We start from the raw sequence: 72,089 nt of genomic DNA, 5'->3' as shown, positions 1-72,089 counted from the left end.
ATTTCTGGCAGTAACTGAGCCTTGGCACATTGTAGCAGGTCTGTGTGTACCATGTACCTGGCTGAACACTTCAGTAAGTAGACCCTCCCTGCCCCTTGGGTGCAGTCAGTCCTAGGGAACAAATCCTTCTTCCCAAGGATTTTGCATGTGAATATGTGAAAAGCCTTGAGCCAAACTAAATCCAAGGCTACAACTAACCTTCTCCCAGAATTTAGGTGCCAAAGGGTAACCCTCTATTGCTCATGTGGGGAGAGCCCCAGGATACATGATTAAGTAAAATAAATACAGTGTAAATTATGTCACTCTTGTGAGAAAAGCAGAGGAGAATGAAAATAATATTCATATTTGCTTGTATATTTGTAAAGAAACTCTGAAAGAAAGTATGAGCAACTCAAGGCAATGGATATTTCTGGCAGAGGGCTGGGTAGGAATGGAGTGAATGAAAGTAGGGATTAGATGCAGACTTCATTACATACGTTTGCATTTTTTAAATATACAAATTATTATACAGTAAAATTGACTCTTTTTGAGAACTTTTTGTAGAGTTTTATCAATTTTTTCAAATACAAGGTTTTTTATTTTATTTTATGTGTTTGTTTTTGGCTGTGCTGGGTCTTCGTCGCTGTGAGCAGGCTTTCTCCAGTTGCAGCAGGAGGGGGCGACTCTTCATTGCAGTACACAGGCTTCTCACCTCAGTGGCTTCTCTTGTTGGGAACAGAGGCTCTAGACACACAGGCTTCAGTAGTCTTAACGCATGGGCTTTGCTGCTCCGTGCCATGTGGGATCTTTCTGGTCCAAGTGTCTGAACCCGTGTGCCCTGCATTGCAAGGTGGATTCTTAATCATTGCACCATCAGGAAAGACCAAGTTCTATTAATGCTACCTGCTAAGTTGTTTCAGTTGTGTCTGAGTCTTTGAGATCCTATGGACTGTAGCCCTCCAGGCTCCTCTGTCCATGGGATTCTCCAGGCAAGAACATTGGAGTGAGTTGCCATTTCCTTCTCTGGGGGATCTTCCCAACTCAGGGATTGAACCCAGGTCTCCTATGTCTTCCGCATTGACAAGTGGATTCTTCACCACTAGCGCCACCTGTGAAGTCCCTTTGAACACATATAGCCTCATTTAAGATACCAATATGATCAGGATACCAAACAATTCCATTACCCTGAAAACTTCCTGTGCTATTCCATCAATAGCACTGCTTCCCACTGTCCTTAACTCCTGGCAACCAGTCATCTATTCTGTATCTTTATAGTTTTATCTTTTCAAGAATCTCATGTCAATAGAGTCATACAGTATGTAACCTTTTGAGTGTGAGCATGAGTGGGAAAGCCACTCAGTCGTGTCCGACTCTTTGCGACCCCATGGACTATACAGTCCATGGAGTTCTCCAGGCCAGAATACTGGAGTGGGTAGCCTGTCCCTTCTCCAGGGGATCTTCCCAACCCAGGGATCGAACCCAGGTCTCCCGCATTGCAGGTAGATTCTTTACCAGCTGAGCCACCAGACTGCCTTTTTTTTTTTTTTCACTCACCACATTTCTTTGGGATTCTTCCAGGTTGTTGTATGGAGCAAAAGTCCATTCCTGTTTATTACTTTGTGTCGTCCCTGTATGAGTGCCATGCAGAGTTCCTCCCCACCCCTCATTCACCCAGTGAAAGACATTTGACTTACTTCTAGCTTGGGACAATTACAAATAGACCTGTTATCGATGTTTATGTATGGGTTTTTGTGTGGACATACATTTTCATTTCTCTAGAGTAGATAGATATGCAGGTGTGTGATTATTGGATCGTAAGTACATGTTTCCTTAAATGAAAAACCATGAAACATTTTCCACTGAGGCTGTGACTTTTTACACTCCCGCCAGCAATGTATGAGAGCAACTCAATGTTTGGGTTTTTTCAAATCTTCCTTGGCAATTGGTGCTGTCAGTATACATTAAAAATAAAACCAACCTACTCTAACAGGTACACAGTGGCACCTTGTAGTGATTTTAATTTGCATTTCTATAATGACTAATGATGTTCCACATCTTTCCTTATGCTTCTTTGCCATCTTTCCATCCACTTAGGTGAAATGTCCGTGCATGTCTTTTATCTGTTTAAAACCTCAGTTGTTTGTTTCCTTGCTGTGAGTTTTGACAATTCTTGGTATATCCTGTACATAAAACCTTTGTCTTATAGATGATTTGCAAATATTCTTTCCCAGTCTGAGTTTGCCTTTTATACTCTTACTGATATCTTTCTCAGACACTGTTTTTAATTTTGACGAAGTCCATCATTTTCCAAAAAGAATTGTTTTAATGCCATGTCTAAGAGCTTATTGCCAAACCCAAGGTCATATAGAGTTCTCCTATCTTTTCTTCTAAAAGTTTTATAGATTTGTTTATTACATTTAGATTTATGAACCATTTTGAGCTAATTTTTAAGTTCTGAGGCTTAGGAAGTTTTTTTTTCTTCTTTTTTGCCTATAGACCCATTTGTTCCAACATCTTTTTTTGAAAAGACTATACTTTCTCCATTGAATTATTTTTTGTACCTTCATTGAAAATAATTTGGCCTTATCTGTGTGGGCTTATTTCTAGATGTTCTATTCTGTTCCATTGATTTATCCATCTATCTCTTTGCCAATACCACATTGTCTTGATTACTGTATAAGTCTTAAAATCATGTAATATAATTTCTCCTATTTTATGCACCTTTTCCAAAATTGTTTAACCATTCCAGATTTTTTGTCTTTCCATGTAAATTTTATGATCAGCTTGTATGTATCTATAAAAATTCTTATGAGGTTACTGTTGAATTTCATTTAACCTATAGATCAAGTTGGGGAAAAGCAATATCTTTGCTGTATTGAATTCTCCAATGCAGGAACATGAAATGTCTGTCTACTTATTTAGTCTGTATTATCAATATTTTGCTATTTTCAGCATTCAGGTCCTGTATGTATTTTGTTAGGTTTACATCTAAGTATTACATTTATTGGAACTATTTTAAAATGTTATTGTTTTCCAATTGCACATTGCTAGTGTGTTAATGTATGTTTATTTTTTGTGTTGACTTTGAATCTTACAACTTGCTAAATCTACACATGCATTCTAGTTTTAAGTTTTCTCATTCATGAACATGAGGTGTGTTTCCATTTATTTAGGTCTTCTTTAATTTCTTTCAGTAATATTTTTATTTTTTATGGTACAAGTCTTTCACCTCCTTGGTTAATTCCTAGTGTCTTGTACTCCTTGATGCTGTTATAAATAAAATTGATTTCTTGTTTTTTCTTCTTTGCATTTTTTATTGAAGTATCATTAATTTACAGTTGGAACTGATTTCTTATTTTCCTTTTTATCTTGTTGATTGTTACTGTATGCAACTGATTTTTATATATTGCCCTCTCCTGCTATTTTGCTGAATTCAGTGATTAGTTCTAATAATTTTTTTGGTATGGAATCTTTGGGGTTTGTTACACATATGATCCCATCATCTGAAAACAGGAATCATTTTACTTCTTTTCTTTTGGATGTCTTTCATTTATTTTTTTCTGCCTAATTGCTCTGCTAGAATATTGCTAGGACTTGGAATTTTGTCAAATGCTTTTTCTGCATCAACTGTGATGATAGTGTGGTTTTTTTCCTTCATTCTATTAATGTGGTATATTACATTGGTTGATTTTTCATATGTTAAACCATCCTTGCACTTCAGGACAAATCCTACTTGGTCTTGGTGTAGTAAAATCTTTTAAATATGCTGATGAATTCCATTTGCTAGTCACTCTGTTTTTTTGTTGTTGTTGTTTCTCTTTTCTGCCTCCTTTTGTGTTATTTGGACATTTCTTATTGTTCCATTTTAATTTATCTGTTTGATTTGATTATATCTCTTTATATTTTAGTGGTTATCATAGGGACTGCAAAGGACACATGCAACTTTTTACAGTCTGCATGGAATTGACATTTTACCATTTCATTTGGAATGTAGAAATCTTACCACCTCATAAGTTCTTTTATCCACCCTCTTTTATGCTAGTTACCTTCTGTATGATTCCATCAGACTATATTACAATTTTCCCTTTCAACTGTCAAATATATTTTAAAGAACACAAGAGAAGACTAGTATTTTATATTTACCTAGGTATTTACCATTTCTGTTCTTCCTTTATTCTTAATATTTTAAAATTCTTTTAGGTATCATTCCTCTTTTGTCCAAAGTGTGTTAGTCACTCAGTCATGTCTGACTGTTTGCAACCCGCCCCTCACACACACACCCCACACCCTCTCCCTCTGCCACCATAGCCTGCCAGGCTCCTTCATCCATGGGATTCTTCAGGTAACAATACTGGAGTGGGTTGTCACTTCCTTCTCCAGGGGATCTTCCCAAACCAAGGATGGAACCCAGGTCTCCCGCATTATAGGCAGACTCTTTAGGGTCTGAGCCACCAGGGAAGAGTAAAAGGATGGTATGGTTGTGTGGGGAAGGTTGGTAGGTGGCAGGAGCAGAGGAAGAAGCAAAGCTTTCCTGATAGGGAATCAAACCAGGGGGGTGGCAGTGAAGGTGTGAATCCTAACCATTAGACCACCAGGGAGCATCATAGTGAAAGTCAGTCGTGTCTGACTTTTTGTGACCCCATGGACTGTAGCCTGCCAGGCTCCTGTCCACGGAATTCTCCAGTCCAGAATAATGGAATGGGTAGTTGTTCCTTCTCCAAGGGATCTTCCCAACCTAGGGATCGAACCCAGGTCTCCCACATTGCAGGCTGATTCTTTGCCATTGAGCCACCAGGGAAGCTGAAACAACTTCTTTGAACAATTATTTTAGAGCATATTTGCTAACAATGAATTCTTAGTTTCCTTTCATTTGTGAATGCCTTAATATTATTTTGCTCTATTTCTGAAGAATACTTTTGCTGAATACAGAATTTGAGTTGAGTCTTCTTTTTTTTCAGCCTTTAAAAAAGTGTTGTGAGAATTCCTTTTAGCCTCTGTGGTTTTCTATGAGAAATCTGCAGTCCATTTGAATTGTTTCTGTATGAGTAATACATCAGTTTTCTCTGATTATTTTCAAGGTTTTTTGTTTGCTTGTTTTTATTTTTTAGCAGTTTGATTACAAAGAATTTGGGTATGGGTTTATTTAGATTTAGACTCTTTAGGATTTCCTTGACTTCTTGAATCTGTAGGTTTGTATCTTTTACCTAATTTTAAAGTTTTCAACTTTTTTTTAATGTTTTTCAGCACTATTCTGTTTTTATCCTTTTTCTTTTTTTCTTTTTTCATCTCATGACATGAAGTTGGATCTTTTGTTAATGTTCCACAGATCTTGGAGGCTTTGTTCATTTTTTCCCCACTGTCGTTTTTCTTCTCCATTGTTTGGTTTCTATAATTTTTATTGATCTATCTTCAAGTTCATTGACTGTTTTATCTGTTATCTTTGTTCTCTTATTCAGATACCAGAGACTTTTACATGGTATTATCTTTTTTTATTTCCATTCATTCTTCTTTATATCTTTTATTTCTTTTCTGAGACTCTCTTTACTTCACATTTGCTGCAAAAGTATTGGAAATTGCTTATTGAAGCATTTTCATCAAAACTACTTCAAAGTCTTTGTCAGATACCTCTGATGTCTGTATAACCTCAATATTAATGTCTATTGATTGTCTTTTCCCATCCAATATTCCTAGTTATTCATATGCAATTTTAAATAGCATTCTGAATATTTTTTTTTTCATTCTGAACATTTTGAATATTGTGTTATGAGGCTTTGGGTTTTGTTCAAATTCCATGTAGAATGTTTATGTTTTTGTTTTAGCAAAAAAATTATTCTGGCTAATCTCAGGTTGCAATTTACAATCCATCTTCTATAGGCTATGGTTCCATTGTAAGTTCAGTCCTCCAAAGCCATTGTCTTGCGCTATGGGTCTGTCTCACATATGTACCACCCAGTGGCCACTCTGAGACCTAGTCACATTTTGTTCTCAAAATCTTTGATATGCTAACAAGGATCAGATTCACAGTGTTAAGCTCAAGGGTGAGCTTTTGAATTTATAAATGCCTTTATTGGGTCACTTCCCCAAGCTCCTCCTATCCACAGTCTCACAGACAGTTTCCAGTTCCCTCTGGGCTGCCCATTTTGGTTCTCTGGCCAGAACTTGGAGCCCTGGTTACTCTGTTGCACTTTGTCACATGCTCCCTCTCTTGGGCCTTATGCTGGCCTCTGTTGAAGAGGGATAGAGAAAGAGATAACAATCAACCATCAATGAGGTTTGTCCCATCCTCTTGGAACTGCAGCTCTCCCAGAGAGGAAGGCTCCCCTCCCTTAGAATTTTGGATCTTCTGGATTCTCGTGGGTTGCTACTGATACTGCAATCACCAGATTGCCTAGAGGCTGGAGCACAAGAGAAAGGAGAGGAAGAAAAATCAGATGGGATATTTTCTTACTCTTTGGAGCATTCGAAGTGTCTTTGTCTGGTCCTTGAGCCAAAGCTAGATGGCCTCTCATGGAGCTCTCTCTGCTCAACCATGCTTACTTCTGGGTTTCTGGATGCCTTGCGTTCAGGTCATGGGATACTGAAGGGAAAAAATACTGTGAGCTCACCATTGATGAGATTTGATGGTATTTTGAATTCTGAAGTTTGTTCTCAATCTGCCTGCTGCTATTTACTTTTCACAGTTTTCAAATTGTGTTTCATGTTTCTGTTCAGGGTCTAGAGTTGCCATCAGAGGGAGAGAAAGGGTGAAGTATACCTACCCCATCTCACATGGAGCTGGAGCCAAGCATATTTATACTTATGCACCATATGAGTGTATTACCTATTCAAAATTTAGTCAAATCATTTTAAAAATAAAGAATACTTTATGCACAACTTATGGAGACTGTTATACCAACAGGCTCTGTGAACACTGCGAGAAGTGGCGCTTACCTCTCGTGGGCCAAAGGTTTCCAGGCCCACACCCAACCCTGCTGTCCTGAGATAGCTTCTTATCTCCTTCATGAGATGAAACTCATGAAGGAAACTAGCCTCTTGACCTTGGGTCATCAGTAGGGACACTCACTGGGTTTGGGCCTCAGGCTATTCCCAGCCTCAGCTGCTTTCCCCACAGGTGAAGCTTTGCAGAATGTGGACCCGGAAGGCCTCAGGGAGGGGAAGTGTGTTTCTTTAGTAGCCAATAAGGGTGAAATTCCACTGACTGTCTCCTGTCTCCTATGGAAAAGCTGTTAACTCAGGACAGAAGGTTCAAGCCAGTGACCACACCCACCAGGTGCCCAGCTTATTTCCCGAGAGAAATCTTCCACAGCAGGGCTGCGTTGTCACACACCTCCTTCAGACCCAAACGTGAGGCAAAGAGAAGAAGCAGAACAGGGGACTTCCCTGCTAGTCCAGTAGTTAAGACTCCACACTCCCAATGCAGGGAGACTGGGTTCGACCCTTGGTCAGGGGACTAGATCCCACATGCTGCAACTGAGACCTGGGCGCAGTCAAATAAACTTTTTAAAAAAGAAGAAGCAGAACTGCTCCATGGCAGCCACAGATACGAGAAAGAGATGGGCTAAACTGAGCAGGGCTACTCCAGGAAAGGGATCAGAACGTATTTAGAAGGCCGGCACTGCAGCCCTATAGTAACATCCAGCCAAGACATCTACCCTGAGCAGTTCATTGGCTTGCAGAAAGGGTCCACTTTTCTCTGCAGTCAAAAGCTGGGCAAAGATCCATAGCATGTGGCTTCCTGATGAGTTACTCTCTCCTTTTAAGACACTGACCAGAGCACTCTGCTTGTCCTTTTCTCCTTACTGGCCTTCTCCGGTATGTTTCAAGATCAGTATCATTAGGTGGTTCAGAGCTGGGGCCCCGGAGTCAGAGAGACTTCTGTTCATATTGTAACTCTGTGACTTCCCAGCCGTGACTCAGGCGTGTTATTTACATTTTCTAAGTCTTGGCTTCCTTGTCTGTAAGATGGATATAAGAATAGTGCTCAGACTGTGAGACTAACACAAGGTAACACACGTGAAGCACTTAAGCCGCTGCCTGACACAGTGCATGTGTTCAGTGGATGGTATCGACCTCCTCCTCGCCACCCTCAACGTTATGATTGTGAAGACTCCACTTCCTTCTCTGACCTGTTTAGTATTGGGAGGGCTGTGACTGGAAAAACCACTCATTGGGAATCACCTGTGAATATCTACTAAAAAAGACAGCTCCCTACAATTGCCCCTCTCTTCAGGATGGGGCATCTCCACCAGGTGGGCTTTGCCAACCTTCAGAAATTCAGAGATTGTCATGAAAACCCCCCTGAGAGCCCTATGGTATTTGGGACTGGGGTAGATAGGAGAGGAAGCTGGGCATAACTCGGGTCTCAGGAGGCTCCCAGCCCTTGCTGCTGGAGACATCACCGGGCCCAGGTCTGTGGGCTCACTGGCTGTTGGTCTCAGGTCTTCTGCCCCTCACTTTGCTCAGGGCTGGGCATGGGGGCAGCATGGTTTGGGTAAGCCAAGTAGCTCAGGAGTTAGCATCTGAGGGGCTTCCAGAATCATTGGAGAATCTGGATTCTCAGCTGCTGTAAAGCACTTACAAGGAAAAATAGGCTTCATGAAAACAGGTTATACTCAAAAGTTGCTTTGACATTCCTGCAACAATGGACTAGATCTGCTTGCATAACTTCCCTGAGTGTGCCTCCTAAGATACATAAGCACTATTTCACCTTTAGGGAATAATTAGCTTAAAACAACTATAAGTAGGTTTCTCCTCAGCCCCTGGAGAATGAAATAATGCAATCATTTTGCTCAGAAATGTTGTTCTTTAATAATATTACTTCCAGTGGACCAAATGCTGCAGTACCCTATCCCAGGCTTTGTGAATCCCTCCCACATGGCTCTGGCCACCTGGGTTACAATGACCTGTTGGTGTGCTGGGAATCTGCGCCCACCCTCCCCTCATTCCTCCTACAAGTGTCCTGAGACTAGAGAACTGGACATAACCGTTCCAAAGGTCACAGGTGCAAGGTCATCCACACCACACTCTCCTACTCCCCAGGATAATCAGACCCTCAATTTATTTCATTCTTAAAACAAAAATATTACAAAAAGCAACACATGTTCATTGTAGGAAATTTGAAATACACAGAAAAGCAAAAAGCAGAAAATACAACTCAAAATCTGATCACCCAGTACTTTATTGTCATCTACCCATCTTTCTATGTACATTTTAAAATCCCCTATTATTGGACACTTAGGTTATTTTTAACACCCTGGTGAACAATTCCTTGCTCTGCTGCTGCTGCTGCTAAGTCGCCTCAGTCGCTCTATGTCCTGCTAAAGAATTCCTGGTAAAATTTTTCGCTCACATCTCCTATTACCTTAGGATAGATGTCACTTCAAGGAATGTCATTATCAAGTCAAAGAGTTTGTATATTTTTAAAGCTTTTTATTCAAGTTGACTTCCAGAAAAATCATATCTGTTAACTCTCCTTGGAGTTATGAATGAGACTGCCTGTTTCTTCAGACTCTTACTAGTACCAGGAATTATACTGTTTTTTTTTTTAAAGTCATAGTTTGAGACATAGAAATTGCACTTCTTTGATTGTTGGTAAAGTTGGGTACACTTTCATGCAAGACTTGGTCCTTTGCATTTCTTTTTTGTGAATTACCTGCCTGTTGTACATTTTTCCATTAGGTGCTCTCCATCTTTTTTCTTGTAGATTTATAAAAACACAACATACAACAGGGAAATCAGTCTTTTGCCTATAGTGCCATGTTGTGCTAAGTTGCTTCAGTCATGTCTGACTCTTTTTTGACCCCATGGACTGTAGCCTGCCAGACTCCTCTGTCCACGGGGTTCTCCGGGCATGAATACTGGAGTGGGTTGCCATTTCCTTCTCCAGGGAATCTTCCTGACCCAGGGATTGAACCTGCGTCTCCAGCATCTCTGTGCATTGGCAGGCAGATTTTTAACCATTGAGCTACCTGGGAAGCCTGAAAAAATCTATAAGCCTTCGGATTTTAATGGGAATTATCCTATAGCCTTCATGGGTCTGGATTTCTCAGCTTCCATAACCACATAAGCCAATTCTTTACAGCAAATCTCTTTATTTATTTATTTGTGTATATATGTACATTTATATATGTGAAATTTGTATACACACAAAAAACTTATATATGTATGAAAAGTAAAAGTGAAAGAGTTGCTCAGTCGTGTCTGACTCTTTGTGACCCTATGGACCGTAGCCCGCCAGGTTCCCCTGTCCGTGGGATTTTCTAGGCAAGAATACTAGAGTGGGTTGCCATGCCCTCCTCCAGGGGATCTTCCCGACTTGGGAATCGAATGTGCAGCTCCTGCATTGCAGACAGATTATTTACAGCCTGGGCCATGTGTGTGGCCTATATATGTACATACATAGCCCACTGATGCCATTTCCCTGAAGAACCTGGACTAAATGTCCTCATTTTACAAACGAAAATATGGAGGCTCAAAGAGTTTCAGTCACTTAACCTAAAGTCACCCAGCCGGGAAGTGGCAAAGTGGATTCCTTATCTGTTTGGCGTCCAAATCCGTGTTTCCTGCGCTCCACGTGGGTTCTGAGGATGGGGCACTTCAGCAGGGCTGCGAATGAGATGGGCCATACAGGTGCAGGATCAGGTCTTGCCTTCATTTAAATGTTTTCATGGATTTATTTTTGCATGACTTTTTATTTTTAAAATGTAACGTATTAAAATATTATCTTCAGTATTGAATTTTTGCCGCTACCTTAAATTTTGTGCCTAAGCAAGTGCCTCACTTCCCTCACCGGAAAGGAGAAGGACCTCCATCCTTTTCAAAGAAATAAAGCTAAGGACACAGGGAGTGGAGAGGTTGGTGAACTGAGTACAAACCAGGGTCTGGAGACCTGGGTTTGGATGCACCTCCCAACAGTGACTCTGTGTGGCTCTGAGAAGTCCACTTGGCCTTCTGTGCCTCTGGACCTGTCAGGAGCAGGCCTGACTCCCCCCAGCGCCCTGCCCTCAGCAACAGAGCTGGAAGAGGAACATGGGGCTTGACAGGCCCGTTCCACACAAGAAAGACGTTCCGCTTAACACACAAGATTGTGATGCTTTGGTTAACGAGCCGCGTTTGAAATGATCACGGTCTCCATGTCATTTTGTTCAGAAGGCCCACTTCCTTCCCAGCCCTGGCTCCCGCAGGCAGGAGAGGTCAGACGAGGTGTTCCCAGGCCCAGATGGTGGGAGAAAAAAAGCCCTCTGAGTCCAGGCCGCCTCCTCCAGCCCAGAACCCAGCCTTCCCAGGAGCGTGTGTGCTTCTACGACGGGGAGGAGAGGGTTGGGGACCGAGGGGAGGCTCTTTTCAGCTCTCTGACCCGAGAGACCAGCCCAGGCTGCTTGCAAGGTGGGGTCTCCTCCCAGGGCTCCCACACTCTGCGTTCTAACCATTCTCCCCTCTGATGAACATCCCCACTCCCCTGCCTGGAGGACTGCCTGACAGCTAATCGCCTTCCCACCCACTTAGTGCTCGCCAGCGGCCACATGACTGAGGGGAAATGGCAAGAGACTCAGCCCCTGAACCTGGGCCCAACTGATAGGGCCCAGTTCCTGGAATCCCAGTCGAGAGGCAGGCGGCCGGCCGGGCAGGGGCCAACCTTCCCGGGGTTTGGGCTCCATCCTGCGTGGCAGGGGTTCAAAGTCCATGCAGGCCCCAGCTGGGCTGCGGCCTCCCACAGAAGACAAAGAAATCCAGGCCTCCAGGCCCCTCTTCACCCTGGAAGCCTCCCTCGTCCCACAGCCTGAGGGGCTCATCTGCTCCTGACTTCCCTTTGCGGGGCGTCCACCTCCCTGAGGGTACAGCCTGCCTTAGACCACAGGGCTGGAGCCCTCACTTGCCTGGAGGGGCAGCACCTGGTCAGAAGGAACCTGTCTCACTCATCTCTGATGACTTCCACTTGTTAAATAGTTTCTACACAAGTGTTATCCTATTTGCTCCCTACCCCGAGAGGTAGGCACTGGTACCAATATTATCACCATTCTGCACATGAGGAACGGAGGCCTCAGGGAGGTAAAATAACCTCCCTAAGGACGTGACTCTGAGTGAACTCTGGGAGTTGGCGATGGACAGGGAGGCCCGGCGTGCTGCGATTCACGGGGTTGCAAAGAGTCGGACACAACTGAGCAACTGAACTGAACTGAACTGAACTGAAGGTCACCAGTGGGGCTTCCCTTGTGGTTCAGCTGGTAAAGAATTTGCCCACAATGCGGGAAACCTGGGTTTGATCCCTGGGTTGGGAAAATCCCCTGGAGAAGGGAACGGCTACCCACTCCAGTACTCTGGCCTGGAGAATCTCATGGACTGTATAGTTCATGGGGTCACAAAGAGTCGGAAACGGACACAACTGAATGACTTTCACTTTCATTTTCAAGGTCACCAGTAGGTGGCCAAGTTGAGAAATGAAGCTGTGTTTCTATTTATTAACAAAGCTGGTGCATTGAATCAAGGAGCCAGAGGTTTTAGACACCAGGCACCATAGATGACAGACCAGAAGGATACATGTGGGGTAAGGAGCAGGCAGGATCTATCATAAGATAGGAGGTGCTTGTCCATCTAAGGGAGCAGACACTTTACCCCTCCCGTTACTCTGCCGTGTACGAATTCAGCCCTACTGGAGCTAAATGGAATTTTATGGAAGAACTTGAAATACACACTTTCAGGTAAAAAGATCTGATTTTCAAGTTTTGAAAACCAGTTAAAAATAAAAGGAAAACAGGACTTCCCTGGTGGCACAGTGGAATAAGAACTTGCCTTACAATGCAGGGACATGGGTTTCATTCCTGGTTCAGGAAGGTTCCACGTGCCATGGAGCAACTAAGCCTGTGGGCCACAACTACTGAGCCTGTGTGCTGCAAGTACTGAGATCCGAGCACCTTGAGCCTGTGCTTTGTAGCAAGAGAAGCCACCGCAATGAGAAGCCCAAGCACCACAGTGAAGAGTAGCCTGTACTCACCACAACCAGGGGAAAACAGCCCACGCAAAAGCAATGAAGACCTTGTGCAGCCAAAATAAATAAAGAAAAAAGAAAAGAAAAACAAGCAACGCATTATGTTGGCTAAACAGCAGAAGTCTTTGGGTCAGACATAGCCCACGAGTAGCAATTTGCAACTTCTGTTCCATGCATTTGCACACACCAGGCTCCGTGTATTGGAGATGAGAGCGGAATGCTTGTTTCATTAAATGGAATCCAAACTAACCCTAATTATGGGACAGTTGTATCTGCAGGGGGTAAAAATGGTATAATTGCAAATATTCCTAAGGGTTCAGTTCAGTTCAGTCACTCAGTTGTGTCCGACTCTTTGTGACCCCATGGACTACAGCATGCCAGGCCTCCCTGTCCGTCACCATCTCCCAGAGTTTACTGAGACTCATGTCCATAGAGTTGGTGATATCATCCAACCATCTCATCCTCTGTCATCCCCTCTGTCATCTTTCTCAGCATCAGGGTCTTTTCAAATGAGCCCTAAGGGTATATATTCCTAAGGGTATATAACTTTAAATGACATGGCTCTTGTGTTAATCTACCTGCAATGCGGGAAACTTGGGTTTGATCCCTGGGTCAGGAAGATCCCCTGGAGAAGGAAATGGCAACCCACCCCAGTATTCTTGCCTGGAGAATTCCATGGAGAGAGGAGCTTGGTGGGCTACAGTCCATGGGGTCACAAAGAGTTGGACATGACTGACTAATACTTCCCTGGTGTTGCCTGCTAGGGCAACAGATAGACAGATTCACATACAGACCAGACTGGTGTACTCATCGGACACTCTGAAATGAATCCTTTCCCAAGTGTCCAGAGTGAGGCTGTGTCCTGGGAAGGCGGTCATGTGTACATGGTGGGCAGCCCTGCAGAGACGTGGCCTCTTTGAACTGTCCTCTTTGTCTCCCCATCTCTTACCTGGGGAAGCACCGCAAGACTCAGCCCTGGGACCTCAGCACCTCTTTCTCTATCTGTCTTGTCTTCCAGGAAGCAGGGATCTCAGCCCCCCTCAGAGACTTGACTGTAACCGCTACACCTCACCCAAGCCTAAAAGCCAGTTCCACTCTCTTTCTCCCAGAATCAGCATGCCCACCTCCAGCTGGCCTCATTTCAGTCACTTGCACCATCAGTCTTCTGCTTCGGCAGCTCCAAATCCCAGTCTCATTCTTGACGTTTTCCTCCCTCCCCTTTCATCAGTCAGGCCCTAACCCTCAGCCAACATTTCATTCCACCTCTCATCACGTCATGCCTGGCCATCACTAAATGCTCCTAACTAATGAATGTAACAGGGATAATATTTGTAGGTAGTAACTAAGCCCCACCCCACCCCCACCGTTCCTCTCTTTAACTTCTATGGCCCTCCCTCATTCAATCTAGACTGTGGGCCATCCATACATTGCTTCAAGAGACGGTTGTTAGAACTTAATAAAACAGTTAAGTTACTGCCTTTTGAGTTTCATAAGCCAATGGTCAGACTTCAAGACCAGGAGCCCAGTCAGAGAAAATTCCCTCTTCTCTGGGTATAAATATTCCCTGTGTTGGGCATCAGGGAGGTGTGAAAGGGGAGGAACTGGTGGGTTTCTGAGAAGAAACCCTGTGCCTTCATCCCACACCCAATCTGAGCCCTAGATAGATTGGGGAGGCATTTCAAGAGGAGACAAAACATATGACTCACTTTCCAGGAGGGAAGCCGGCACAGCCCAGATGCAGAGGAATAGAAATGGCTACACAGGGTATCCAGAAGATAAGATCTTAGTTGTCCTCCCAGAGGCTCCTGTGGCCCCCAGGAGGTGCGGGAGAACAGTCAGACACCCCTAGGTTCCTAAAAGAGGAAAGAAGAGAGCTAAGAGCCAACCAGAGAAAGGTGCTCTAGACGAACGTTAAGGAAGCCATACCCATCTGCAGCTTCCTTGGCTGGTGACTGAGGACCTACCAGGAGGCGGGGGTGTCTCAGCAGGTGCCCAGGTGGGCAAGAAGCTGACTCGCCTTCCCAGAGCCCCAGCCCACCATTGTAACACTGACCTAAGACCCTGGAATTCAGACATCATCTTATGTGTGAGGGGATAGGCCAAATCTGAGCTGACAGATCTTATTAAATCTATGCTTTTGTGTGGAAGAGGAAATGTAGAAAAATAAAGTTGTCTTTACAACTTGGTCTTATGTCCTGAAATTCCTAAGTGCTCCTTGCCTCTCTTCTCTCCATATTCCAAACTAGTCTGTATTCTGCAGCTAGATCGATCTTCCTAAAATACCACTTCATACTTTTATGGATTCGAAGAGTAATTATTGAACAGCTACAGTGAGCCAGGAGCTGTGTTAGGAGATTAAAAACCTTAAATGGAGTGTAATAAGAAATATGCAAATAACATTACACTGCGATACCATTTTTCAAGCAAAAATCCAAAGTTTGACAACATACTCTAGGGAGGCTGTGAAGAAGTAAGCACTCAATATATTGCAATTGGAAATGCAAAATGGTACAACCCCCATGGAGGGGAATTTGGCAATACCTCGCAAAATTACAAATGCATTTGTCCTTTGAACAACTATACCACTTATAAAAGTCTGTACAGAAGAAACATTGGCAAAATTATGAAGGGATGTGCGCACAAGACTGTTAATTACAACACTATTTATATTAGCAAAGAAGTGAAAGCAATCCAAATGCCTATCAATAGGAACCTTGTTAATTAAGTTATTGTAGTTTGCTTTTATTAAAATACACAATAGGTTACCATGCAGTGAAAAATATTTCTATATTCTACTATGGAGTGATCTCCAGAACATGTTATTAAACGGGGAGAAAAAAGGTACAGAATGCTACATATATATAGTATATTGCCTTTTATCTGAAAAAGGGATTGATTACATATACATACCACTTTTATATTTTTAAATGCAGAATAATAAAAACTAATAATGGTTACTCATAGATGAGGAAGAAATAAAATGGAGACAGGGATGAAGCAAGACTTCTCTGAATGTACCTTGTTTTATAAATTTTTTACCTTGGAACAATGAAAAATACTTTACATAATTATGAAACAAAATTAAGTAGAAAATGCAGTCCTTAAACATGGAAAGTAAATAAAACAATTACACCTGTGTATCAATTTGGTGGCTTAATTACCTAGGGAAAAATTATTTCAAGTGACTTTAAAATACAGTAATTTGTAATTCAAATGATATATAGCCTAAGGATTAAAAAAAATCCTGAATAGAAAGATTAAACTGTTTTTAGTGGTTGTATTATTCAAAATATTTATACCGTTATTCTGAGACATACCTATAATAAGATAAAGCAAATAAACAGCTCATTTTAGAATTTGATTTTCAGAAAAAGAGAAGAGAGGTATAAATATAAAATTAAGGAAGTAAAAACCATATGGTTTTAAATTCAAATTGGAAGTATCAGCATAGTTCAGGATATATGTTCTCCTTAAAAGAAAAAAAAAAATATATTTCCTTTTATGGTTTGCTGAAAAGATCTAGAGACAATGACCTGCCTAGGAATAACAAGCCCACTGGGATGAAGTCTGCAATATCCACAATGTCATAAATAAATTACAAGGAAAAAAAGAGGGAAAGGAACCTATAAATATTAAGAGACCTGGAAGACCTATCTGATTAAATGCAACTTGTGAGTTCTGTTTAAATCTTGACTTAAACACATCTAATTTTTTTTTTACTTTAGGGGGCTTCCTTGGTAGCTCAGATGGTAAAGAATCTGCCTGCTATGCAGGAGACCTGGATTTGATCCCTCAGTCAGGAAGATCCCCTGAGTAGTAAATGGCAGCCCACTCTGGCATTCTTGCTGGGAGAATTTCATGGACAGAGGAACCTGGCAGGCTATAGTCCCTCAGGTCCCAAAGAGTTGGACATGACTGAGTAACACTTTCACAAATTTTTAAAAAAGACAATTAAAAAAAAATCAGACTATATGATATTAAGAAATTGTTGTTGAATATTAGCTGATGCCTTTTGCAAATATGATAAAAATTCACTCTCTGACCTGGCATTTAGTGTCTTCCACTTGAACCAGTGAAAAGATATGACAAACCTAGACAGCATACTAAAAAGCAGAGACATTACTTTGCCAACAAAGGTGCATCTAGTCAAAGCTATGGTTTTTCCAGTAGTCATGTATGGATGTGAGAGTCAGACCATAAAGAAGGCTGAGTGCCAAAGAATTGATGCTTTTGAACTGTGGTGTTGGAGAAGAATCTTGAGAGTCCCTTGGACTGCAAGGAGATCAAACCAGTCCATCTTAAAGGATATCAATCCTGAATATTCATTGGAAGGACTGATGTTGAAGCTGAAACTGAAGCGCCAATACTTTGGCCACCTGATACGAAGAGCTGACTGATTAGAAAAGACCCTTATGCTAGGAAAGATTGAAGGCAGGAGGAGAAGGGGATGACAGACGATGAGGTGGTTGGATGGCATCACTGACTCAATGAACATGAGTTTGAGCAAGCACCAAGAGATGGTGAAGGACAGGGAAGTCTGGAGTGCTGCAGCCCTGGGGTCGCAAAGAGTCGGACACAACTGAGCAACTGAATGACAACTTGAACCAAAAGATTTTAGTCCTTGATATGCCACTTTCTAGGCTCTACATGCTTGAGGAAGTCATTCAACGACTCAGAACCATTTGTGATAATATGACATCAAAATATACCGCCTTACTGGATTCTTGCAAAAACATGAGATGACGAACGTAAGAACACATTATAAACCACCTAAGCCAGCTTCACAATTCCTTCAAGCATGCCTGAATCTCTGCCTTTATTCATGTAATTTCCCCTTACCCCGAGAATTCCCCTCTCTTTTGTTTGCTTATGGATGTTTCACCCTTCTTTCTACCCTCAGCTCAAATTTCACGTTTTCCTTGAAATCTTTTCTAACCAGTTCAGCCCCTGGTGATCTGGGCTTTGCTTACCCCACCTCCTGTGCACCTCCCACAACTGCACGCAACTTCAAGTCCAAGCTGTGGGAGGAGTGGGGTGGGAAAGTGGTTCCTCTCTGCCAGTCTGATTCTGATGGTGCATCAAATTCTCACCTTCTTCCCGAGTTTGCCTGCTACTATTTGCTTTTCAGCGTTCTCAAATAGTGGCCCAGGAATTCTCCCCTGATTTTGTATCTGCACTTCTCTGTGAGAGATGGTGCAGTGTGTTTATTTTATCTTACCTGGAATGTGAACATAGCACACTTATTTAGATTCATCTCAGAACTCAAGCTCAGCAAAAGGAAGTGATGAACTTATGAAGATTTTATAAATTAGACTCATTTCCTCTGTTCTAACCTGGCTTCTATAAAGCTCAGAAAAGACGATTTGACCCATACACTTGAGCTGCAGTGTCTGGCACACAGGAGATACTTAGTAAACATCAGCCATCTCTACCTGTCTGTCCATCCTCTTACCTCTCAAGAGCTGGATTTATGCTCAGTAGAAGAAACTTTCGTTAGTCGAGTTTGGGGCTATAATGTCCCTCACTCCCATGCCTTTCATCACGTGGCTTTTCTTGCAGTTCTGTGACAGTAGTTTGGGGGCTTATTTTTATCATACTAATATCGTGAGCTGCCTCGAAATCTGTTTGGAAGTAGTCGAGCCATCCATGAACAAATAAATGAAAAAAAAATCGTATTCGTGGAATGTTTCATCTGCTTTCACACATTTCCATATTTCATACTAAAAAAAACTCGGTGTGAGCTAAGACGAAAAGGTAGCACACGCCTCCTCTATAGGAGAGAAACTGGCATCCAGCCAAGACAAGCTGGCTTGAGGAGTGTCCGGGTACACATCCTGCTCAACCAGAGATGAACTGTTTTATGCTTCCGTCTTCTGTTGAATGTAGTACCAAGGCTACAAGCAGTTTAGAAGCCACACTACTGATCCCCAGGGTATCCTCTGGGAGCCCTTGCCTCAAGAACTCCAAGACAAGGGCTTCCTGCCAAGCCTTCTTTTCTCAGATTGACCAGATCCGTAACTGGTTTATCCATACTTTGGGATCTAGGGACCCGCTAGAGATGCTGGACGTTTGATGTCACTTAAGGAAGTGTGATAATGGTTTCTCCACCTTGCCACCTGACCTAGAAAGTTGACCCACAGCTGGCCATATACTTGAGAAGAAGCCCAGCCAAGACCAGAGGAGTTGCCCATTTATTCCCAGCTTAAATTGCCAATGTATAGACAGAATCATGAGCAAGAAGAAATGGTTTCTGTTTTAGGCCATTGAATTTTGGGGTAGTTTACAACGTAGCACTGCTAACCAATGCAGAAGCCAAGCAGTGAAAGAGCTTTTTCTCTACCATTTCTTGGGATATCCGGAGCACAAGGTTTTAGTGGTACCAGTCATTCAACAGAGACAGGAAAGGTTGTTAGCAGCACAAGGTTGTTAGTAGCAGCCCAAGGTTGGGTCTTTGGGGACATTCCTGCTGCTTCAGCACTCAGACAGGAGTAGCCCAAGCAGGAATAGAATGGGATAAACAGGAGAATCAACTGGAGAAACAGTCTTAAAGTTATCTCCAAGGACTCCCAGAAATATTTAGGAGACATGTGAAAGGGCTGGCAGTCTTACAGGCTTCCCAAGTGGCACTTAGAAGTAAAGGATTCGCCTGCCAGTGAAGGAGACATAAGAAACGTGGGTTTGACCCCTGGGTCAGGAGGGCATGGCAACCCACTCCAGTATTCTTACATGGAGAATCCCATGGATAGAGGAATCTAGCGGAATACAGTCCATAGGGTTGCAAAGAGTCAGACACGACTGAAGTGAAAACACACATGCACGGCGGTCCTGCAGAGTAAATAAGCTTGGAGCCAGATTGATCACACAATTTGAATATTATATACATATGAAGGAGGAGTCATTCTTTGAATTTTTTTACCTCAAATAAGAATTTAAGTTTCATAAACTTATTACACATAAATTCTTCCAAAGATTTTTTAAAAACTCAAAGAATTCTGTATTTTGTCTATACTGCCAATTTCTTGGGGATAGTTAAGAATGAAAAATGGGAAATGGGTGCAAGGCTGACAGCATCTATCACATATGCTTTGCAAACATCGAAAAACAAAGTGCACAACAAAGTGTTATTGTGGCAGAGAATTCTGATGCTTGCTCATATTTGGATCTCTTTTCCTTCTCAGCAAGCAAGAGGATTACACCTCTCTGCTCCCTTTTCATCAGGAAAGGCCATGTGACTGGCCAATGCAGGGTGCAACAGCAGTGATCCTATCATTTCTGAACTGAAGCATTTGCTTGTTGGTCTAAGTCAGTCCACCATTCTCACCTGCACATTGATGGTAAAGTTGCGGGAGAGTGATGTCTCTGTCCGCCTGGATCACCGAGTCACAACATGGAAGGCAGCTGACTTAGAAGCCAACTAGACCTGCAGCGGGTGTTACATCAGTGTGCGAAATCAACTTCGGTTGTGCAGACCACTGAAGTTCTGGCCTTGCTTGTTCCCAAAGCATTCCCGGACCCAGTCTGCTTATTGATATTTAAGGACCTGAAATTTTTAAAATCTGATTTAAGGGGAAAAAAAACTATTGATACTTCAAATAAATTACAAAAATGGGGGAAAAAATCTGTTGTGCTGTTGTTGAATGCAGATTATACATGGTTTAGTTTTTGGCAAGCAAGATCTAGTGTTCAGAGGAGCATCCAAGAAACTTTATGAGCATGAACATGATAATGGGAATTTTATCCATTTGGCAGAAGTCAGAGGAAAATTTGATAATATTATGGTAGAACTTTTATGCATAGTATAAATATCAACACCAAATAATACTGTACCTATTTAGGGATGAGATACAAAACTAATTAAAAGCATGGCAGGTGCAATGAATGAAATCAGTCTGAATAAGGTAAGAAGAGCTACTCATTAATTTGGCTACAAATCTGATGTTGTTGTATTTGAGACACACCCCTGATGAATATAGAACAAATAACAATCTTGTTAGATTTGTAGATTCCTAAAATGCAAATATTTCCACATATAAACATGCTTGGAGACTCTGTTTCCCAGGAGATGACACAACTAAAGAGGGATTATAAACAGTGGCAGTAGACCACGTACAAAAACAATCAAGAATAAAGGAATTTGAGGGGCCATGGATATCACAATATGGCAAATATGCGTGGAAAACACGACAGATTGAAACAGATGATTCCAAGAAATGATTCTAGGGCATTTTCTGTTCCTTGACTGGATATTTTAATCTTAGTGGTAAATGGTACAATAAAAATCTCTTCTGACACCACTGATTTTTTTTAAAAATACCATCCAGGATCTATACAAGTGCTTTTCAGCTTCACTGAAACCTTGTGTATTAAAAACACATTTACCAAACATAAATTTGAAACATTGTCAAGCACATGATGGAAAAGTTGAGCTTATGCCATTATGGCACTAAAAACTCAATTAGAGACTCTGAGCAATTCTTTTTTAGAAAATGTTGCTGTATTAATAAAGACATAGATTGTAGAATTCAAGCCAGAGTTACAGTTTCAAAAACATCCACTATTAAATTTATTTGCTCAGGGTTAATTTGGCAAGATGTTTGAAGCAAAATTAGTACTATATGCAAAATAATGCAGGAGCTGAAATTCAACATAGGGCCCAAAGAAGCATCAACAGAGGCTGTGTATCTATGAAGGCTGATTGGTGTGACTGGATGAAAGCGTGGGGGGTTTCTCCTGTTGGAACCTAGAGAAGGTTGTGGGGACCAGACTCGGGGTGAGGGGTGTGGTCAAAGCCCCCCTCTGGAAGGAGGTGAGCCTGCCGTGCAACACAGCAAACAGGAGACTAATCCCAGTGGAAGTGCCTTTGCCATTGAGATTCTGGAATTTTCATGTCTGCCCACCAGTGGTCAGCGATCTTTTCTGCATAGACCTACTATTGTTTGAGCCTTCAGAAACACTTTGTCCAACTCCAGAGCTTCAACTTAGGTCTCCATCATGTGTGCACACCAGTCTTGGAGGCAGTGACCCCAGAAGAGGATGAAGGATGTAGTGAGATACTGTGAGAACAGCTGGCAGAAGTGAGAAGGCAACATAGTTCCCAGAGCAGAGCTTACTACTGGCATGCATTCCTGGTGACCAACAAGATGCACTGTGGGCCACCATATACAGCCATTGAATGTGTTTGATTCTGCATCTCAGTCCAGTTCCATAGAAAACATTTTTGAGTAATCACCATGTGGCAGACCCTATTCTAAGCTCTTCATGTGTAGTAATTAATTTAGTTCTCAGCCACCCTATCAATGTGCCCATTTTACAGATTAGGAAACCGAGGCCCAGAGAGGCTTTATTACTTACCCTAGGTCAAACTAAACAGCACACTACTGGGAACTTAACCCCAGCTCTCTGGCTCCAGAGTGTACATGCTTAGTCAGGATGCAACAGAATCTGTGTATCATCCTTATAACAAAAGGGGTTAACGTTATGTTCTGAGTTTTTACCCCTAAAATACACACACACACACACATAATTTCCCCCACAAGAGACAAATCCAAAAGCTGCCACCAGCTTGAAACTGCTTCAGACCATCAGGGTTTCAGGAATGCTGACACCCAGCCGCAGAAGCTGCCCCCCTCACAGGGTCACACGTCTTCCCAGTGACAGCTGTTGCTCATCTGTCTCCCCACACAGACGTGAACTTCTCCACCTCTGAGGGCGGGCTGAGACCTCGTCAATGCCCCACAGCCGGCAGGAAAACCAGCTGCCAGCCCTTCACAGACAGAGCAGGTGACGGGTGCTAGGGACGCCAGAGGGACTCGTGGGCACAGGTCCCCTCTCACAACAGTGGGGGCGGATGGGGAACCTGCCCTCCAGCGCCCGGGGCCCTGCAGGAGCTGCTTAGGAAGGACCTTCCCTCCCATCCCATGACCAAAGCTCTGGCTGCCTCTTAAGGTCAAACTTGCCAGAATCAAGGGACACAATATTTAAGGTGACCAAGTTGTCTCGGTTTGCCCAGATCTTTCCTGGCTTCAGCACTGAAAGTTTCACATCCTGGGACACCCTCCGCCCCCCAGCAACAGCGAGGCCCCAGGAAACCCAGAGAGTTGGCACCCTAATGAAAGCAGACATCAAGGGAAACTCTTTTCACCATAGCCTCAAGCCTGTACATTTCTCCCCAAACTGTCACCGTCAGGCTACAGACCAGTCCCCCCCTGCTCTCTTTACAAAGGTACATGACGTCTCCCTCGGAGCCCTGAGAAAGAGACGCTGAGGACACAGGCCCCAGATTCCATCTGCCTGTTCCCATCTCCCCAGAGGGTGCAAAAAATTGGACCCTGGGAGATGGATCTGCTTGGCGGCTGGAGTCACTCCCAGCCTTGGGCAACATTTCCAGGTTTTTCCATCTTTGGATGAGATGGCAATATTCCCCCTTCATTTCGGAGCCACATGGCTCAGGGTCAGAGATATGAGGACTCGTCCAGAATGCTCTCTGTGATAAAGAGATGACAGATTTAAATCAGTGAGTTAACGTACAGGTGAGAAGACAGTTGGCACGATTTGGCTGGGATGGACAAGAAACCCCGACTGGCTCCAAGGTGCCCTCTGTCCCCAGGGATTCTCCTGAGAGGTCTTGGTCCTCATCAGAGCTACAGATACTCACTGTATATAATCCAGACCCCATCTAATGATATGAGTAAATAAACTCTGGACATTCAGCGAGAACAAATCACTAGTCCATCAAAATCCTTGGGGTAAATTAGTTCAGCAGACTGGCCTAGAGACATACGTCGTGACTCACTCTCACCCAGTGTAAATAAGGGAAGATTAAGCACAACTTGATTGAATCATACTGAAGCTTGGCATAGCTCAACAAACAGATCAGCCTGAAATCTCACATTAGGAACACATAATCTCATAAAATTTATGACTGTTATTGCTCACCACATATGTTTCTGGGTTACTGTGTGCTGGGCTCCGTGCAAGCTGCATCGCTGGGGTCTTGAGGGGCCTGCCTGCTGATCCACAACGTATTTCAAGAAAGAAGACACGTTCCTGGTTGACACTCTGGCCTGATCGTCGGCATGGCCTGGCTGCTGAGAGGACTGGGACAGGAGGGAGGATGTTGGCAGTGGGGTAGGAGGCTTACACCATGTCCCAAGCCGGGCCCCTCTGTTAGGGCTGGAATGCTGGTGTGGAGACTGGCAGGCAAATCCTCTTTCCCTTCTCTAGACCTCAGTTTCCTCCCTTGATAAGAGGGAGTGGTAGAATTAGATGATGTCTAAGGACTTTTCAAGACTTAGAGGATCAGTCTATGAAAGAAGATCAAGGGGCCAACTTATTTAAAGAAAAATCAAGGGACTTCCCTGGTGGTCCACTGGCTAAAACTCCATGCTCCCGATGCAGGGGGCCCCAGGTTCGATCCCTGGTCAGGGAGCTAGATCCTGCCTGCCACAGCTAAAAGATCCCACGTGCTGCAACCAAGATGGAAGAACCTGAATGCGGCAACTAAGACCCAGCACAGGCAAATAAATAAGGAATAAATATTCTAAAAGAAAAGAGGAAAGAAAAATCAGAACTGAAATGTCATCAACGAGATCAGTAGAGCATAAAGATGCAGGAGATCTGGGCGTGGCTTTCTGAAGGCACGAGTGGGTACAGGAGGCTGTGGAACATTAGCTTGAAAATCTGGGAGGGAAAGGTAGATGGCCAACTGCTTTGACAGGCGTCTGTCCAAAGCTAAAACATTTCAAGAAATGGTGTCTGAACTTGCATCCCCCCTCCACCTTCTCCTGCCAATTGATCGGGCCTTCTTTCTGCTGAACCTAACTGCAACCTCAGGATCCTTCTTAACACAAAAGCCGATGCCCACCCAACAGATATATGAGTGACAGAGAGCTGCTTTCCAACCCAAATGACCCCGAGTCCCGTTCCAGGTCCAGAATGAGAGATTCCAGGGACTCAGAATGCAACTGGTGAGGAGCAGAGGACGAGAGAGGAAGGGATTTCCCTTCAATGAAGCATCCTGGCTTGCAGGAGATGACCACTGAAGTCGAGGTTCGGGGACTGCAGTGATGACAAGGGGCTGGGACCCTTAGCCCTTGACTCACTTGCTGGAGCGAGCTCTGCCCACTATCCCTGCCCACCACCTCCTGGCCCCTAGGCCACGTGCTCCAGGTGTCCCCTGCTGTGCTGAGGCTGGTGTCCCTCACCCCTCCACTCCCCCCATCCCCATCCCCATCCCTACCCCCACCCCGGTTCATCCTCACAGCTTCATCTCATCAGTCTCAGGCCTCCACGCTTGCCCTGCCAGCAGGCAAGGTCTAACCCTCCTGACCCTCCGGCCTGCTTCCAGGCATTTCTCGCACCATTTCCAGCACTGTCAACTCCATCCAGAAAGAGTTTTGAACAAGAGAATAACCTTTTTCTTTCTGGCTCATTTATTTTCATTATGATTTTCACAGCCAATTCCAGTAAATCTGCTACACGAAAAGTCCCTACTCATCATTAGATTTGACTTGAACTTTACTTCTGTTAATATTTTGCCTTTCAAAAATGAAAAAAAAAACAGTCCTGTTTTGTCTTGACTGTAACTCAGCTATCAGTTGGGGACTGCCCTTGCCCCTCGACATCTGTGAAGTGTCTTGTGGCAGATTATATTTCCCCTCAAACTGGCCACAATATTTTCAATCCCACATGCTTGCTCCAGATCCTCCATCAAGAGATGAAGCCTGTGTCATCTCTTTTGATCTTGGGTGGGCCTTTTGACTGTTTTGACTTATAGAACGCAGTGGAAGGGACTTGATGTGACTTCCAAAGCTGGCTTAGAAAGGCGATACAGCTTCCACCTGGCTCTCTTGACACGGTTTTGGCGCCAAGACTGTCAGAAGCCCAGCACCCCAGAAGAAGACTGGAAGCAGGTACCACGTGGAAAGACCCTACAGAGATAGATATTCTCGGGGAGCCTCAGCTGCTCAAGCCTCCTGAGCCTTCAACACACATGCATGAACAGGGAAATCTTCGCCATGACCCCAGCCGCGTCCATCTGAATGCAACCGCAGGGAGGATCCCAAGCAAGGACCATGCAGCTGAGCCCAGGCAATCCCCCAAACTGCAAGAGAGAGAATAATAAATGATTGTTGTTGCTTTAGGTCTTCCCCAGTGGCTCAGATGATAAAGACTATGCCTGCAGTGCTGGAGACCAGGGTTCAATCCCTGGATCGGGAAGATCCCCTAGAGAAGGGAATGGCAACACACTTCAGTATTCTTGCCTGGAGAATCCCATGCACAGAGGAGCCTTGGCGGGGGCGCGGGGTGGGGGGAGGGGTGGGCTACAGTCCACTAGATCACAAAGGGCTGGACACAACTGAGTGACTAAGCACATAAGCACAGTGTTGCTTTATGCCACTAACTTTAGGATGGCTTGTTATGCAGCTGTTGATAACCAGGGCAGTTGAACTCAAGCTTGAGCAATCCCTGCCCCATGGAACTCAGGAAGCTTCTCAAGATATCTGCTGATTGCTACTGGAGTGGAATTGCTTGCTCATCATGGGCTATGTGTCCCCAGATGCTGCCTCTGTCCTGTCCCACATTAACTCTTCCATGAAGTCCAGCCCCAGTTTCCATTCCTGAAACAAAAGTCACTCACACCAAGCATTTGAGTGAGCAGTAAACTTCATGGAAAATTTAAGGAGACAATGCTGACCACAGAGGCCTCTGCCATCCAGCTGCCTCTGGGAGGCACACACAAACACCTCTTCCCATTCTCACCCTGCCTCTCAGGTGGCTCTGGAAACCTGAATTCTTCTTCTGCCCTGAAGAGTCATTCAGCTCCCCGCAAGCTTCTCATTCATGATGTCCATACTGAAGCATATCAAGAATATAGCCTTTGTTGGAACCCACTGGGTGATTTTTCTTATGTACACATGCATTGTAAAAAAAAAAAAAAAAGAAGAAGAAGTTTTAAAGAGCACACAGACAAAAAATTATAAATTGTCCACAACTCCCATTACCCAGAGGTAAGTACTATTAACGTTTGTGATAAATGTCCTACTCATACACCACAATTTTACACAAAGGGGATCACACTATCCTTGCTGCTCTTTATTTTCTCTAGGCATCATTAGTAACAATAATAGCTTTACCATTTATTTAGTGCCTGGTATGTAATAGGCTGGGCAAAAAGTTTGTTTGAGTTTCCCATAAGATGCTACAGAAAAATAATGTGTACAATCTTTTTGGCCAACCCATTCTTAGTAGTTGCATAAAGGAGACATCATCTAATCCTTACAATATCCCTAAAATGTATGCTCATCATCATGGGGCTTCCCTGGTGACTCAGAGGTAAAGAATCTGCCTGCTGACACAGGAGACGTGGGTGTGATCCCTGGGTTGGGAAGAGCCCCTGGAGAAGGAAATGGCAACCCACTCCAGTATTCTTGTCTGGAAAACTCCATGAACAGAGGAGCCTGGCAGGCTACAGTCCCTGGGATGACAAAGAGTTGGACACGACTTAGAGACAAAGACCATCACCATTACCTTCTTTTTCCTGAGGGACCTCAGTGACAGGCAGGGCTGGGATCTGAATTCAGGCCCACCTAACTCTAGGTCCTGGGGCATCCCTCATAGCTCAGTCGGTAAAGAATCTCCTGCAATGCAGGAGACCCGGGTTCGATTCCTGGGTTGGGAAGATCCGCTGGAGAAGGCAATGGCAATCCACTCCAGTGTTCTTGCCTGGAAAATCCCATGGATGGAGGAGCCTGGAAGGCTACAGTCCATGGGGTTGCAACAGTCAGACAGGATTTAGCGACTAAAGAGAGAGAGAGAACTCTAGGTCCTCGGAGGCAGAGGCTCCTCTTTGTATCCTTTTCCCAAACCCTCACACCACCCTGGCCTCACATACCCTGAACAAGACCTGGTGCCCTAACAAGGTCTGGTCTCTCTGCAAAGGGTTCAGAGCTCCTGGGGTGGGGGAGGTCCTGTGACTGGTTCATTTGCCTGGTGGGACTACGTCTCTGAGAGACAGGAAGGTCTGGGCCCATAGGAGGAGCAGGGCAGAGACAAATAAGCACTCCGTGTCCCCACGTCTGCTGGATCGAGAGGGCCCTGCTCTCCTGAGATCTGGGGGTGGCCTCCACATGTCATCTGCCTTTGCAACCCCCCCCCCACCCAGGCACACTTGTCCTGAGTCGTGAGGGCTGCATCTGTCCAGGCCAGCTGTACGAGGAGAACATGCCTATGGGGAAGTGTCTATGCTGTTTCCCCCACCCTCGAAGGGAATTTGCCAGGTGGGACTTGCTCTTCTCTGGGAAGGAACACGCCACCTTTCCCTGATGAGGATATTTTCTGAGCGGAGCCCCAGGGGACCAGCATCCACTCTGTCCCCTTCCACAGGGACGCTGAGGGGAGGCCAGGGTAGGAGAACACACGCTGAGTGTACTGTGGCCCCAGAAGAGGAGGAACAGCCTCCAGGGAGAGCTGACCTTTCCTTTGACAGCTTTCCTGAGCCTCCAGCTAATTGTGAAGGAAATTTCAAAACTGAGTTATCAGTCTGTCTCCCAGCTGTTTCTGCAGCTGCTGATGCTGGAAGGAAGCCAAGGGCAGCCGCATCCTCCCCCTGCCCCCAGCCTGAAGGTGGGCCCTGCCTTCCATGCCCGGGGCTGTCAGACACTCTCAGCTCAGTGTGGGAGTGAGAAAAATCAGGCTTGGAAGCCATAAGCTCCAGATTTGAATCCCGGCTGTCTACTTATTAACTGGCAACCCGGGACAATTTGCTTAACTTCTCTGATCCTGGGGTTTCTCATCCTCTTGGTTTGGTTCCTGCTAGAAGCTAACCTTGAAAGAGCACTTCCAGTGCAAGTAGTTTGACTGGGAGGTGATCCCAACAAGCACCAGCAAGCGAGTGGGCAAGGAAGGGAAGCAAGCCAGTGGGAGATGCATTATCAAGCAAGTGAGCAAAATTGAAGCTTAATCCCACTGGGGATTCTTAGAGACCGCTTAAATGTCCTGAAGTTATCTGCCATCACCCCCAGAGGCGAGGGAGCTGGGGTGTTGATCCACCAGCTGCTATCAGTTATTGATCACTTGGGGACTGCCCCTGGGGAAGGAGCCAGGGGCGACCCCGTGTCCCTCTGGCCTGCTCCATGTGCGCTCCATGGACAGCCAGGGACACCCTTCAGCAGAGTCACAGTACAGGCCAATGGGATGCAAGGAGAGTTTGTAGCAATGTCCTTTCTTTTCCTTCTTCTTTCTAGCTAATGTGCAGATGCACATCTGGAGGCACAGCGTCCTCTTGAGACCCTGAGATAACAGCATGAGGGAAAGACTGAGAGAATCACACAGAAGCCAGCCCTGGGGTCCTTGGGCCATAAAGGGAGCCTCCAGCCAGCTGCCCCAGGCTATTCGTTCAAAAGGCTGCAGCTGAGTCTTCTGTGACTTGCACTCAAGGGTTGGGGAACCCTGATTCTTTCCTGAGGAGCTGCTGATGGGAAAACTAGACATGGGTTTATATAGTTGTCCTGCCACAAATGAAAAAGAATACCTCTCTCAGCTAATTTATGTCTGGAATTAAGCTTGGACCTCCTGTTCTGCAGAAGAAGGGGTTTGGGCCAGTTGATGGCAAACACTGGTACCAGCCCTGGAGTCCAGCATGGAGGAGGAGGCCACAGCGGGGGCATTCTGTGAGCTCCAGCCTGCCCAGCCACTCCAGCGGAGCTTGCTAAGAGGTGAGAGTATCCCAAAGAGACTATCCCAGCTATTGTGATATCTTTCACCAAATTTCGGGGCAAAAGGACCACTAGACAGGCAGTGAGGACTCTTCTAGCAGAGGCTTCAGGCCCGGAGGAGGTCAAAAGCTGTGCACAAGTCAGCAGGCAAATGGAAGACCTGATGGGCAATGAAAGCCAAGGACTTGGAGGGGGTGTACAGTTTCGATCTGGAGAGTGTCTTGCCGTGATGTATGTATGGTGGGCGAGCGTTTACGGAGCTGGTTTTAGAGACTAGACAGTAGCAGATGGGGAAGATCTGTGTTCCTAACCTGCTGCGGATTTGAAATTCAGAGGTGCTCTTCCGCTGGCGCACGCATGTGTGTACATATGTGCATGCTGGCAGGTAGATGTGTACACACACGTGTGTGAATATGTGCATACACATGTGCGGGTGCTGCGGTTGCTGGCTCCTTAGCCTCCAGGCTGGTTGGGAGGAAAACCTTAGTTCTTGCAGCTCAGCCCAGGGGCTTTAGGACCTCAAAATGGTACCTGCAGTTGCGTGGAGATGAGAGGAAAAAGGAGCGATTACTAAAGCACCCCTCTAACATCAGGGGCTGTTGCCAGCCCCTCTGAACACATCGCACTCACAGTGAGACTGCGAGGCAATGCTGAGCTTACAGACTTTGAAGACAGGGCTGATGAGACAGAACTCAGGACTGGCAGAGCCACTCACTCTGCGTTCTGTTTCTGCTTCCATAACTTACATCTGCATCACCATAAGCACGTCAACTGAGCACTGAGAACCTTGATTTACCAACTAGGAGAGGGGGCAGTTTGGAGTTGGAGGTCCACTGAATCATTCCTACTCTGCTCAGTCCCCCATGGTATAGTGAGGCTCGAATTAAATAACATTTGGAAATTTTTTAAAATCAAGTGCCATGATAATTAAAGGATTATAATTATTTTCCATCACAATAATAATAAGCTAAATTTGATTCTGGCATAAAAATGCAAATAGCTGAAATTCAATGATGTAAAACAGATCAATTTGGGGAAAATTATACCCCATATGCATTTCACAAAGCCTGTGGACATACACATTGCCACGGCCGTGAGAAGGACCAGAGAGAGGGAAAGGTTCATTAATTCAGCAAGTCTGTCCAATTCCTGTTGACTCAAAGGCACAACGATTTATTCATGGATAACTCTGCTGGGCTTAGGGGAAGATTCAATGATTAAAATATATTCTTAAAGCCTTTAAGAGACTTTAAGCGATCATTTGTATTCCAAATAGGTCTCACTGACACAAGCTCTTTAAAATGTCAAATCGCAAAAAAAAAAAAAAAAAATCCAAAGCCAAAGCTGGCTGGCAATCCTTCTGCTAGTTTTATGAAGTTGCACGAGAGTTCTCATTCTGCTGAGACAATAGGCTGCATAAATAAGCACTCATAATCAGAGTGCAGGGATCTAATCCAATGAAACTTTCAATCAATTTAATCTGATACCGCTTTGGCAATTTTTCTGGAGCGGTCGCGAATTCAGATCATCTGTTTTATTATTCAACGGTGAATACCACCAGATGACCCAGTTTTGAGTTTGAAAGAAAATGTCCCCTGTTGCTCTGTGGTCTTCTATTTTTTTTCCTATAATGCAGCTTGCCTTCTTTAAGCCTCATAAACATCAATGGCCTGAAATTCCTACCCCTGTTTTCCCACTCAGGACCTCACATCCGTGAATTGTCCACTAAGCCCCATGCCCCCATTTACTTGGCCGAAGCTCTCTGGGAACCCACTGCTACATGGTGCCCTGTGGACAATGCTGTCTTGGGTGGGAGGGAGACACCATCTTTTGGAGCAACTGAAGTCAACATCCCCTGAGATGCATGAGTAGTGCGGGGCTCCATGCAAAGTTAGAAGAATGGCATTGCTCATGTGTTTGTGAGTGAGCCCCAGAGCAACTCAGCTTGTACCCAGAGCGCCTTCACCTTCCTCATGAAAACAGCCCCTTCGGCTTCCTTTCTAAATCCTCTGTCTGTATGGGGGCCCCATGGAGCCCTGAGCACTCTGCCATTCCCTCCATCCTTCCATCTTGCCCTCTCCTCCTTCCCAAGACAACTCTGCCCCCAATTGCCCCCAAAGGTCCTGTGCACATCACTTCACATCAACAGATGCTGGAAGTTTGACAGATGGACCATCAATTCAACCACCAGCCAACCTCCAAATCCCATTTGGGTCTCAGCTACAACACCCTGCAATGTGAATTTTCAAATTCCAGATGTTTTGTCCTATTTTAACCCATGTGGCAAACCATGTGTTTCAATTTTAAGACTTGAAAAATACAGTCAAGATGGCTCTGAGGTCGTGCACTGGCCTTAAGTTCCTTCTGACTCATTCACAGCTGTCTTTAAGCTCAGGACAATCTCCTACACCTTCTCTGCCAAATGCCTTCTAGGCCAGGCTGAGTGATGGATGGAAAGCCTGGGTCTCTCAAACACCCTCAGTGGGCCGTTCCTTGGCCAGAGAGTGCCACACATCTAGGACGAAAGAACCGACCCAAGTCAGAGGCCCAACAATGAGATTTTATTTAGGATAGAGGGCCACTGAATCAGTCTTATTTCCTCCAACTTGTGCTGCCTAAGTTTTTCCACATTATTTCTAATTTGGGCTGTGAGAAAGGGGGAAAATTAAAAACTACTGATCTAGAGATAATGGAATATCTTGGTGGTTATTGCATTAAAAACCAGCCAGTTAAAATGAGTTTGGAAGATCTTAGAAGGCAATCTCTGACTCAAAGTCTGTACAAGCACTGAAGGCAGAACAGAAGCATGGTTAGATGAAGTACTGAACAGCAGAGATTATTCGCAGCTCCCAAGCCACTAGGCATCTTGATTTAGTGGTCGACCACCTCACTGGCCTAAAGGTAGGGGATCCTAAGGGTAGGATGGCGGGGGGTGGGAGGGGGCTAGGACTTACAGATTGTGTTCATAATTAGGACTCTACCAGCAGCACAAATGCCCTCCTGTGCTGCAGTAGGAGAAGCTGCTATAGCAAGGCATTCCCGAAGGAGCCACAGCAGCAGGCTTGGATAATGAGAAGCACTAGATCATTTCTTGGGGGAGAAAGATCAGCAACTTTTAGCAAAGAGTGCCTGAGCAGTCTTAGATCTGATCTGAAACTTAGAGAAACTTCCTCATCTCTCTCTGTTGGTATGGCTAATCACACTGAGAAACAAACAAGCAGAAAGGCAATATGGCATCTCCTGGAAGCAAGATGGAATAATAAGATTTAAACTCAGGCAGCCAGGATGGCTTAGGGGTTAGTGTGGCTCAACTTGAGAAGCCAGCTTGCTTAGTACCATTCAAGAGACACCCCAGATCCAGCCCTGGACTTAGGTTGAAGACGGTGCCCTTGGATTTACTCCCAAGGAGGTAATGTTGGTCACATGAGAGGCATTTCTCAGAGCTAAGCTTGAGTGAGGCACCATCACCCTCAGGCTGCCCTGAACATTAGAGTAAGTGACATGTATGCTTCTTTTGTGTCAAGAAAGAAAATTTGAACTTGTAACTATGTGGAGACCGCCAAGGAGCAGAGAATGGTGGGTGTTTGCCCATGTCTGAAACCTTCCAAGAACCACTAGCGCAACTCAAAGTCCTTTTTCTCTGAAGCCTTGCATGGAACTTCCTGTGAATTTCTTATGTTTCTAGCAGCAATTAGTTTGTATAAACAGTTCAAAGTCGACTTGATTGCAAGCCTCACAGTAGCAGCCATGCTCCAGGGGAGCTGGTCCCAGCTAGAGCAGGGCAATGACTTTGAACTAGCTCGAGTATGCTTATCATTGACTTCCTCATTCCTTGCATAGTTTCTCTTATTTCTTAAAACAGAGCTGGGCATCTATGAGGATTAGATTAAATGCTAATGTCTAATTTGCAAGTTCATGTAGGCATCCTCCATTTAACAAAGTTGCAGTTCCCTGTATTCATTTATTCCTCAGTATGGATTAGAGAACCACCTGTTCTCTAAAATTCTAAGTGTAATGTCAGAGAAGACTCTGTCTTCTCTCAGGCTTTCCTGTGCTGCAGTGCTTATACCCAATTCACCTACATTTGTTTATATTACGGTTTCAACACTTTGCAATCCCAAAAGGTGTATCTGTGGCTCAGAAAATAACTATTTATTTTCATCTAAGAGGCATAAAACTGTGCCTAAGGCAAAATCCTACTCATGCCCCTCAAATCTAACCTTCATAAAGTTGGGTCCACTTAATGGTCCTGTCTACTTGAGTTACATTCTAAATGTACATCCTGGCTACATTCTAAAAGGAAACTCCAACCCAAATTTGGAAAAAATGGGGAACTTTTGTGACATAAACTGATCAGTTTTCTTCACCAAACCTGATTCTTCTTCCTCCTGGCCACATGGCTAGGTGATATTTCCCAACCTCCCTTGCAATTAGGAGTGGTCATGTGACTGGGTTCTGACCAATGAAATGCCCGTGAATACAGTGGGTACCACATCTAGGCCTAGGCTATTAAAACACCCCACATCCATCTCTACCTTCTTTCCCCTTCTCCAGGTTGAATATTGGAAAATTCTGCAACATTGGAAACATATGTTGAAGATGGGAGAAGGAGCCCAATTCCCTGAATCACCACTTGAAGGAGAGCTGCCCACCAATTTATAGCAAATATTTTGGACTTTATGTAAATAAGAAGTAAACTTCTAACATGTTTGAGCCATAATACATTTATTTACTATACTGGTTGGCATCACTTTAACTAATAGCACACCACACATAAAAACTTCTTCTTGAAATATCTCACCTCCTCTCTCTAAACCATTCAATCACTGTCCCCTTTTGAGAGGATCTGGGCTTCCCTGGTGGCTCAGATGGTAAAGAGTCTGCCTGCAATGCAGGAGACCCAGGTTCAATCCCGGGGTCAGGAAGATCCCCCAGAGAAGGGAATGGCAACCCACTCCAATATTCTTGCCTGGGAAATCCAATGGACAAGAGGAGCCTGGTGGGCTACAGTCCATGGGGTTGCAAAGTGTTGAATATGAAAGAAAAGCTCCTTATGTTCCCTAGTGGCTCAAACAGTAAAGAATCTGCCTGCAATGTAGGAGACCTGGGTTGGATCCCTGGGTTAGAAAGATCCCCCAGAGAAGGAAATGGCAGCCCACTCAAGGATTCTTGCCTGTAGAATTTCATGGACAGAGGAGCCTGGCAGGCTACAGTCCATGGGGTCACATAGAGTTGGACACGACTGAGTGACTAATATACACACACACAGACACACACCCATTCTGACTTTTACTTTGAAGGGCTGCTTTTAACCTTACCCTGGAATTTTGATAAATTTTAAAGCCTTCCTGCTGACACAAAAGTTTTGCTTAAATAAGTTAAATATGTTCTCCAAAAATCTTATTTAGACCAGCAAAAGTAAATTTCATCCCATTCCAGACTTAACAAGATGGATGATTTTTGAAATTCCAAAATAATCTAACAAGCAATAATTAAAATAACATGGTGTTGTTGTACAATGATTATTAGAAAAGCATTATTCATTGTATTAATCAAGTTAGGAGAGACTCTGCTTGTAAGAAACAACCAACTCTCTTCAAACCTCTGCTATATAACCCAACCAAAATGCATCTCTCAAACATATCAATACAAAGTCTGCTTTGGATCCAGGAGACTGCAGGGCAGCTGTGCTCCACGGGGCAGCTCAGGGATTCAGGCTGCTTTGATCTTGCAGCACCATCATCTCACTACCTACTTACATGGCAGGGGAAGAGAATGCTGCAGCCTCTCACATTGGCAGAGCAGTTAAGTGCTCTGGCCCACACATGACACCTCCAGACACACTGTATTGGCCAGGAGGAATCATTTAGTTCCTCCAAACTTGGAGAGGGTAGAGAAGGAAATTCACCCTTCCATATGCCCTGAGTGGGAGGAGAATTGGATACAGTGAGCAGTTTCTTTCTTTGGAGGGTGGTGGTGGTGTTTAAGTCGTTAGGTCATGTCTGACTCTTTGGAAAGCTTCCCTGGTGGCTCAGATGGTAAAGAATCTGCCTGCAGTGCAGGAGACCCAGGTTCAAACCCTGAATCAGCTATTCACTGAAGCACCCCACGCCCAAGGTAAGAGAAACCCAAGTAAGATGGTAGGTGTTGCAAGAGGGCATCAGAGAGCAGACACACTGAAACCATACTCACAGAAAACTAGTCAATCTAATCACACTAGGACCACAGCCTTGTCTAACTCAATGAAACTAAGCCATGCCCATGGGGCAACCCAAGACGGGCGGGTCATGGTGGAAAGGTCTGACAGAATGTGGTCCACTGGAGAAGGGAATGGCAAACCACTTCAGTATTCTTGCCTTGAGAACCCCATGAACAGTATGAAAAGGCAAAATGATAGGATACTGAAAGAGGAACTCCCCAGGTCATTAGGTGCCCAATATGCTACTGGAGATCAGTGGAGAAATAACTCTAGAAAGAATGAAGGGATGGAGCCAAAGCAAAAACAATACCCAGCTGTGGATGTGACTGGTGATAGAAGCAAGGTCCGATGCTGTAAAGAGCAATGTTGCATAGGAACCTGGAATGTCAGGTCCATGAATCAAGGCAAATTGGAAGTGGTCAAACAAAAGATGGCAAGGGTGAACATTGACATTCTAGGAATCAGTGAACTAAAATGGACTGGAATGGGTGAATTTAACTCAGATGACCATTATACCTACTACTGCGGGCAGGAATCCCTCAGAAGAAATGGAGTAGCCATCATGGTCAACAAAAGAGTCTGAAATGCAGTACTTGGATGCAGTCTCAAAAATGACAGAATGATCTCTGTTCATCTCCAAGGCAAAACATTCAATATCACAGTGATCCAAGTCTATGCCCCAACCAGTAACGCTGAAGAAGCTGAAGTTGAACGATTTTATGAAGACCTACAAGACCTTTTAGAACTAACACCCTAAAAAGATGTCCTTTTCGTTATAGGGGACTGGAATGCAAAAGTAGGAAGTCAAGAAACACCTGGGGTAACAGGCAAATTTGGCCTTGGAATGTGGAATGAAGCAGGGAAAAGACTAACAGAGTTTTGCCAAGAAAATGCACTGGTCATAGCAAACACCCTCTTCCAACAACACAAGAGAAGACTCTACACATGGACATTACCAGATGGTCAACACCAAAATCAGATTGATTATATTCTCTGCAGCCAAAGATGGAGAAGCTGTATACAGTCAACAAAAACAAGACCAGGAGCTGACTGTGGCTCAGATCATGAACTCCTTATTACCAAATTCAGACTCAAATTGAAGAAAATAGGGAAAACCGCTAGACCATTCAGGTATGACCTAAATCAAATCCCTTATGATTATACAGTGGAAGTGAGAAATAGATTTAAGGGCCTAGATCTGATAGAGTGTCTGATGAACTATGGAATGAGGTTCGTGACATTGTACAGGAGACAGGGATCAAGACCATCCCCATGGAAAAGAAATGCAAAAAAGCAAAATGGCTGTCTGGGGAGGCCTTTACAAATAGCTGTGAAAAGAAGAGAGGCGAAAAGCAAAGGAGAAAAGGAAAGATATAAGCATCTGAATGCAGAGTCCCAAAGAATAGCAAGAAGAGATAAGAAAGCCTTCCTCAGCGATCAATGCAAAGAAATAGAGGAAAAGAACAGAATGGGAAAGACTAGAGATCTCTTCAAGAAAATTAGAGATACCAAGGGAACATTTCATGCAAAGATGGGCTCGATAAAGGACAGAAATGGTATGGGCCTAACAGAAGCAGAAGATATTAAGAAGAGGTGGCAAGAATACACAGAAGAACTGTACAAAAAAGACCTTCACGACCTGGATAATCACGATGATGTGATCACTCATCTAGAGCCAGACATCCTGGAATGTGAAGTCAAGTGGGCCTTATAAAGCATCACTATGAAGAAAGCTAGTGGAGGTGACGGCATTCTAGTTGAGCTCTTTCAAATCCTGAAAGATGATGCTGTGAAAGTGCTGTACTCAATATGCCAGCAAATTTGGAACACTCAGCAGTGGCCACAGGACTGGAAAAGGTCAGTTTTCATTCCAATCCCAAAGAAAGGCAATGCAAAAGAATGCTCAAACTACCACACAATTGCACTCATCTCACATGCTAGTAAAGTAATGCTCAAACTTCTCCAAGCCAGGCTTCAGCAATACGTGAACCGTGAATTTCTTGATGTTCAAGCTGGTTTTAGAAAAGGCAGAGGAACCCAATATCAAATTGCCAACATCCGCTGGATCATGGAAAAAGCAAGAGAGTTCCAGAAAAACATCTATTTCTGCCTTATTGACTATGCCAAAGCCTTTGACTGTGTGGATCACAATAAACTGTGGAAAATTCTGAGCGAGATGGGAATACCAGACCACCTGACCTGCCTCTTGAGAAATCTGTATGCAGGTCAGGAAGCAACAGTTACAACTGGACATGGAACAACAGACTGGTTCCAAATAGCAAAAGGAGTACATCAAGGCTGTATATTGTCACCCTGCTTATTTAACTTCTATGCAGAGTACATCATGAGAAACACTGGACTGGAAGAAACAGAAGCTGGAATCAAGATTGCCGGGAGAAATAACAATAACCTCAGATATGCAGATGACACCACCCTTATGGCAGAAAGTGAAGAGGAACTAAAAAGCCTCTTGATGAAAGTGAAAGTGGAGAGTGAATAAGTTGGCTTAAAGCTCAACATTCAGAAAATGAAGGTCATGGCATCCGGTCCCATCACTTCATGAGAAATAAATGGGGAAACAGTGGAAACAGTGTCAGACTTTATTTTTGGGGGCTCCAAAATCACTGCAGATGGTTACTGCAGCCATGAAATTAAAAGACGCTTACTCCTTGGAAGAAAAGTTATGAGCAACCTAGATAGCATACTCAAAAGCAGAGACATTACCTTGCCGACTAAGGTCTGTCTAGTCAAGGCTATGGTTTTCCTGTGGTCATGTATGGATGTGAGAGTTGGACTGTGAAGAAGGCTGAGCGCCGAAGAATTGATGCTTTTGAACTGTGGTGTTGGAGAAGACTCTTGAGAGTCCCTTGGACTGCAAGGAGATCCAACCAGTCCATTCTGAAGGAGATCAGCCCTGGGATTTCTTTGGAGGGAATGATGCTAAAGCTGAAGCTCCAGTACTTTGGCTACCTCATGCAAAGAGATGACTCATTGGAAAAGACTCTGATGCTGGGAGGGATTGGGGGCAGGAGAAGGGGACGACAGAGGATAAGATGGCTGGATGGCATCACTGACTCGATGGATGTGAGTCTGAGTGAACTCCAGGAGTTGGTGATGGACAGGGAGGCCTGGAGTGCTGCGATTCATGGGGTCGCAAAGAGTCAGACATGATTGAGCGACTGAACTGAACTGAACTGACTCTGCAACCCCACGATCATAGCCAGCCAGGCTCCTCTGTCCATTGGATTTCCTCTGTCTGTGGGATTTCCCAGGCAAGAAAACTGAGTGGGTAGCCATTCCCTTCTTCTGAAGATATTCCTGACCCAGGGATCGAACTCATGTCTCTTGCATTGCAGGCGGATTCTTTATCACTCAGCCATCAGGGAAGCCCAGGGTGAGCAGTAGGTACTAGAAAACTCAACCTTTGAAATTTTTGATTTCGGTGTCTTAATATTTATGCTGTGAACTTCTGGTAAGTCCAGATTTTTCTCCAAAAAAAAAAAAAAATTCCTGTAATGTAAGCTTGTTTTGCTAAGTCATTTGGATTTGCCAGCTCCGGTTAGTTAGAATAAGTGCAATGTAAGGAAATGAATTTCCTTTAATAAGAATGAGAGCAAAGGAAACAAGAATCCCAAGAGGACTGCAGCATTTCCCTGGGGCCAGGCTGGCAGGCCACTCACAGTGGAAGGGGGTGGGGGCCAGAGAAGTTGGCTCTTCTAGCATTGAATTCCCCACCTCTCCTGGTCCCAAGGCACACAGCTTCCTACCATGATAAAAATATCCAAAGCCTCATCATTTAGCCAGATTTAATTAAAGCTGCCCTAAATTAAGAAAATCTAGTCATTGTTTGCATTCCTAGATGCCTATGTTTAGTTGAGTCGCACGTAAGCAAAGAAATGAAAAAATTAGCTTCATTTTTTGGCTGCGGGGAAGAGTGTGAATTGGTTTTCTGTCACTCGCGGGGAACATCTTGTGTCTTCCCTCAGCTGGGTGTCTCTGATGGGATTGCTTCTTCCCACCCTCCTGAAGCCCTCTGAGGACAAGCTGCTGTTTGGCTCTGACCCAAGGAAACTTCTAGAGCCCATGGAGAGCCCAGCTCATTGTGGGCAGGGTTGGGGAGCTCCTCCAGAGAAAGACTGCCCACCCACCCAGGGCTCGGAGCAACCAAAAGCTCATGCCAAGTGGGTCACTTATGAGCATTTTCCCTCTGCCCAGGGCTGAGCTGAGCACCAGGGAAGGGTTCAGAATCTTACTTTCTATCTAAAAAAAGAATAAAAATTAATCAGGAATATTTCTAGATTCCCTGGCTGCGGAGGAATGGCTGTGATGGCTGAGATAGGTGTGAGTCTCACCTCTAGAGTCAGCCTATCTTGCTTTGAATCCCAGCAATGTCACTGGTTAGCTCTGTAACCTTGGACATGTTACCCCCCATTTCAGTGCCTGTTTATCTTCAGAAAATTGGTAATACATACCACATAGGCTCATTGTGAGGATTAACCTAGTTCACAGATCTGAAACCCTTAGAAGGGTGCCTGGCTTAAGGAAGTGACCAACAAATGTTACTTCCATTATTATCATAAGGGGAGGGGCGCCACCTACCCCTAGGAACTCCGACTTGGTTGCCTGTGACAGCCTCCCCGACAATGTACTTCCAGGGGACCTCTCTGTTAAAATACTGGAGAGCTTTTAATTTTTATTTTAAATCCAGGAAGCTGATCACCTTGACGGGCTGATGTGTAAGCAATGTGTGATCTGAACAAATAGGGAGAACTGCAAGAAGGATGGGACCCCACTGGCTATCCAGGGTTTGAGTCCAGCAGTAAAGATGTCATAGGAACAGCCTTGAGTGAAGAATCTCTCAGGAAACCCAGAGCAGAATCAGGCCCTGGAGTAACCATGGAAACAGGAGCCCACAGAGGGATGGGAAAGTGGGTGGATGGATGGATCCATCGATGGCGATAGATGGGTAGTTGGGTGGGTGTCACTTTCACAGGAGAATGAAGGCCTGTGGGCTGCTGGGAGCGCCTCTGAGCTGCGGGAAGCTTTGGGAGGCGAGAGGAGGGGGGAATGTGTCCTAGGGTAGACAGTTGGCCATGGTAAAGGACAAACCAGCCAGGGAAGAAAGAGGATCTTTCCCTGAGAGATTCCCCCCAAGTTCTCAGCCTAGGGAAGAAGTGGAGATCAAAGGAAGAGGAGGGGAGCAGGCTTCCAGCCTCTGCAGCTTCCAGGTGGGGTTTCTGGCCCAGAAAGTCTTGACCTATTTAATATCTTGTATTCCATGGTTCTTTTGCCTGATTCTCCACTGCTTGCCTTCAAGAACTGGGCTTGACCCTTCCTCAGACCTGTCATGTGGTTCAGGGCTGAAAACACCATTCTGAGAAAAGGGCAACAAAGTCTCGTCTGACCATCTCAGTCCCAGCTCAGGGATCCCCTGGGCCCGTGGCCTGAAGTCCTTCCAGCTGGGGAAAATTTCAGTCACACCCCGTGGTGAAGAGCGGGTGGGGACACTCCTGTGTTCCCTCCTCCCACCTCGGGAGAAATGGACGCAGGGTGGCCACCAGCATCTGTTACCCCTACAGGAACAGGGGTGCTGATGCCTCCAAATTCTCTTCTTCCGGAAATTTCCTCCACCTCTCCCAGTTATATGGGGCCAGTAGCTGAGTTCTGGCCAAAGGAAAGTGGCAGGAGTGAAGTCTGCCCCTTCCAGACCTGGCCTCGGAAACAGCTCATGCCATCAGCCAAGCTCTTTCTTCATCTCCCATCTGGATGTAGACGATCCAGGGAAGGATTCCAAGGCCCTAGAAACTGACAGAGCTCAAGACAGAAGGAACCTGGGTTCTAGACATCACTAGGTGGAAAGCTGCTCCCAAACACCCCACTGAACAATAATATGAGTGAGAAATGACACCTTTACTAACTGAAGATAGTGGGATTGGCCCAGATGGCCCAGTGGTAAAGAACCCACCTGGCAACGCAGGAGATGCAGGTTCGATCCCTGGGGTGGGGAGACCCCCTGGAGAAGGAAATGGCAACCCACTCCAGTATTCTTGCCTGGGGAATCCCATGGACAAAGGAGCCTAAAGAGCTACAGTCCGTAGGGTTGCAAAGAGTCAGACATGACTGAGCATGAGCAGGCATACAAAAAAAAAAAAAAAAAAAACAACTGGGATTGGGAGGTCTGGTTACAGCAATTACCCTGCACTTGAGGTCATTAAGAGGCCAGACTTTGGAACCAGAGAGACATGTTTGAGTCTAAACACCTCACTTTATGGGCATCAGTAAAATAAGGTTAATAATGGTACCCAAGGGGTAGAGAGCAGGAGGCAAGCGGAGAGCTTAGCATGGGGCCGATCACATCACAAGCACTCAGCAGCTGGTACTAGTCACGGTTAATGTTTTGAGCACTTGTTCTGCACTAGGCCTCCCTCTATCGTTACCCTTACCCTCATGCTCAGCTTCATTTTCACCACTATCTTCACCTTCTTTGGCCACCTGCCCTGGTGGATGGTTGCTGAGATGCTTCACTGCCTGAGGGCCTTGAGGTAAACGCTCCTGATCGGGTATTCCCTATCTTGGGCCCGGAGAGGAGGGCAAGTGGGAGGGGCTGGGGGCTTTAGTCCAGGCAGTCAGTCACCCAGAGAAGGGTCAGGAGAGGAGGGACAGAAGAAGCGACATGCCTGAGGCAGGCGGAGAGGGAGTTCCCCAGGCGCTGGGGCTCCGACTCCACACAGTGGGTTTTGAGGAGGGCCTAGTGTGGAGGGAAAAGACGGCCAGACCCCGGGCAAGAGTGAGACTAGGAGATGTGCTGTCCTCTTGTGAATTTCCCTGGTGGCGACCTTAATTCCAAATTGAATCGAGTTCATCTTCTTTTCTCCAGCCTTGCCCCAGGATGTTCTGGGGAGCACAGCGAAGGGTCCCCCAAAGGAGCAGTACCCAGAGGGGGGCTCGTAGGGAGAGCCTCCCACAGAGATGGGACTTGGAGCAGCAGGCCCAAGAGCTGTGACCTTGAAGTCCCAACCCTTCAGGAGCAGGCCCTGGACACGCCAGCTCGGGACATCTGATCCCCTTTCCAATAAGGGACTCAGAGAGGAGCGCTTTGGAATCAATGTTCATTCCCTTGTCATCCTCCTGGGGGCACCTAGGGGATGGGGGCTGTAAGAGGAGAGGAGGGTGGTCTCTGGGAAGAAAGCCAAATAGCCTAGGCAAGGACTTGCAGGGTATAAATTCAGTCTGGCATCCAAAAACGATGCAACAGCTATATGAAAATTTGCTGTTGCCTCTTGAGAAAACACTTAATGAGGCATTGCATTCATAATGCAGCAAAACTTCTTAAAATCCATCATTTCCCAACTTTCTCTCAGTCTCCCCCACCACTCCCCCCTCCCCTACGCCCTCCTTCCCAAGCCTCAGCCCCACTTTCCCAGCGCAGGTCTCCCCGCCTGCTTCCCTCTTCTGTTCAGCCTCTGCTCCCAGCAGCTTCTCTGTGCCCTTTTCCACCCTAAATCCAAGGAGGGGAAGGAGCCAGATTCTGAGAGGCGCCGTCCCCAGGAGACCTGCAGGAGACAGGAATTGAGAGCAGGCGGTGAAAAAGGCCCCCAGCCTTTATGGTGCCCCCGACTTCAGACAGGCATGGACCCTAAAGTCAGGACAGGTAGTGGGTGCTTACCGAGCTAAGACATAGCCCCTGCCCTTGGTGCTGATCACGGGGCTGCACTCGGGCGCACAGCTCTGGGCCAAGGCCCCTAAAGACAGGCTGGGCAAGCTCTGAGTCTCAGTTCCAGGCTCCACACTGTGATCGCCTGGGGGCTAGGGGGTGCTCAGAGAAAACCCTGACTCCATGGGCCCAGCACCAGGGATCATGATTTAATTGGCCTGGGTGGAGGCCCAAGGCATCCAGGGGCATCAGCTATTTTAAAATCTCAAGTGATTCCAATGTGCAGCCAGGAATGAGATCCATTAGACTAATCAATTGCCTGGGAGAGCACCCTGGAGCCTGGGACATCTGGGCCACAGCCCCAGGCACAGCAATTCTTCCCCCTCCGGCTGCTGTCCTGATCCCCCTCGAGGAAGAAGAGGAGGCACAGGCTAACGTGAAACAGAGGATGGAGCCTCATTCACATCCATCACGCAATCACATATTCAATAACTGCTTAATATGAGCGCGGCGGGGGAAATGGTAGAAACTGACTGAGGCATCCGTTTAGATGGGGCAGCCAGGCTTCTCTGGCAGTGACATTGAAATCAAGACCTGAGTGACAAGAAGGCGCCTGCCCTGTGAAGGTGCTGGGGCAAGCAGCAGGAACAGCAGGTGCAAAGGCCCTGTGGAGGCAGCCAAGGGGCCTGGGGCTGGGGCATCCTTGATGTAGAAGAAGCCAAGGGCTGAAGTCTGCTGGGCAGGGGGCGCATCCTGGGGGATCTTGGAACTCGGGGACGGCAGGCCTCTTATGCTCAGTTCTGTGGGAAGCCCCTGGGAGGTTTTCAGGAGGGATTGGCAGGACCTGATTTGTGTTTTTAAGACACACTCTGGCTGGGATGGGAAGGGTGGCTGGTGGGAAGCAGGATGGAGGCCCGTGATCAGTCCACTCCAGCGAGGCAGGGGTGTGCTCGGCTCCTCCACGTGGGGGAATGTAGGTCAGGCAGCCCAGCCCCCTCAGCCAAGCTGCCAGGGCAGCCCCCTCTCCTGTCAGAGAAAGAAGCCGACTCTGAGATGTGTGGGCTCCACCGACAGATCAGTGTTGGCAGAGGAGGCAGAGATAGCAATCGCCCAGGTGCAGGGGATCTGGGCCGCTGCCTGGGGCCGCCTCTGTCCCTCTCCTGGGGTGCCTTCCCCCATCCTGCCACCTCTCCAGGATCCCCCAAGCAGGCCATCCCAGGGGCGGGTCTTGTGGGTGCCTGGAGCAGGCAGCCGTATTCTAAGATCAGGGCTCAGGCCTCTAAATAAACCATAACACAGCCAGCTTCCCAGGCACAGGAGGAAGATGACTCCATTTCTCTTCAGTGCAGCGACTGGGAAGTAAACCAGTGGCTCCGCCTGTCGCACACACTTAACCCTCTGCAAAGGCGGCTCTCAGACCCAGAGCCTCTGCCGCGGCCTTTGCAAGAAATAACTGATGTGCCCCAGACCCTGGCTTCTCCTTGGGGCACCAAGTTCACATTCCCATTCAAGGGAGGGTGGGCGTGGGGACTTGTCTTTGATCCCAGGAAAGGCTGACAAAGGACTGGAATGGACATGGGGCCCCTGAGGGGCTGGGGCCTGTTTCAGTCAGCTGCTGAAGGAGACAAGGGAGAGGCAGAGAGGGAAGAAAGATGGTAAGATGGGGGCAGAGGGAGGCTGGTCAGAGCAAAGGCAGAAAAGAGGCTTGTGGACCCCATCGTGGAGCTGGTGGGCACTCTGGGGCCCTGGCAGAGCCCTGGTGTCTGCAGGCAGGTGGATAGCCATGAGTGTGGGAGAAACAAAGAGAACCAGAAGGTGGGAGGGGGCGGGGGGAGGCTCTCTCTCCATGGGTGAAATCTCCCACGACCACGAAGGAAGAAGGAATGAGCAAAGAACAAAAGCAGACAGAACAGAAGGAGGCAGGCAAATAAATAGAGCAGGGGAGGGAGGAGAGCCACAAAGTCATCAAACCCAAGAGCTTCTGGGGGAGAGGGACCCTCCAGATGGAAAATGTGATTTATGCTTTAAGCTAAACTAGGAGAAGAGTCAGGGGTGAGGTCAAGGCCACGGGAGTGGCCAGGAGTGGAAGCCGTGCTGCAGACACCACGCAGACACGTGGTGGTGAAGCAGAAGCAAGGCTGAAGCTTCCGGGCGGCCTGGAGCCAGGCAGGGCACAGTGAGGGGATGGGGAGAAGGGCAGAGAGTCACAGGCGTTGCTGCTAAGGGCGCCTGCAGAAGGGGGGCGGGTCTCGCAGGTGCCACCAACTCAAGGGGAGGGAGGGGATGGAAACGCAATGCCAACACACTGATCATGAGTGCATTTACACAAACACACCCTCAGCAAGGGCTGGCGCACTCTCAGCAGCACTCCTATGGGGATAAAAGAGACCCAGGGGGCAGCCCGGCCAGGTGTGGGGAGAGCCGCAGACTTCCAGTGATAGATCCAGCAGAAGACGGAAGACCTAAAAGACCCAAGTCCACTGACCGAAAAGAAACATGGATGGAGACAAAGACAGCAGACACCAGATTCTCCCTCACCCTCTATTTGCGTGTGTCTCTTTCTCCATCTCTGTCTAGTCTGTCTATCTCTCTCTCTCTCTCATACACACCTCCCTCTCTAAAAACTTCAGACAAAAGAGAACGGAAGCTCATACTATATAGCCTTTTCCACACTATTCTCCCTCCCACCTGCCTCCTTGGGATCCCCGTGCCTGCAGAAACCTGTAGGAACATGAGTGTGGAGCCCTAGTGCAGGTAAAACATTTGCACACACAACCCCCCTCCCCCATACCCAGAGGCAGGTGGCTAGCACAGGGACAGGGTGCCTCTATATAAAGCCAGGCTTGTTTCCAGGAAAGTCCATATGAAACCAGCTCGAGGGTCCTCCCCAGGCCCTCCAAGGAGTCCCAGAGCACTCAAGCTCTGCAGAACACCTGTCTAGCTGAGGTGACATTACCTGGGTGTTGTAAGGAAAATACATGCTGCCTGCAGTGGCTGGGGTGGCTGCTCTGGGAGTCCAGAGCCACAGAGGACTTTCCTGGGACCTGGGGCCCACCAGCTCCCTGCTACACTCACGTTGTGCTTCCCATCTTGTCGAATGGGGACTGTGCAAGGGGCTGAAGCCAAGGGGTGGGGGCTCCCCAGGGACTGTGGGTCCATTTCTCAGCTCTAACACAGCGGCAGTGCTTTGAGGAACAATCGTAGGAGACCAAGAGCTCAAATCGGGGCCACAGGTCTCCTGGGGAATGCAGACATGGGTACTGCGCACATCTATGCTGGATCCACACTCCCCCAACTCCCGGTGGTGTCCACATACAAACATTTCTCATTTCATTAGGCACACGGACCCGGTCACAGCCCAACAGAATACTACGCTGTATACAGCACGCTGTACACACAGCTTACAGTCTGCCATTGTGTGCACACATCACAATGACAAGCCCCAGATTCCCCTGTTCTGACACACTGTACACATTTCCCCCACTACCCCAGAGGTCCTATTTTTAATTAACGCTGCGCAGACCGTGAAAAGCCCTACTTTCCTCAGTCTATACACACTGACACACACAGTTCCCAGCCATCCTCCGAAGCTGGCACACCACCTCGGCCTGCACACACACAGTGCCCACACAGAGCTCCCAAACAGAACTCCGTGACTCCCTCCCACGCCGGTAGGGCCTGTGCTCCCGGCCCCAAGCAAGCTAGGCTGAGCTCGACCTTGGGTTTCCATGCCCCCCGCTTCTCCCCCCTCTTCCCTCATTCCTTTCCTCACCACCCCGCTTCCCCCGCAGCCTCAGGAAACTTTTCAGCAGGTCCCTGAAAGGGGGAAACCTGGAGTTCCTCACGTCCCGCCCTTCCCCCTCGGGCGGACGCAAGTCACCGGTCATTCCCCAGCTCGGCTCCGCCCGAGAGACTCAAGTAGGGAAAGGTCACCGTAGGCAGCCCCCTGCCTGCGCCCTGGGAGCAAGAGGGTGGTCATAACAGCCTGTCATCAGGGGAGGTAGGTGAGTGATCGGGAAAGGTGTTGGCTCGGCCTCGAGCCGCGGGGGCGAAGGGGTCTCCGCGACGCCGAGGCGGTAGCCTCTCCGGAGTCGGGGCGGCGGCCTCGCGGGGAGCTGGGAGGCGCGGAGCTGTCCGTTCAGCACCACCGCGCCGCGCCCCAGAGCAGGGCCCGCGCAGAGGCGCACGGGCTCGGCTCCCGCTCCGGATCCCGCGGGCTGCGGCGCGCGTCGTTGTCTCTCCTCGGTGCCGAGGGGCGCGCGGATCTAAAGAGGGGGGGCTCTGCGAGCGTCGGGGCCACGCAGCCACCTGTGAGCCTCCCGCAACTGCGGACGGCGGCGGCATCTCCGGCCGGAGACAGGAGGCGCTCGGCGGACCCCGCCCGCCCGCCGGGCGCACACACAGGCGCACACACACTCAGAGCACCCTCGCGCACACGCACAGCCAGGCGGCAGCGGCGGCCGCAGCGATGCTCGCCGGCAGGTCGGGGAAGTTTCCCGCCGGCCTCGGCCGCGGGCCCCAGAGCTCGCAGGTAAGCGCTTCCAGAAGGCGCAGGGCGAGCCCGGGTAGCTCCGCCGGGTAAGGCGCGGCGCACGCGGCTCCGGGGCACGGCGCCAGGCGGGCGGGGGAAGCCCAGGGCGGAGGACGAGGGGGGCTTCAGTCTCGGGGGGCTGGACTCCGGCGACGCCGGGCCGGCCCCCTTACCCTGTCCTGGGGTTAAGGACTCGAGAGGTGGATTTTCGCCGCCCCCTCCCGAAGCTACGCGCCCCCCCATCTCGGCCCAGCCCTGCCGGTGCGCATCCCAGCTCTGGTCCCGCCTGTCTGCGGCGAGAGGGCGGGGGCGTCTCCTCGGCCCGCCCACGGGCAAGGTCAGCTCGCAGCTCGCGGAGCCGCTGGGATGCGACCCCGGGCAGCGGAAAGCGACCGACAGAACCCCCAGGATGGGGGTGCGGGCGCGGCCATGCTAGTAGAAACATAACCCGCCCTCCCCAACTCCAAGCCTTTCTTTGGGAGGCGGGGAGGCAAAGCCCAGAGAACGGTCCTCCCATCCCAGTGTCCTTCAGTACTCAGAGACCCGCTGGAGAGGACTGGGCGCGCTAGAGACGGATAGGGAGAAAGGAAGGGGTGCCCGAGCCCTAAGCGCCGGGCGCTCACCCGACGCGCTTGCTTTGGCTTCCAGGTGTAGCGCCCCCGCGCGGCGCGGGCGGCCGGCGTCTCCAGCATGACTGGCCAGAGCCTGTGGGACGTGTCGGAGGCCAACGTCGAGGACGGAGAGATCCGCATCAACGTGGGCGGCTTCAAGAAGCGGTTGCGCTCGCACACGCTGCTGCGCTTCCCCGAAACGCGCCTGGGCCGCCTGCTGCTCTGCCACTCGCGCGAGGCCATTCTGGAGCTCTGCGACGACTACGACGATGCCCAGCGCGAGTTCTACTTTGACCGCAACCCCGAGCTCTTCCCCTACGTGCTGCACTTCTACCACACCGGCAAGCTTCACGTCATGGCAGAGCTGTGCGTCTTCTCCTTCAGCCAGGAGATTGAATACTGGGGCATCAACGAGTTCTTCATCGACTCCTGCTGTAGCTACAGCTACCACGGCCGCAAAGTGGAGCCCGAGCAGCAGAAGTGGGACGAGCAGAGCGACCAGGAGAGCACCACGTCCTCCTTCGACGAGATCCTGGCCTTCTACAACGACGCCTCCAAGTTCGATGGGCAGCCCCTGGGCAACTTTCGCAGACAGCTGTGGCTGGCGCTGGACAACCCCGGCTACTCGGTCCTGAGCAGGGTCTTCAGCGTCCTGTCCATCCTCGTAGTGCTGGGGTCCATCATCACCATGTGTCTCAATAGCCTGCCAGACTTCCAGATCCCTGACCGCCAGGGCAACCCGGGAGAGGACCCCAGGTTCGAAATTGTGGAGCACTTTGGCATCGCCTGGTTCACCTTTGAGCTGGTGGCCAGGTTTGCCGTGGCCCCCGACTTCCTCAAGTTCTTCAAGAACGCCCTAAACCTGATCGACCTCATGTCCATCGTCCCCTTTTACATCACGCTGGTGGTGAACCTGGTGGTGGAGAGCACGCCTACCTTGGCCAACTTGGGCAGGGTGGCCCAGGTCCTAAGGCTGATGCGGATTTTCCGCATCTTAAAGCTGGCCAGACACTCCACTGGCCTCCGCTCCCTGGGGGCCACTCTGAAATATAGCTACAAGGAAGTAGGGCTGCTTCTGCTCTACCTCTCTGTGGGGATTTCCATCTTTTCTGTGGTGGCCTATACCATCGAAAAGGAGGAGAACGAGGGCCTGGCCACCATCCCCGCCTGCTGGTGGTGGGCCACCGTTAGTATGACCACCGTAGGGTATGGGGATGTGGTCCCGGGGACCACGGCAGGGAAGCTGACCGCCTCTGCCTGCATCCTGGCAGGTATCCTGGTGGTGGTACTACCCATCACCTTGATCTTCAATAAATTCTCCCACTTTTATCGGCGCCAGAAGCAACTTGAGAGTGCTATGCGCAGCTGTGACTTCGGAGATGGAATGAAGGAGGTCCCTTCCGTCAATTTAAGGGACTATTATGCCCATAAAGTTAAATCCCTCATGGCGAGCCTGACGAACATGAGCAGGAGCTCGCCAAGTGAACTAAGTTTAAATGATTCCCTACATTAGCTGGGAGGGCTTGACATCCTCAAACCCACATTGCTGAGCTGTCTCTTGTGCCTCTGGCACGGTTCAGGTACCCTAGGGTTATGGCATGAGGAGTATGCCCAGCCCCAAAGGGGAGAGAATGCATGGGATCTGCACCCCAGGTTGCTTTTACAGTATTTAGGATTATTTTTAGAGGGTGGTGTGTCTGACACCATGCCTTTGCACCTTTCAGTGAAATGACACTCACTGGTCTTCGCATCGTGGGCATAAAATGTTCACCTTTCTGCCGGATGAGTACCACCTAGAATGCTAATTTCTCTGTTCATTGTGTTCTCTCATCTAGTGCTCATGGCCCAGGACTGTCTCTGAGTTGTTTGTGCTCCTGTTTCTGAGGTTGTCATGTGAGTTCCGTACAAAAAGCCCCCACAAATACGTCCTGTGGAAACACATCTGTGGGGCCTGCAAGGATAGGATGAGGTTTTGCTCATGGTCGGGTGAAAACAAAATCTCAATTCGTTATCCATTGCTTTCATTTAGTTTTAATATCAAACAAAGAGAATGTGAAGTTAAGTAGACATGACCAATTCAAATCTGTGAGTTGTTTTTGTCAATGATCTGTAGCCTTGTGAGTTGCATGGGTACCCTGCTCACCTTTCAAATGATGTACACCCCTGTTCACCTCCTAAATGTTGCTCTTTAGAGAATGTTATTTTGTTAAACATGTAGTGAAGATTGAAATTTTCCCCAAGAATAGATGCATTAGGGCTAGGGACTTCAGCTAAACATAGGCCAAATCGCATGATGCTTGAAGATCTTTCAGAATCAGGCCTCACTCTTTCCTGGGTGGTTGCAGGGACATTTATTTCTTGCTGAGGTTGCTGGTCTAGGTCATGTGACCAAACTTTGCTGTGTCTTAGCTATTCGCATGTTTCTGGAACGTTTCTTTTTTAAGGTGTTTAGAAATAAGATCGTGTTGTCTTTCTCAACTAACAAGTTCACTGTTGTATTGTCTTTCTGAGGCAAACATTGTTGGGCTGCTAGCAAGGGCAGTAGCTTAGAAAATTTTTATACCTGCTCTGAAAGCTTAGATAAAGCTTTTATTTCCAAGCAGAGTTTACTTAGATAATTTTGCTTCTAGGATATGGTATGTAACACACAATGCTCTAATCACCCCAGAGTTCCTGGTATGACATGGACACCCAGTGGCAAGGAAGTGTGTACTCAAAATATAGACTAGTGGCTTATCCAGGATGGAAATATTACAGTTCTTATTTCCATTACAGCTGCCTTTTGTTGGGGGGAAGGTTGGTGGAGGCCAGGAGAAAGGAAAGAGTTGTAAAACAAAAAAGCATTGTTAATAAAATGTCATAAATAATTGCAAACTTCCTGAAAAGCTTGATGCTATTTTAAAGACCCTTAATCTTTCAAACTTGGGTTGAAGGTTAAGAACTCTTTCCTTTTCCAAAATGCCCTCCCTCCTTCTTCTTCAGTTAACCAGCATGTAGCATTTTGAAGGGTTAACTTGGGTAGTTCTCTGTTATATTCTAGGTAATCAGATGGTGTTCCAGTTGGCCTCTGTTGTTCTTCTTTGGAAAGGCTACAGAATCCAGGGGTCCACATGTGGAGTTAGGCAGGCTTTTTCTCGAGGGCTTGGATCTTCCTTAAAAAGGTCCATTTTGTCTCAGTTGGTTGAAGGTAGTACATACCCTTCAGATAGAGTGAGGATCTTGTCAGAGGCTTTATGTACTTGTAGTTGTCATGGCTACTACAGAGTGGGCCATTTGGTGGATGAATGCACTAGTCACTTACGCCTTTGGGTCCCCAGTTCAAGTCTTTCCATCAGACTGGAGCCTCGTAGGGAGCAAGGAGGCAGCCACCTCCTAGTGCTACCTGATCTACCATCTACTCTGTTTCCCAGAAATATCAGGAAAGGTGAGATGCCTTAGGGGCAACCAGCCACCAAGTCAGACGCGCAGGGTTATTTCTCAGAATTTGCACATGTAGCACTTGGCTTTGGCTGATGTTTGCAGCATTGGAAGGCAGAGAATTTATGAAATCATCTCCAGCTGCACTGGGGCAGGTGATGGTACAAACTCATGAAGACTGTTCAGTTTGCCAAGGCTGATGGTATTGGGTCACTGAGCATAGTATCCACAGTCACTGACCAGAACACTTGTGAAAAGAGGAAACAAGGCCGGAGGCTAAATAGCTCAGTCACTCTCCTCAGTATTCTTTTTAAACAGGAAGGTTTTTACCACTGAAACAGAGATACTTCTAGTGGTTACTCTTTGCTGATATGAAAGCTGGAAAACTTTTCATTTTGGTGATGACTTGCATTTATCTGGTGCCTTTCATTGGGGGAATCCCAAAGTGCTTTAGAGACTGTCTTTTTAATATCTTTTGTACATATATTAATATATATATATATATACTCTTATAAAATATTATTTTGCCCATCCTGGAATTTCAGTCACTTTCAAGCATGAGAATAGCCTAATAGCATTGAGGGCTCCAAGCAGTGGTTTCAGATAAGAGGGTGAGAAACCAACCCAGCAGGCTTGAACACTGGAGTTAATTCCCACAGAGAATGGAGATGGAACTCTGATCCGGGGAGAAAGAACCCTTCCTTCCTTTCCCACAAAGTAGCACCGAGGTACCAGGTACGCAGTTCACAAGAGCTCTCGGCGGGGCTTTGATTAACCTTGTCAGGTAACATTTGATGGAGCAGTTTTTTCTGGTCCCTGAAACTATTCGGTGCAGGGAAGGGGTGGGGGAGGGGTTGGAGGAATTTTCTGTTCTGTTTCTGGAGTTGAGAGTATGATTATGAGCTGACAGCTTTGGCCGGTAGGCTGCCAGACTGACCCATCAACCCCCTTTGGAGGACACAGTTGAAGCTTCAAAGCACCTATGTCCAGCTGTGGGCTTGAGAACAGCTTCACTGCCAACACTTGAAGGTTGTTCTTTTCAACGCCATTGGGACAAAGATATAGGTCATGCTTTTCTCGAAATGTATGTGATGAGCATTTTGAGAGTGCTGGCTGGGAAGTGACGCCGTGTCTTTACTGCATAGATGCATGTTGTTTATCGTCCAGTGTTTTCTGTCAACCCCCTACATTTCCTGGCTTTGTTACCAAGGAGGGGCATGTTGTAATGCCGAGCTGATGTGTAGGTCCTAAGGTAGTAATTGGTATTTACCGCTTGGATTTGTTATTTCTTCTCGTCTTAGTGTTCAAATAATGGAACTACCTGCTAATTCTTGCCTCACTTCGAAGAAAATAGTATGTTATGCACTTTGGGATAGCTGTGATCTGTACATGCTGTGTGTTATCTCCTTGAAGGCTTAACTGGTATTTCTTGTATGTTTTAACAGCATGACTTGTTACAGAGTTGTAATTTTAAAAAATCAAGAACACTGTATTTGTGCTGTCAGTTTTAACACTCATTAACGTGCTACTGTGCAAGCATTGATGCAACCCCGAGGAGCCCTTCTGTGTGATGGCTGCATTTTAGCCTCTGTGCCTTGACTCAGCAATGAGGGGTAACACTGACACACTCAGAACTCCAGCCTCAAAGAGTATGAGGATTAAATAGAAAATGGTTGCTGACACTCCCTTAGGGCACTTCAGTTACACATGGAGTAGCAAACACAACAGGGGCGTTCAACACTGGGAACCAGATTTCTTGAGAAAGACTGGCTTTTTGAGCATTTGTTGGGAAGGGAGAGGTGTTCATTCTTCTTTGAGGGTATGGAGAGGTGGGGTCCCTTTTTCACCAGGACCTGGAGCGACCAGCCTGCTCTGTAGTGGGAGAGGTTATGAGTTATTGGACCCCCTGTGAAACAGACACCCTGGGAGGGTTTGCCCCTCCCCTCCTGTCTCGTTCAGTACCACCGACAGGCCTGCCAGTGCCAACCTCACCCCACCTGGTTGCCATGCCCCCCACTGCTCCAGTGCCTCCCTGGCAGCAAGTTGGGGTCCTGTGTAACCAGAGTGTTCTGGCTGGTTTGCTGTGACTATTGCTGGGGGAATTGGCCCTTAGTACCTACTTAACCCAGTAGTGACCTAGCCTATGGGGCTTCCCCAGTGGCTCAGTGGTAAAGAATCTATCTGCAATGCAGGAGATGCAGGTTCAATCCCTGGGTCGAGAAGATCCCCCTGGAGGAGGGTATAGCAACCCACTCCAGTATTCTTGCCCGGCACTCCCACGGACAGAGGAGCCTGGCAGGCTACAGTCTCTAAGTTCTCAAAGAGTTGGACACAAATGACTGAGCATGCACACCTGTGTGACCTAGCCTATGAGCCATTCTGAAGGCCATGTAAACTGTAGGGAGGTTCCTGGGCTTTGCTCCCAGTTTTGCCTTCAACTCTGTGATCGTAGGCACCTCACTTGGCCTCCCTGAGCCTCACATCCCCCTGCTGCAGAATGAGAAGCCTAGATTAGATCAACCTTAAAGCCCTGCCCAGTTCTTCATCTCAATGTAAACACAGAATTTCTGCATGGTGCTCCACGTCCTCCTTCTAGCACGGAGCAGAACTCAATAGCCTTAATTTATTTTTAACAGAGCAGAGGGACTGCTCTGTTTGCTTCCATCTCTCTTCTCAAAAGCCAACCACAATAGATAACAATGTCAGGGACAACGATACCAGAGAAAACACTTGGGCTGGTGTCTGTGTCAGGGAAATGGAGGTTTAAATGAATCAAGGCAGTTATCTGTGGGTTTTAGGCTATTGACACTGGATCCAAATTCCTGCTATTAAAAATCACTAGAGAGGAAAATCCCATTGATCTCATGTGGCTCCAGGGCTAACTCTTTGCCCATTTATGTTGCTGCCTCTGTGAAGCCCGGCGGGTCCCCCAGCCGGTTCCCACGAGATCTGGACAAGGGCAAGCGGGTTGCCCGCCTCCCACACTGAGTTCTCACTGAGGGGCGGTGGCGTCTGCGAGTGTCCTCTTCTGTGACACCTCCAGAAGGGTGCCGACAGCCTGGTCCCGTCTCACGGCAGCTGAAGAAGGGGACTGTCAAGCCAGCACGGAGAAGGCACTCGCGGCCAGAAGAGACCCTGTGTTCCCCCCACGCGTGTCCTCCCTCCAGCGGGGGGATACCTGGATGTTCAGGGATACTGGGGGAGATTCCTTGCCCCCCAAAGGAAAAAAAAAAAAACAAATACTTCCTCTTAAGGGAAGAACTTAAATACTGCACTCGCATGGTTATTATCTTCTCCTATTTTTAGGAGGACTTTTAACCAGCGTTTCCACCCAAGGACCTTTATCTGGGTATCAGATTCAGTTAATAATGTAGATCTGAAAACAGGCAGCCTGTTCTTCCTTCTGTGACCTCATCTGTCAATATCATCACCCTCCTGGTGAAATTCTCCAAAGCAAAGGACTTTGTCTGCCAGTGACAAGTCGATGTTTTCAGAAGAACATCCACACACACAATAAGACGGGAGGAGAAGAGGACAGGTGTGCCAGGAGCTAGTGCAAGTTCCTGCAGAAGAAAAAGGGGGATAGGAAAAAGCCAGGGAAAAGAGGAAAAACAAAAGAGGGTACGGAAGGAGAGAGTGAATACAAGAAAAGGCAGAGACTAAGGAAGTGAAAGAGCAGTCAGTTAGGGAGGCTGAGAGAGGCTATGTTTAATGCAGTTATTTCAGGCCTTCCGTTGAATTCATTTTATTTCCAGGCAACAAAACAGGCTCTGAGTCCAACAGTGGCCTCCTGGGAAGTAACTATTTCTGGAGGCAACTCCCACCCCAGCCCCAGAACCCCCCTCCCCTCCCCATCAAAAGGGTTCATGATCTGCTGGAAGAGAGATACGCAAAGTACCGAGAGCCTTTGGCATGAAGGAGGCAGTGGGGAGGCACAGAAAGGAGGGGCGAATGGTCCCTCTTAAAGACAGGACTTCTGGTCACAAATAGAAAGAGGACCAGATGGCAGCCAGAGGTGGTGGGGCAAGTCAGGAACTGAGATGCAGAGGGAAGGCAAAGGGAAGAAATTTCCATGCTCAGGGACCCGCACCGGCAAAGACTCGGAGAATTCCCTGGCCAGCGTGTGTGAGACATGTGAGCCAGTGTGGTTGAAATGAAGTGTGGTGCAAAAACAGTCCACGGCAAAGCCACCAAAAGAGCTTGGGCGTCATTCTTTTGTCACAGGGTTGGGACACCCTGACCAGCTAATGTGTGTTGGGACGGGACTCTGAGCGCAGCTTGGAGGCCTGGGAAGGGCTGGGAGATCTTCCTGAGGTCACTGCCATAGCGCAGGCCAGCTACAAAGGAAGTGAGCTGGAGAAGAGCTGCCAAGGAGGTCAACCCAGAACTCCATCGACTGTGGGATGTGGGGAAGAGAGATGGAGGGCTGGGATGGCTTCTGGGTGGAGGAGAGGGTGATGGTGAACCAAGAGAGGCTGGGAATAGCTGGATCCGTCCCCAAGCTGGAGTCGTGTTGCCGGGTTCCTGGGCAACACGCAGAGGGCAGAGGGAAGCCTGGCATGGGACTCCGCAGCAGAGAATGAAAGTTGAGGCTGTGGGTGGGATTACCTGGGAAGTGAATGGAGAGACACAGAAGAAAGGAAAGGTCCCTGCAGAAGACCAGCATCCGAGGGGCAGCCACAGGGATGATGAAATCCAAGGTCTTGCCTTTCTCTGCCGGCTCATTAGAGCTGTCCTCCTATTTCTCTGCTCTCCCCTGAGAAATCCCCAGAGGGCGAACTCTGCCAGTGGCGGCTTCAGCTTTCCTCTTGATCTGCTTTCTTGTTTTATCTCTAGGATTGGCTTCTGTTCCCGTCACTCTTTCCAAATCGCCCCCTTGAAGGCCACCAGGGGCATTCCTGATCGCTAAGCTGGTGACCCATAGCTCGTCCATCAGGTTCCCCATAGACAACCTCTCCACTCTCTGCCCTCCCTCCTCTTTTTGGACCCTGCATTGTGGGTTCTCTGGGCTCTGCCTTTTCCTGTCATATCCACACTGTGTCTTCGTCCTCCTTATTGACCCTCTTCATCATGCATGTCCCCCAAACTTCGGTCCAGCAAGCCACAGCCTTAAACAGTGTGCAGGTGTCAACCTGCCTGACCTCATGACACTTCCGGGTCCATGCACATTACCCATGGGCATTTGGAAGTCACCATCTCTAGCTTGTGTATCCACCCTGAGCTTCCTCTTACTCTTGCCTTCTCCTTCACATCTGTTAAGGGAACCTCAGTGCTCTCAGCCACTCAGATTGAGATTTCAAGTCATCTGTGAATCTTCTCCACTGAGTTAGCTACTCACTCACCATAGCAAGCATTTCCTGACAGCTGACTAATTGCCAAGCACCATATTAGACACGAGGGTGATACAGGGAAAGGGCACTGCTCCTGACCTCTCAGCAGTGTAGACTGCATAGCTATTTTATTGTGCATTGGAATCATTTGAAAGTGAAAGTGAAAGTGAAGTCGCTCAGTCGTGTCTGACTCTGCAACCCCAGTTCCTCTGTCCATGGGATTTTCCAGGCAAGAGTACTGGAGTGGGGTGCCATTTCCTTCTCCAGAGGATCTTCCTGACCCAGGGATCGAACCTTGGTCTCCCACATTGTAGGCAGACGCTTTACCATCTGAGCCATGAGGGAAGTCCTTGGAATCATCTGGGGAGCTTTTAATAGTGTAGATTCCTGGGCACCACTCCATCTACAAAATCAAACTCTTAGGAGTGAGCCCCAGGAATTTCCACTCTGAAGCTCCCAGGTGATTTGATGCAAGTGGTTTTCAGACCCACATAGAGAAACACCAGGGTCTCAGGGATACCCCTTGCAGAACTCTCACTGTCCCTCCATCACTCGCACACCCTCTTGGACAGCAAGTTTTATCAATGCTTTCTTCACCGGATCTCACACATTGGTCCCTTTATATCCATTCTAAAGGTGCCCACCCCACCTCAGTCCATTTCCAGCAGACGCATGCCCATTCCCCTCCGGTCCATCCTTTTCTGCAACTGCCTCTCCCAGGCTCATCTTCCCCTTCCTGTATCTTAGACCTACTGGTGACTTCTTCATAAGCTGGTGCTGATGTTCAAAATAAGCACCACAGATATTAAGGGTCACAGCTGGGGAGGTGAAAAGTCTGCATGGACCCATTAAGGCTCATTTAGGAAAGAGTGCCTTTCAATGGGGCAACAAAGGACAAGGGACATAGGGCAACAAAGGTGATAGGGACATAAAGATTTGTAACAAGGAACACAAAAGTTGACAGCATGAAGGGCCTGAGTGTTGGGTGATCAGGTTCTGCACCTGTCCAGCGATGGCCAATCCCGCGTCTTAGACAACCACATGAAAGTGTTAGTTGCTCAGTCGTGTCTGACGCTTTGTGATCCCACGGACTATAGCCCGCCAGTCTCCTCTGTTCATGGAATTCAGGCAAGAACACTGGAGCGGGTAGCCATTCCCTTCTCCAGGAGGTCTTCCCAACCCAAGGATCAAACCCAGGTCTCCTGCATTGCAGGTGGATTCTTTACCATCTGAGCCACCAGGGAGTCCTAGACTACTGGTTTCCCAAAGACACTGGTTGGTCTGTCCAGCACAGAGTCGTTCCTGATATGCAGGCATGTGGTGTGAGACAGGCAGACTGGGGGAATATGGTAGAAACAGAATCGGGGTGCACAGGGTGAGGAGGCTCCCACTCAAAACTCTTCTCATCATCGCCTACATCTCCAGACATTTAAAGACCTCTGAGCTATTTCCAGACCTACTATGAAAAGAACTGAAGCGTTATCTGTCAGACACCCATCTAACCATTTCCGAAGAGGAGAACTGGCATGAGTCACTTTTGATCTGTCAGCTTTGTATTGATTTTCCTGGCAAATTTTGTGGGTCTGCCAGGGCCGACTCCACTGGGAGCAGCTGAATTGTAACCCACTGTGCTCAGGGTCAGTTGTTACAGAGGCCACCGGCACTGGGTCGCTGCCTGCAGTTCTTTTTGTGGAACGCGTTGGAGGAGAGGAGGGAAACAGCTACGCAGGAAACCAAGGATGGCCCCGGGCTTTCCCACTGCTTTCCCATACGCTGTCCTCACCGAGCTCCCAGATTTGAGGTCTGCTTTTGGAATGAGGTGCTGCTGGGGACCAGGGGAGCCCCAGAAGTCATGCTGGGTTCTTCCTCCGCTGTCTTCCACTCTGCCCTTCCTTGTGCCCTGGGGCCTGGGAGCGGGGCTGAGGCATTTAAATGTTACTAGGTAATTTGCCAGTTTTAAAACACAAACTCCCTGATTATTCTGTAGTCTTTCTCGTCTTTTAAAAAGGCCCTCTCATGTTAAAAAGATAAAAAGAAAAATACAAATTCCAAGCCATCCCACTGTCCCTCGCCTTTACCCATGCTCCCTGGCCTCGCCCGTGGGAATATGTAAACGTGTGTCAGAGCTTTAGAATTAGCAAGACGCTCTGAGTCTTGGTGCTCAGGGACTCATTTGTGCTGATATTTCAGGGATGAGCTTGATGCTTGGAAACTACAGTGTGCAGATGTTATGTGTTCAGAGAGACCGGAGAGCCAGTCTCAGCAAACAGTGCCAGGAGGGGACACCAGAGGCAGAATTAATTCAACCAAGAGCCCAGAGCTATTGTTTAGCTGGGAGCCAAACTCCTTGCCCAGCCCAGTGCTGAGTGCAATAGGTGCCCCTGGTCCCCAATACCGTCATGGGTGCCATCTCTGAAAATGTACTTCAGACGGCAACCCCCGCCCCCACCCCACCAGCAGCACACGGGAGAATACACATGTGTACGTGCCTGTATCTAAGTTTGTCCTTGTGTGCACAGCACGGGGGTCTCTGTGAATTCATGTGTGTGTCTCAGTGTCTATGTGTCTGTGTGTGTGGGTGTGTTTGTGCCCTTGTGTGTCTGTGAATGTGGGGGTGCAATGACAGGGGGCAGTCTTGCCCTTTAAAGGAAAGAGGCGGCACCAGCTGCTCTCCAGGGCTCCCACTAGTTGTGACTTCCATAGAGAGGCTTTCTCTGCACTCGTCCAGACTTCAAAGACATCTTTCTACCACCTAGTGTCTCTGCCTTATTTCTCATAGCGTTCAGTACTTTTCCTTCTTAGCTCTTCTTGTGACTTGTCACTTTTGCTTATTGGGTGATGTCTGTCATCCTCACTCATTGGAAGCTCAGAGGGCAGGGACATTTGTCTCCAGGGCTCAGCACAGTGACTGGCACAGAGTAGACAACGCTGGCAAGTCATAAATGAACCAAGGGCAGAGTGGCCAGCTAAAGTCTGGGGTTCAGGCCCTCTCACTGGAAATGCTGCTGGAAAAATCGTAGGTCCCTGGGAATCAGGGTGAGCGGCTGCATCCCTGAAAGGAGGGTTGGGAGGCCTTTGTAAAGGGGTATCACTGCATGGCCATCCTTAGCACGGTCTCCTGGGCTGGAAGACCTGTGATGTGCTGGTCAGGCAGTGCCACCTTTGAGGTTGGAAAGGACTGCCTCCCTGCAACTTGCATTTCTAAGTGCGCCCCAGAATCCAGAGAGGGCTGCCAAGACATTCCTGCTGAATAAGGCCTAATGCATGAACCAGTGTGCAGGGGGATAACAAGCACCCCATTCCTCTGTGGCAGGACCCCCAGGCATGCCCACATTGCCATCTGGAGAGCAGAGAGTGCCAGATGAGCTCACTGGTGGGATGGCAGGGATCACTTTGCACTGGTCAGGGGAACAGTCTTGACACTGTTGCGTGGCTGGTCCTCCACCACAAACCAGAACCTGAATCTGAGCCCTTCCTTTAACCGTGTCTTCCTTGTGGCTTTGTTGTCGCGCAGTCCCTAAGTCGTGCCCGACTCTTTCAGATCCCATGCACTGCAGCACTCCAGGCTTCCCTGTCCTTCCCTATCTCCTGAAGTTTGCTGACGCTCACGTCCATTGAGTTGGTGATGTCCTTGGGGCTGGTTAAGCAAAACACGCCTGCGCACTGACCAGCCCTGCCGCTAATGGCTGAGATGCTGAAGAAGCGGATGGGGCTTGTGCTGGGGGGGGGGGGGGGGGGAGGAGTACTTCCGTTGCAGACTTTACTTCTGCGCGCTGTGAGATGTTGGGCATGACAAGGCATATCTTTGGCCATAAGAGAAGAGATGACATCTAAGCAGGGACTTGCAGCGTGAAGAGGCGGGTCAGAGAGAAGAACATGTGCCCAGGTTCCTGGCAGGCAGGACCTAGAAGGCACAGAAGCAGGCAGCATCAAACGTGCTCCGCTGGGCTTGGACACAGTGGAAGCAGGCTGCAGGGATAGAACCGGAGGCTGCTCCAGCATCCAAGCAGAGATGAATGGATGGTGGGGACTAGGCCAGGAGTCCACGTATGCAGCCGGGAGGCCAGTGGCCAGAGGCTCCCGGGCTCCAAGCAGGTGGGGGCCCTTCAGCTTCCAGCCCAGGTTCAAGGTGGCAGTCTTAAAGGCGAATTTGTTCCAAATTTAAGGCAAATGTATTGAAATGTATAAATTTTAATTTATATTGTGTAACATATGCGCACAACAAACTGTGGGAAATTCTTCAAGAGATGGGAATACCAGACCATCTTACCTTTCTTCTGAGAAACCTGTATGCAGGTCAAGAAGCAACAGTCAGAACCTTACACAGAACCACAGACCAGTTCAAAACTGGGAAAGGAGTCTGTCAAGGTTGTATATTGTCCCCCTGTTTATTTAACTTGTATGCAGAATACATCATGTGAAATGCTGGGCTGGGTGAGTTAGAAGCTGGAATCAAGATTGCCAGGAAAAATATCAGCAACCTCAGATAGGCAGATGATACCACTCTAATGGGAGAAAGCAAAGAAGACCTAAAGAGCCTCTTGATGAGGGCAAAAGAGGAGAGTGAAAAAGCTGGCTTAACACTCAATATTTAAAAAAACTAAGATCATGACATCCAGTCCCATCACTTCATGGCAAATAGAAGGGGAGAAAGTGGAAGCAGTGACAGATTTTCTCTTCTTGGGCTCCAAAATCACTACGGACGGCAACTGCAGCCATGAAATCAGAAGATGCTTGCTTCTTGGAAGGAAAGCTATGACAAACCTAAACAGTGTATTAAAAAGCAGAGGCATCACTTTGCCAACAAACATCTGTGTAGTCAAAGCTATGGTCTTTTCAGTAATCATGTACGGATGTGAGAGGTGGACCATAAAGAAGGCTGAGCGCCAAAGAATGGATGCTTTAGAAATGTGGTGCTGGAGAAGACTCTTGAGAGTCCCTTGGACTGCAAGGAGATCCAACCAGTCAAGCCTAAATGAAAAAAAACCCTGAATATTCATTGGAAGGACTGACGTTGAAGCTGAAGCTCCAATACTTTGGCCATCTGATTCAAAGAGCCAACTCATTGGAAAAGACCCTGATGCTGGAAAAGATTGAAGGCAAAAGGAGAAGAGGGCAACAGAAGTTGAGATGGTTGGATAGCACCACCAACTTAATGGACTTGAACTTGGGCAAACTCCAGAAGATAGCGAGGGACAGGGAGGACTGGCGTGCTGCAGTCCATGGTGTCGCAAAGAGTCGAATATGACTTAGGGACTGAACAACAACAACGAAATATACACAGCATAAAATTTACCATTTTGAAACCACACAACCCAGATGGATTGGGGCTCAAATCCAATTGCACCTCAGATGGGACTCAAACCCACTGTCTTTTAATTTAAATTGCAAACCTGGTCTCAGGATTTCAATGAAGCTCAGGGGTTTTGTGTCTTAACTGCAGAAGGAACTCAGCTAGAGGCAAAGTGATAGGTAAGAAATAGTTATAGATTTATTGAAAGAGAAACACACTCCATAGATACAGACTCTTGCACTCAGAAGCTGAGAATGTGGGCTGCTTCAGAAGGTGAGAGCCCCTGAAAGTTACACATTCAATAGACAAAAGGTGAGAGGGGCCCGGAATATGGGGTGGTTAGTTTTTCAGGCTGGGTAATTTCATAATTTGTTATGAAATGGGAGGATTGAAAGAGTTAAAGCTTAGGCAAACAAATGGGAGGATTGAAAGAGTTAAAGCTTAGGCAGGGAGTCCAAGGCCCTTGAAGGAGGTGAGCTCATGCTTTTCTTAAACCTTGTGCAACAATGTATCTTACCCCAGAACTGGCCTTTCTTTAGGTCCTGAAATAATGGTCACACAGCAAAATGTCTTATTCGTGGAAATACTTTTCTCAGGCACTATGTTAATGATTATAATTTTTACAAATCGTGCCTGGGGACCTGTTTTTCAAGACTCCTAGCCCTGATTACACAGCAACAGTATATCTCACCCAGAGAGGATGCCAGGAACCCATTCTCTCTGGCTAATCTTGTCCTGAAGTTATCTCAGGAGGTATGCCTTTGGAAAGGGTCTGATGGAACTCTTACAACCTTGAGGCATTCTCTTTATCTGTCCTCAGCAATGAGTTGAGGAGCTTAAACTAGCCAGGTGGGTACTCTCCTGCCCCCTTCTGCTGTCTGTGTCAGCTTTTTCTGTCACTTTCACTTTTTAATAAATTCGACACAGAGCTCTGGGTGACTGAGACTCTTTGGTCCCGGAGTTAAATCTTCTCCTTCAGAGACCGTGAATCCAGCGCCACTGTTCATCGTTCCCCGTAAACTATCAGAATCATTACAATTATTTCAGGGAAGGTGCGAGGGTTTCCAGGTACTGGGGCACCACCCATTTTTTGGCCTTCTATGGTCGGCCTTGGGACAGTCAAGCCACCAGTGGGTGTGTTATTTAGCATATGCTAAAGGGGTCGCAAAGAGTCGGACACGACCGAGTGACTGAGCTGAACTGAATGTATTATAATGAGCATATGATGAAGCTCAAGGCCTATTGGAAGTTGAATTTTTCAGCATCTTGGGCCTAATAGGTTCTAACCAGTTTTTGTCATATCCACAACAACCCGTCATTCTTTTAAAGGTTGTGCCCCATCCCCTTCCTTCCTGTCTCACTTTAGGTGTACAGTTCAGTGGCGTCAGTTCAGTTCAGTTCAGTTGCTCAGTCGTGTCCGACTCTTTGCGACCCCATGAATCGCAGCACTCCAGGCCTCCCTGTCCATCACCATCTCCTGGAGTTCGCTCAGACTCACGTCCATCGAATCCGTGATGCCATCCAGCCATCTCATCCTCGGTCATCCTTTTCTCCTCCTACCTCAATGCCTCCCAGCATCAGAGTCTTTTCCAATGAGTCAACTCTTCACATGAGGTGGCCAAAGTACTGGAGTTTCAGCTTTAGCATCATTCCTTCCAAAGAAATCCCAGGGTTGATCTCCTTCAGAATGGATTGGTTGGATCTCATTGCAGTCCAAGGGACTCTCAAGAGTCTTCTCCAACACCACAGTTCAAACGCATCAATTCTTTGGCGCTCAGCCTTCTTCACAGTCCAACTCTCACATCCATACATGACCACAGGGAAAACCATAGCCTTGACTAGATGGACCTTAGCCGGCAAAGTAATGTCTCTGCTTTTGAATATGCTATCTAGGTTGGTCATAACTTTCCTTCCAAGGAGTAAGCATCTTTAAATTTCATGGCTGCAGTCACCATCTGCAGTGATTTTGGAGCCCCCCAAAATAAAGTCTGACACTGTTTCCACTGTTTCTCCATCTATTTTCCATGAAGTGATGGAACCAAATGCCATGATCTTCGTTTTCTGAATGTTGAGTTTTAAGCCAACTTTTGCTCTCCTCTTTCACTTTCATCAAGAGGCTTTTTAGCTCCTCTTCACTTTCTGCCATAACGGTGGTGTCATCTGCATATCTGAGGTTATTGATATTTCTCCCGGCAATCTTGATTCCAGCTTGTGTTTCTTCCAGTCCAGCGATTCTCATGATGTACTCTGCATAGAAGTTAAATAAGCAGGGTGACAATATACAGCCTTCACCTACTCCTTTTCCTATTTGGAACCAGTCTGTTGTTCCATGAGACACCCCGCATCCAAGGTCAGGGGTGGCTAGGAGAAGCCACCTCTCGCCTGAGGCCAGGGGTGGTGACCCTGAGGAGCCACCCCGAGCCTGAGGCCAGGGGCGGCAGCTGGGAGGAGCCACCCACGCCCAAGGCCAGGGCCGGCTGCCGGGAGGAGCAACCCGGGGAGTGGTGGCTAGGGAGGGCCTAGAGGAGTAGGAACTGTGGTGGTAAGGAGATACCCCTTGTCCAAGGTAAGGAGCAGCAGCTATGCTTTGCTGGAGCAGCCGTGAAGAGATACCCCACGCCCAAGGTAAGAGAAACCCAAGTAAGATGGTAGGTGTTGAAAGAGGGCATCAGAGGGCAGACACACTGAAACCACACTCAGAGAAAACTAGTCAATCTAATCACACAGCCTTGTCTAACTCAATGAAACTAAGCCATGCCCATGGGGCAACCCAAGACGGGCGGGTCATGGTGGAAAGGTCTGACAGAATGTGGTCCACTGGAGAAGGGAATGGCAAACCACTTCAGTATTCTTGTCTTGAGAACCCCATGAATAGTATGAAAAGGCAAAATGATAGGATACCGAAAGAGGAACTCCCCAGGTCATTAGGTGCCCAATATGCTACTGGAGATCAGTGGAGAAGTAACTCCAGAAAGAATGAAGGGATGGAGTCAAAGCAAAAACAATGCCCAGTTGTGCATGTGACTGGTGATAGAAGCAAGACCTGATGCTGTAAAGAGCAATATTGCATAGGAACCTGGAATGTCAGGTCCATGAATCAAGGCAAATTGGAAGTGGTCAAACAAGAGATGGCAAGGGTGAACATCGACATTCTAGGAATCAGTGAACTAAAATGGACTGGAATGGGTGAATTTAACTCAGATGACCATTATACCTACTACTGCGGGCAGGAATCCCTCAGAAGAAATGGAGTAGCCATCATGGTCAACAAAAGAGTCCGAAATGCAGTACTTGGATGCAATCTCAAAAATGACAGAATGATCTCTGTTCGTCTCCAAGGCAAAACATTCAATATCACAGTGATCCAAGTCTATGCCCCAACCAGTAACGCTGAAGAAGCTGAAGTTGAACGGTTTTATGAAGACCTACAAGACCTTTTAGAACTAACACCCTAAAAAGATGTCCTTTTCATTATAGGGGACTGGAATGCAAAAGTAGGAAGTCAAGAAACACCTGGGGTAACAGGCAAATTTGGCCTTGGAATGCAGAATGAAGCAGGGCAAAGACTAACAGAGTTTTGCCAAGAAAACGCACTGGTCATAGCAAACACCTTCTTCCAACAACACAAGAGAAGACTCTACACGTGGACATCACCAGATGGTCGACACCGAAATCAGATTGATTGTATTCTCTGCAGCCAAAGATGGAGAAGCTGTATACAGTCAACAAAAACAAGACCAGGAGCTGACTGTGGCTCAGATCATGAACTCCTTATTGCCAAATTCAGACTTAAATTCAAGAAAGTAGGGAAAACTGCTAGACCATTCAGGTATGACCTAAATCAAATCCCTTATGATTATACATTGGAAGTGAGGAATAGATTTAAGGGCCTAGATCTGATAGATATAGTGCCTGATGAACTATGGAATGAGGTTCAGTGGCGTTAAGTACATTCATATTGTTTTGCAACCATCAACACAACCCATCACCAGAACCTTTTTCATTTGCAAAACGAACAGTCTGCAGCCACTAAACAATAACTCCCCATCCCTGCTTCTACTCACTCCCCTGCCCCTGGTCCACGTTCAGTTTCATGTTCAGTTTTACTACACATGGGGCTTCCCTGGTGGCTCAGTGGGGGAAGCGTCTGCCTGCTATGTGGGAGGCCCAGGTTTGATCCCCGGGTCAGGAAGTTCCCCTGGAGAAGGAAATGGCAACTCACTCCAGTGCTCTTGCCTGGAAAATTCCATGGATGGAGGAACTTGGTAAGCTACAGTCCATGGGATTGCAAAGAGTCACACACGACTGAGCAACTTCACTTGACTTATTACACATACACATGGTGAGGGCAGGGGAGGAGGGGACCCCCGGTTCAGTGGAAAAGAACTCACATCAATCTGTTAAAACTCAGACATTGCCTAGCTGTGGGAACTTGGTTAAGTAGAATCATCTTTTGAACATTTATCTTGTTAGGGCTTCCCTCGTGGTTCAGATGGTAAAGAGTCTGCCTGCAGTACAGGAGACCTGGGTTTGATCTCTGGGTCAGGAAGATCCCCTGGAGAAGGGAATGGCAATCCACTCCAGTATTCTTGCCTAGAAAATCCCATGGATGAAGGAGCCTGGCAGGCTACAGTCCATGGAGTCACAAAGGGTTGGACATGACTGAGTGACTTCACTTTGTTTCTTTCTAAAATATAAGGATGAGGGTGATGATGTTAACAGCTAGCACTCACTAAATACTATTCCGAGAGCCTGACATGTCTTTCCTTCACTTAGTTTTCCCAACAACCCTATAAACTGGGTTTTTATATTGCTTTTGTTTTGTAGATGAGGATACTAAAGCAGTGAAGAGTTAAATGACTAAGCAGCCCAAGGCTGCATATGTTCTCGAGAAGGTCTTTTTTTGTTTGTTTTTCCTGTGCTTATATCTCCCATCCCACTTTTGCCATGAGATCTCTACATGTTTACCTAGAAGTTCTACCTGCGTGGCTAGTAGGCATCAAGTCCTATAAAGGCCAAGACAGGATCCTTGATTCTCCCTGCCCTCCAGTGGGTTGTTTCTCTAAGCTTCTGTTTCAGAAAATGGCACCATTATTCCCTTAGTTGGTGAAGCCAAAACCCTTCAGCAAGTCAACCTACAAGTAAGTCCTGTTTATTCCTAAAGATGCCTATATCTGCCCCTTTCGACATGTCCTCTGCTGTCATGCCATCAAGATCTCTCACCTGGACCACTGCAATAGCATTTGAACCGAAATCTCCACTTTCTTGCTTGCCCGCTACATGTCTTACCATTGCTGCAGATGAAATTTGTGAAGGTTGCTAAGAGTGAGGACTTTAAAAAGTTGGCTTAAAGCTCAACATTCAGAAAACGAAGATCATGGCATCCGGTCCCATCACTTCATGGGAAGTAGATGGGGAAACAGTGGAAACAGTGTCAGACTTTATTTTGGGGGGCTCCAACATCACTGCAGATGGCAATTGCAGCCATGAAATTAAAAGACGCTTACTCTTTGGAAGGAAAGTTATGACCAACCTAGATAGTATATTCAAAAGCAGAGATATTACTTTGCCAACAAAGGTCCATCTAGTCAAGGCCATAGTTTTTCCAGTGGTCATGTATGGTTGTGAGTGTCGGACTGTGAAGAAAGCTGAGTGCCGAAGAATTGATGCGTTTGAACTGTGGTGTTGGAGAACACTCTTGAGAGTCCCTTGGACTGCAAGGAGATCCAACCAGTCCATCCGGAGATCAGTCCTGGGTGTTCATTGGAAGGACTGATGCTGAAGCTGAAACTCCAGTACTTTGGCCACCTCATGCAAAGGGTTGACTCATTGGAAAAGATTCTGATGCTGGGAGGGATTGGGGGCAGGAGGAGAAGGGGACGACAGAGGATGAGATGGCTGGATGGCATCACTGACTCGATGCACGAGTTTGAGTCAACTCCGGGAGTTGGTGATAGACAGGGAGGCCTGGCGTGCTGCGATTCATGGGGTCGCAAAGAGTCGGACACGACTGAGTGACTGAACTAACTGAACTGACTGACTGACCCCAGGTAATACCATTACCACAAGACATTCCTATGATTTATGTCAAAGAGTGTTCTGCCTATGTTTTCCTCTAAGAATTTTACAGTATCTAGTCTTCCATTTAAGTCTAATCCATGTTTGAGTTTATTTTTGTGTATGATGTTAAAGAATGCTCTAATTTCATCCTTTTCTGTGTAGCTGTCCAGCTTTCTCAGCACCACTTATTGAAGAGACTGTCTTTTCTCTGTTGTATATTCTTGCCTCTTGTCCTAGATTAAGGTATGTGGGTTCATTTCTGGGCTTTCTGTCTTGCTCCATTGATCTATATGTCTATCTTTGTGTTTTTATTACTGTAGCTTTACACATAGTCTGAAGTCAGGGAGCCTGAATCCTCCAGCTCCATTTTTCCTTCTCAAGATTGCTTTGGCTATTCAGTCTTTTGTGTTTCCATACAAATTTTAAGACTTTTTTGGTTCTAGATCTGTGAAAAATGCCTTTGGTAATTTCACAGGGATTGCATTGATGCTGTAGATTGCCTTGGGTAATACAGTTGTTTTTGACAATATTAATTCTTCCAGTTCAAGATCATGGTATATCTTTCCATCTGTGTGTGTCATCTTTGATTTCTTTCATAAGAGTCTTGTAGTTTTCTGCATACAGGTCTTTTGCCTCATTAGGTAGGTTTATTCCTAGGTATTTTATTCTTTTTGATACAATGATAAATAGAATTGTTTCCTTAATTTCTCTTCCTAATCTTTCATTGTCAGTGTACAGAAACACAATAAATTTCCATGTATGAATTTGTATCCTGCAACTTTACCAAATTCATTGATGTATTAGTAGTTTTCTGAGCTTCCCTGGTAGCTCAGCTGGCAAAGAATCTGCCTGCAATGCAGGAGGTCCTGGTTCAATTCCTGGATTGGGAAGATCCTCAGAGAAATACCCACTCCCATATTCATGGGCTTCCCTGGTGGCTCAGACTGTAAAGAACCTGCCTGCAATGTGGGAGACCTGGACCCAATCACTGGGTTGGGAAGATCCCTGGAGGAAGGCGTGGCAACCAGTATTCTTGGCAGCATCTTTAGGATTTTCTATGTATAGTATCATGTCATCTGCAAACAGTGACAGTTTTACTTTCTTTTCCAATCTGTATTCCTTTTATTTCCTTTTCTTCTGTGATTTCCATGGCTAGGACTTTGAAAGCTATGTTGAATAAAAGTGGTGAGAGTGGACATCTTTGTCTTGTTCCTGATTTTAGAGAAAATGCTCCCAATTTTTCATCATTGAGAATGGTGTTTGCTGTGTTTATGTTATATATGGCCTTTATTATATTGAGGTGAGTTACCTCTGTGCCCAGTCTCTGGAGAGTTTTTCTTTTTTATCATAAATGGATGTTGAATTTTGTCAAAAAGCTTTTTCCGTATCTATTGTGATGATCATATTGTTTTTTCTTTGAGTTGTTAGTGTGGTGTATCACACTAATTGATTAGTGGCTATTGAAAAGTCCTGGCATAAATCCCACTTGATCATGGTGTATGATCCTTTTAATGTATTGTGTTTGCTAGTATTTCGTTGAGGATTTTTACGTCTATATTCATCAGTGATGTTGGACTATAATATTCTTTGCTTCTGCTATCCTTGTCTTGTTTTGGTATCAAGGTGATGGTGGCCTCATAGAATGAGTTTGGGACTGTTCCTTCCTTTGCAATTTTAAAAAAATAGTCTCAGCACCACTTATTGAAGAGACTGTCTTTTCTCCATTGTATATTCTTTCCTCCTTTGTCATAGATTAATTGACATCTATGGCAATGCCAAAGAATGTTCAAATTACCACACAATTGCACTCACTTCATATGCTAGCAAAATAATGCTCAAAATTCTCCAAGCTAGGCTTCAATACTATGTGAACCGAGAACTTCCAGATGTTTAAACTGGATTTAGGAAAGGCAGAGGAAGCAGAAATCAAATTGCCAACATTTGTTGGATCATAAAAAAAGCAAGAGAATTCCAGAACAACATTTACTTCTGCTTCACTGAGTATGCTAAAGCCTTTGACTGTGTGGATCACAGCAAACTCTGGAAAATTCTTAAAGAGATGGGATTAACAGATCACCTTTCTTACCTCCTGAGAAACCTGTATGCAAGTCCAGAAGCAACAGTCAGAATGGGACATGGAACAATGGACTAGTTCCAAATTGGGAAAGGAGTAGGTTAAGGCTGTATATTGTCACCCTGCTTATTTAACTTATATGCAGGGTACATCCTGTGAAATGCCAGATTGGATGAAGCACAAGCTGGAATCAAGACCACAGGGAGAAATATCAATAACTTCAGATATGCAGATGACACCATCCTTATGCCAGCAAGTGAAGTGGAACTGAAGAGCCTCTTGATGAAGGTGAAGGAGGAGCATGAAAAAACTAGCTTAAAACTCTAAATTAAAAACTAAGATCATGGCATCTGGTTCCATCACTTCATGGCAAATAGATGGGGAAACAATAAAACAGTGACAGATTTTATTTTCTTGGGTTCCAAAATCACTGCAGATGGTAAATGCAGCCATGAAATTAAAAGATGCTTGCTCCTTGGAAGAAAAGCTATGACAAACCTAGACAGCATATTAAAAAGCAAGAGACATGACTTACCAACAAAGGTCTGTCTAGTCAAAGCTATGGTTTTCCCAGTAGTCATTTATGGATGTGAGAGTTGGACCGTAAAGGCTGAGCATCAAAGAATTGATGATTTTTTTAAAAAATTAATTAATTTATTTTAATTGGAGGCTAATTACTTTACAATATTGTAGTGGTTTTTGCCATACATTGACATGAATCAGCCAAATTGATGCTTTTTGAGCTGTGGTGTTGGAGAAGAGTCTCTTGGACAGCAAAGGAGACCAAACCAGTCAATCCTAAAGGAAATGAATCCTGAATATTCATTGGAAGGACTGATGCTAAAGCTGAAGCTCCAATAATTTGGCCACCTGATGCAAAGAGCCAACTTGTTAGAAAAGACCCTGATGCTGGGAAAGATTGCAAGCAGGAGGGGAAGGGAATAACAGAAGACAAGATGGTTGGATGGCATCACCGACTCAATGGACGTGAGTTTGAGCAAGCTCTGAGAGATGGTGAAGGACAGGGAAGTCTGGCATGCTGCAGTCCACGTGGTTGCAAAGAGTTAGACATGACTGGGTGACTGAACAATGATGATAGTTGCTTTTAGTAATCTCTTATGATCTTTTGTATTTCTGTGGTGTCAGCTGTAACTTCTTTTCATTTCTAATTTTACTGATTTGAGCCCTCTTCATATTTTTCTTGATGAGTCTGGCTAAATGTTTGTCAATTTTGTTTATCT

At 46.8% G+C, this 72,089-nt stretch overlaps 1 protein-coding gene across 1 annotated transcript; it reads left to right on the top strand.

The window, feature by feature from the left end:
• The first annotated feature begins 48,255 nt into the window (after positions 1-48,255).
• KCNS2 (potassium voltage-gated channel modifier subfamily S member 2) lies at positions 48,256-53,588 on the top strand. Its single transcript, XM_040261003.1, has one exon. It carries the CDS (start codon positions 48,754-48,756, stop codon positions 50,185-50,187), a length of 1,434 nt encoding a protein of 477 aa, XP_040116937.1. The 5' UTR covers positions 48,256-48,753; the 3' UTR covers positions 50,188-53,588.
• The last annotated feature ends 18,501 nt before the right edge of the window (positions 53,589-72,089 follow it).

The sequence above is a fragment of the Oryx dammah genome, unplaced genomic scaffold (genome assembly GCF_014754425.2).
Source record: "Oryx dammah isolate SB20612 unplaced genomic scaffold, SCBI_Odam_1.1 HiC_scaffold_19, whole genome shotgun sequence".
Lineage (NCBI taxonomy): Eukaryota > Metazoa > Chordata > Mammalia > Artiodactyla > Bovidae > Oryx > Oryx dammah.
The sequence above is the reverse complement of the archived record's forward strand: the minus strand, read 5'-3'. Positions and strand labels throughout refer to the sequence as shown.

Coding starts and splice junctions, on each gene's coding strand:
- KCNS2 (XM_040261003.1), top strand. CDS start 48,754: ATGACTGGCCAGAGCCTGTGGGACGTGTCGGAGGCCAACGTCGAGGAC.